The 72,089-nt window shown below is 43.3% G+C and overlaps 1 protein-coding gene across 3 annotated transcripts; it reads left to right on the top strand.

Moving 5' to 3' along the window:
* Positions 1–28,318: 28,318 nt before the first annotated feature.
* LOC133915693 (inositol hexakisphosphate and diphosphoinositol-pentakisphosphate kinase VIP2-like) lies at positions 28,319–63,804 on the top strand. 3 transcript variants are annotated; one of them, XM_062358953.1, is made up of 30 exons: positions 28,322–28,672; positions 28,958–29,017; positions 30,138–30,184; positions 30,320–30,403; positions 33,605–33,668; positions 35,168–35,321; positions 35,581–35,651; positions 36,284–36,388; positions 36,866–36,958; positions 37,439–37,513; positions 38,118–38,203; positions 38,295–38,501; positions 38,586–38,685; positions 38,763–38,833; positions 39,053–39,134; positions 40,337–40,495; positions 42,629–42,671; positions 43,454–43,536; positions 43,667–43,729; positions 43,822–43,896; positions 44,652–44,777; positions 51,671–51,903; positions 52,017–52,061; positions 52,392–52,458; positions 53,145–53,216; positions 55,881–56,125; positions 56,213–56,270; positions 56,362–56,529; positions 63,113–63,187; positions 63,293–63,804. In XM_062358953.1, the coding sequence occupies exons 1-30, from the start codon at positions 28,415–28,417 to the stop codon at positions 63,557–63,559; spliced, it is 3,336 nt and encodes a 1,111-aa protein (XP_062214937.1). In that variant the 5' UTR covers positions 28,322–28,414; the 3' UTR covers positions 63,560–63,804. The 3 variants fall into 3 exon arrangements, with proteins under 3 accessions (XP_062214939.1, XP_062214937.1, XP_062214938.1); XM_062358954.1 differs by having other exon boundaries at positions 28,536–28,672; positions 28,838–29,017; XM_062358955.1 differs by lacking the exons at positions 63,113–63,187; positions 63,293–63,804 and adding an exon at positions 62,435–62,597 and having other exon boundaries at positions 28,319–28,672.
* Positions 63,805–72,089: the final 8,285 nt, after the last annotated feature.

The following is a 72,089-nucleotide window of genomic DNA, read 5'->3' as shown; positions in this document are numbered from 1 at the left end:
TGTGGGACCCAGCCGTCAGCTGCTTCCTCTTCCCCGCCGCTTCCCTCCTCTGCCGCCCGCCCATTTGTTTTCCGTCGATCCTGCGCTTGAGTAATGGAAGGAAGCCACGATCGTTTGGAAACCGACGCCGCAATGAAGAGGGCAATCACGCCAGTTCATTTTCGTGATAGAAAGTGGATGAAATCAAGGAAACCAAGCCAATTTTCTGCCGATGCTTTCAATCTCCGCCGATCGGTTCAATTCTCCATTTCCCCTCTATAAAACCTCAATTGACCCCTCGGCCGAGTGTCTTCGCACTCCAACGTGCCCAGTTCCGTAAACCCCGTCGAGTTTCCTCAAACTGTGAGCCCTAGCGCCGTCGTCGGACCTTTTCTGGACCCCGCTGCCATCGCCGAGTCACTCAGCGCCTCCCCGACGCTGTTAGAGCCTTCGCCGGTGCTCTCCGTTCGCATGTCGTCATCCTCGACCGTTCGCCGTCGAGCTCCGACCATTGCTCACCGCTCTGTAGGCCGCTGAAGCTCGCTGTTGAAGCCCTGCTGTCACCGAGCCTTTCCAGTCTTCCCCGACGCCCAATAAGCCATCAAACGGAGTCGCCGCAACCTCTGTTTCCTCTTCCGCCGCTCGTCGACGTCGTCCGACCACCGCAGCGTCATCTCCGCCTGTCTCCGGCCATCCTCCGTCGTCCCGTGCTTGTCGCCGTCGCCATCATGCCGGAGCTGAGGTAGCCCTGATTTTCCCCCGTTCGATCCTTGATGTGCGGCGTAGATTAGAAGTAGCGTACCCCTTCGCGTTAGTTGTTCTCAGCTGTCCGATTTAAATTGTGCGCGTGGGATTTAATGAGTCTTGCGCCGAGTCAGCCTAGCCTAGTCAGTAGCCACGTGTGCGTCCGTGTTCGATGTGGCTAGTCCAATTAGCACGTTTTAGCCGAGTTAGCAGCCCGGTCAGCGATGACGTCAGCAATTGCGCAGTAATTCGATTTTCCTGTTAGAAAATAATTCGCGATAATCTGAATATTCTGAAAATAGGTTTTCTTTAATAGAAAAATTCTAAAAAATAGAAAATAGTTTAGGTAAATGTTTATAATATTTTTAGCTCTATTTTTATTTTTGTAAACGATTATTTAATGTTTTTCTAGTCTAAAAATTATTGCAAAAATGTTAGAATAAATTTATAATTTGTAAAATGGATTAGAAAATATATATTAGTTATGATAATGTTTAGAAATGATTTATTTGATAGAATAAATTCTTTAAATTTGTTTTTATGCATATAAAAATTAGTTTATTTCCAGAAAAATGCAAATAAATTTCATAAAATTGTTTTAATAATTTCTATGCTATAAAATAATTCTACAAAATTTTAAATAAATGTTTTAGGCCTTTTGAAAATTAGGATTAATACCAAAAAATAGTTTTTGTCGTTTTTAGTCGTTTAGAATTTCATTTTCCATAGTTTTCGCTTCGTTGCTCCGATTTGGGCGGTTCTTGTGCCCAAATTTTCCTGAATTTGTGCCCTAGCTTGTTTTAGTGTTTGTTTTATGTGTTTGCTTTGTTTAGTGTCTGTTCTTAGTGGTTCTTGTTTGCTCTCTTGTAGAGGAGTTTGTTTTGAAAGCGTTCGAGAACATCCAGGATCAAGACTTCAGAGATTTCGAGCAACTCATCGGAGAAGGCATGTGCCTTTGAACATTTTGCGCCTACTTTTATAAAATTTTGTTTTACAAATTGAATGCTTGTCAAACATGATATCCCGTTGTTAGGGTTTACTAGTTTTTTCTCAATCTTCCTTATAACCGTAGATTGGTTTTCATGTTGGGTAGAATGTGCTTAGCTATACTTACTCATGTGTAGCATAGTCAAATTATGTTGATATTAATTAACTTTGGTAAAAATGCTTAGCCTAAGATAATAGGGTTTGGGCAAGTTGGCATGTTGGTTGGCTTGTGGATGTGTTCCGGGCAGAATGGTGGCTTTCAGATATTTGGTTATTACCCTGTTGTTGGGTTGATGGTGGTCTTACCCAGACCATGTTAAGGATCGGTTCGTGGAGTGACATTCCATGAAAATAGTACAACCACAAGCCTAGTATGGGATGTGCCTAGCTCAGTAATTCACTTTTCTCTCAGCATTGTGAAGATCACTTGGTGGTACGGGGACAAAAGGGTGTACTTCCTGGAACCGTAAGGCGCAAGAGGTGGCTTCTGGGGTGGAGGGTGTACTCCACTTATGTACGGCGGTGAAACCTCAGCGGATCGACACGTGCTGAGAGACGCGTTGGAAAGGCTTTGTAGTGGAATCCTGGCCGCACACCTCAGAAGTGTGTAAGTGTTTGATTGATATGGGCAAAAAGGAGGACACATCTTGTGGGTATAGTGTATGACCTCTGCAGAGTGAAAACTGATATATCAGTCGTGCTCATGGTCATGAGCAGTATGGACTCCTCACATGATTACTCGGGTGGTTTTTTGGGTTGGTCTTGGGTTGGTTTTTGGTGGATCGCAGTGGTGGGAACTATGACTCCAGTTAGCTTTGTTAGAGGTGGTTGGAACCTCGGTTGTGGAGCAAGGTGGTGGGAATCTTGGCTCTTGTCTTAGAGAAATCATTCACATAGAAGTAGTTGCCTTTATAATTGTTTGCAAATAAAATAGCATTTATGCCAATAAACCTTTGAGTTAAGCCTATCTTGACTTTTGGCCCCCATGTCATAATTTCCCCACACTTGCTGAGTATTTTATGTACTCACGCTTGCTCTCTTCTCCATAATCTTGTCGCGGCTCAAAAGCTGAAGACTACAAGGATTTTCCAGAAGATGGAGCTGAGTTCTAGGCAGGCGGCTTTTCGGGTCGACTTCCTGTGGAGTTTGGGCATCGTGCTGAGTTTAATTTCCACTGCTTTGTAATATTCTTTTAGACCCTTGGGGTTACTGATGTAATAAAGTACGTTGTAATAATAGATATTGTGTCTGCTACTCACTTATGACGTCACTACGTGTATGTAACTTGATCCTCGTATACATGTAGTTTACATTCGGTTTGGTCTTAAAACCGGGTATGACACAGAACATACTCGGTGACAAGTTCAAGGGGCTGAATTGGTCAATTAGACTGGTTCCTTATTTATTTTTTAATCTCTTTTTATCACTATCAGACTGGATTGGGAAAAAGTTTTCAGAATAGGAAATCTCTACTAGGACTTGCGCATAATGACTGTCGGTGACATAGGAACCGGGGGTCCCCGAGTCCCGAGGCCAGATCAGCAGTGTGCCACGTGGCGCCCTGCCACGGGGATCATCTCCCCAAGGCGCGAGAAGACTAAGTCCCGGGAGAGGGTGCTCGGGGCCGTGAACAGTGGTCCCCGAGTACCCGAGTTCCCCGATGACCCAAGTAGATCAAGTGCCGGGAAGAGAGTGCTCGGGGCCGTAAACAGTGGTCCCCGAGCACTCAAGTCCCCCGACGACCAGAAAAGCCAAGTACTGGGAAGGGGGTGCTCGGGGATGCGAACAATGGCCCCCGAGCACCCGAGTCCCCCGAGGAACCAAGGGAAGTCCGTTCCGGGAGAGAGTGCTCGGGGCCGTGAATGGTGGCCCCCGAGCACTCGATTCCCCGAGGACCCAAGGGAAGTCAGTTCCAGGAGAGAGTGCTCGGGGTCGTGAACAGTGGCCCCCGAGCACTCGGTTCCCCGAGGACGAAGGAAGGGCATATCCGGGAGAGAGTGCTCGGGGCTGTGAACAGTGACCCCCGAGCACTCGGTTCCCCGAGGGCCTAAGAAGTCCTTCGCCGGTGGCCCCCACAGAGGTCCAGCAGTGAGGTGTCAACTGGTGAGGGGCCCGATGCTGCATTTAAGAGGGCGCGTGGCCTGTCACTTCCAACTGCTTCTCCACGCTTGCTGTCAGTCCCTGCCACGGCCTGGCAGGGAGGCGTGGGGACATTTAATGCACGGGTCCCATCCCGCGTCATTCGACGTGCCTCGGGATAACATCGCGAGGCCCAAGGCGCCCCGCCTGCCGTCCTGCTGTGTCAGACACGCTCTGACCAAGCGGGCACACCGGGCTACGCGGTGGCTGCCCGGTGGGCCCTCCCCGCGGCGCCCGTTGAAGAACGACATGATGACGAACAAGACTGGACGGGGGCGTGTTTTCAACCCTCCCTGTCACTTCACGCAGCAAGCCCATAATGGTTGCTTTCCATTTATGGCGCCTTGGAACTCGCGCCCTCCCTTTCTGGGCATGCTACCGCTCCGGCGGGTACTTAAACAGGGGGAGGCTCATTGAAGAGGGGGGATCGGAGAGACAGAAAAAAGAAGGAGAAGGGAAGAAGGACGACGGAAGTCCCGATTGAACCTTTGGTAGCCAGCAACAAGCACAGAAGCTCAGATCACTGAAGAACAAGGAGCCCGAGGCTTTAGGCTAGACAAATATTCTTGTAACCCAGCGGAACCTCTGAGAGACATTCCCAGAGCATTTATAGCATACACACAGGAGTAGGGTGTTACGCTCAGTATGGCCCGAACCTGTCTAAAAACCTCCTGAGCATTTACTACTTCTGCAGCCGATCATCCCATTCCACTTGCATCGCATTTACACCCATTTATTTCACCCGCAAAACGGATTCAGAATCATCCCCCCGACCGAATCTCAAAGGGGGTCCCTTCGGACCCCTGCTTGAGGAGTTCACCCTCCGACAATGACTTATCAAGACCATGCATTTGCGTTGATATTCGTGCTGGAGGGGTATATGAAGAAAATCATGAGGTATGTGAGGTAACCAATGGATATATGAATATCAGATGTGAGAAATGAACGAACCAGATAAATCATACGTTCACAGGGGCATGTGAAGTTGTATTTCCTAGGGTTTTCAGCAAAATCGGGCCTTCCCAGACGCCACCCAAGGGAAATACTTATATTAGGTCTAGAAACTTGTCAATAGTGAAGCACAGAAAAAAATACTGTGCTGCGTTGCCACCACAAAAGTCAAAATCAAAACAATACCAAAAGATAAATAATTTCACAACCTGGACATTATCCGGCTAACCGTGCAAATAGGCAGATACAGAACCGGTGGTTCCTTTTCACGACGCAACGTGACAATGCATGAGAGAACACGCTAAAGATGACCAAATGGGCCAAACGGGCCGGCCCGGCACAGGCCCAGCTCGGCACGACCCGAAAACGGCACGACCCGCTAGGCCCATTTACTGTAACGGGTCGTGCCGTGCTGGCCCGCGTGCCGAGTCGTCAGCCCACGACACGACCCATCTTTCACCGTGCCGTGCCGGGCCAGCCCACGGCCCGTTCGGTACGATGGGCCCGACTGGTACGGTGGAGGCACGACGGGCGCGTTTGGCACAACGGGCCCGACCGGCACGGTGGAGGCACGACGAGCCAGGTCGGTACGGTGGAGGCATGACGGGCCCGGCCAGCATGGTGGAGGCACGCTCGGCCCGCCAGCACTCTGAAAATAGGAAAAAATAAAAAATAATAGCTAAAAAATTCCAAAAAATCAATAAAAATATAGAAAATAAATACATAAGAGCTTTATTGATTGGTTGTCTCGTTAAAAACCTTTCTACTGAAAGGAAAAAAGAGTACAACCTATGATTATGCTCCGAAAATTACATGATTTCATTAGAAACCCCAGAATTTTGCTTGCAATATTTAATATGCTTCCTCAAGTGTCCCGTTCCATTTGGAGATCTGACATCTAATTCATTGCTGCATATATTACACTTAGCAAAGCTTACCTGTTCTCCGTTAATTTCTCTAAAGATCTTTTTAAAATGTTGCCACACCCATGACCATGCACGTGAGTTCTCGGTGTCTTGATCCATGAATTGAAATATGGAATTGATTTCTTGATGTGAAGTGGCTACTGGCTACTTGGCTAGCAACTAGGAAAAGAGAGATGGGTGGCCGATGAGATCACATGGAGTTTGAGATGGTATTTATAGTCCAAGACGAGAGGTGGGGTTATTTTTTTAAAAAAGAAAAAACATGAATAAAATAAAAAAACTTAGAAATAATAGGGACACATGATTAATTCTAAAAATGAGCTTTACTGATAGGTTGTCTCATTAAAAACCTTTCTAGCAAAGGAAAACAGAGTACAACCTAGCTCAGAAAATTTGAAATTACACGTTCTCATCAGCATCTAGATACAAATTTTGGAATGATTCTTTGAGCTCAGTGTTTTCTGCAGTGTGTTGTATTCGTGCTTCAGCTTGTTCCCAATCCTTTACTATGGTGAGTATCTCAACTATCTCACTTGACAGATTTGTTGTTCTCTCTTCGATTATCCTTCCAGTAAGACTGAAGGCAGCCTCAGAAGAAACTGTAGATACAAGAACCATTAACAAATCTCGCGCTAACAGTGAAAGCACTGGATAATTCGTCTTGTGCTCATGCCACCATTGCAGTATGTTAAAGTTTTCTTGTTCATGGCTGATAACATCACTGTCGATGAAGGTAGTTAGCTCCCCTTCAGATGTTGGAATTCCGGTGCTCGTAGACGATCGTGACGAAGAGTCTGAACTTCTTGATGAAGAACCTGCACCAAATATTTTCCACCACGTTGTCGTCTTCTTACTTGTTGTGGGTGCTAGTGGAGGTCGTTGCAGGCGAACTCCGCCATACTTTGTTTCATATTTACTATAAACTTCGAATAACTTAGAACGAACATTAGTATAATAATTAGAATAATCGTGGCCAAAAGCATCACCTAGAATTGCGAGAACTCTACAGAAAGCTTCAATTTTAACTCTAGGATCTAAAATAAAGGCAAAGACGTACAACAAAGGAATTTTTTTTCCAATACTTTAAGAATTTAGATTTCATAGGAACTACACAATCTCTTAGAAGATTGTCATTTTCATTGTTGTTTAAATGAGTTGCAATTTCAACAATATTATGCACTACTAAACATGATATTGGATAATAAACTCCTGATAAACTCACAGTTGAATCATAAAAAAATTCAAGAAACTCCAGTATCCTTTCAGCAACATATCAATGCGCTTCCGTAAGTAAAGTTTGACCCCCATGCTGATGGTAATGTGTATGAATAAACACACCAAATGTGCTCTTATATGGTATAATATTTTTAAGCATCAAGAAAGTAGAATTCCATCTTACCGGCATGTCCAGAGCAAACTTACATGGACGCACACCCATTGCAACACAATACTGTTTATATGCTGCAATTCGTTGGTTAGAGGAGTTCACAAAAGATATTACAGTACGAAAATCGTCTAGGTATTGCGACAACCTCTTCAAACTGGATTTTACTATAAGATTGATAATATGACAAGCACAACGTTGATGTAACAAGAATGATTCAGCATAAGTACTAAACAACGGAGTAAGAATATACATTGCTCTAGAATTTGCACAGGCATTATCTAAAGTGATAGAAAATATTTTATTTGTGAGACCAAAGTCTGCAACTACTTGAGATATTTTTTCAGCAATATTTTCACCGGTATGCGCGTTGTCAATCAAAAGAAAACCTATTATTCTCTTTTCTAATTCCCAATCATTATTAACAAAATGAGCAACCACACTAAGATAATCCTCTCTAGCCCTACCTGCCCATATATCTGAGGTCAAAGTAACTGAAAATGTACATGTTTGCAACATTTCTTTAAGCTTGCTACGACACGCATTGTAGTATTTTACCATATCCCTACTAGTTGTCTGTCTAGAAACATGCGTGAACCTAGGATTATGAGCTTGCTTAATGTAATCTTCAAATGCAGCAAACTCACTGATATTGAGTAGTAGATCCGCTCTTGCAATGAAGCGACATAGCTCTTTTCGAGCATTGGCAGAGTCGTAGTCCCAATGACGAACAGAGTCGTCGGGGTTGTACTGCAACACCGTCTACTTCATGGCTGCTCCACTCTTTTGCTTGCAACTTGTGGTGTGCCTCTTCAAGTGCCCCGTTCCACCCGAGGGCTTTGCAGATAATTCATGTTTGCAAATATAACACCTAGCATACCTGACACTTACCCTATCTTCCTCTTTGTAGAACTTTTCAAAGTCTTGCCAAACTTCGAATGTACCGGCTCTTGATCTTTTAGACCCGATGTTTACTAATGTGTGCGCACTTGTAGAGCCTGACGATGGAACTGTTGCTGCATCACCTGCATGTGAACCAATCGGAGGTTCACCGTAGGGTCCATCATCACCTACATCACTGGTATCAAAGGGGCTGTAGTCCCCTGTGAGTCCTTGGAGAAAAAAATTATGATCTATGTATGTATCATGATCACCAGCATCCATGATCAATGTCGAATGACACTAAAAAATTACAAATATTCAGAATTAGAAATAATCAAGTAATAAAACTAATAATAAAATAAGACTCAACAACGATGCAAAAAAATCATCAAGATTTCTTCAACTTCAAGACAGCAAGTCAGCAGGATGACAGTTTTGGAATTGCTCGGATTTTTTCAACAATTCAAACTAATTTTGTCAAATTATCGCTAATTCTCAAGAACTTTGAGACAAGAATGAGAGGAGAAAACAAGAGAGAAAATGGTGTTGCTGGTGTGGAATGGAATGACATGGTGCTCCTCTATTTATAGGTGAAAAATGGTGTTTTTTTGCATTTTTTTGAATTTTTTGGAGCTCAAACGGTCACAAAACGGCTATAAAATTCAAAAATATCAGGTGCCCCCGCCGGCCCATCGTGCCCCCGCGTGTCGGCCAGGCCGTGCCCCGTGCGCTGGGCCGTGCCATGGGCTGCCGCGTGCCGAGCCGGCGTGATGGGCCGTGCCGTGCCGGGCCGGCCGTCACGTGCCCAGGCCGTGTCTTGCCGTGCTGGCCCGGCCGTGCCGTGCAGGCCGTCGCGTGCCCGGGCTGTGCCGTGCCGTGCCGACCCGACCCGGCCGTGCCTCCTAGGTTGCCTCGTGCTCGGGCCGTGCCCGTGCCAGCCTGGGCTGGGTCGTGCCCGTGCCGGCCTGACTCGGCCGGGCCGTGCCGTGCCAGCCCAATGTGCCGCGCTGACCCGCCGTGCCGCACGCTCGGCCCAGGCAAGCCCGTGACCTTGTGCCGTGCCGGTCCGTCCCATCTCAACTCAGGCCGTGCTATGTCTGAACCGTGCCTACAGTGCCATACCTCGGACCGGCCCAGTAGACACGACCCATTTGAACATCTTTAGAACAGGCAAAGGAATCCCATGTTCAGTCATACACGTTTGGTGCCCTAAGAAAGGTGACATCAATGCCGCGAGAGTTGCATTGTAAGGTCCACTGTATAGCACATTCTGACAGATAATATGCAGTGATTAACAGTACCTATAAGCATCAGTCCATGCATGTAGGAATTTGTTTTTGCACGATATGAAGAAGGTAGCAATGTGTCACAAATAGTATTTGAATAATCATTTAGTAGCAGAAGCCAGTACTGGTATTAGTAAATGGTTTTTAGAACGGGTTAATTTGGATCATCTAGTAATGACACGCGATGTACATGACTGTAATAGATCGAAAAGCGACCACGTAATCCCAGAAACGTTATAACATGGTGCTCGACCTCGTGACGGTTTTAACTCGAGAATTATATATGTATATGAAAATGGTGCTCTCTTAACTCGTGATATATATCAAGTTATCAGCCTGCAGGGTACATGATTTCACCAAGCTATCAGCCCTCAGTCGTGATCACTCAACTGATCAAGATGCATGCACACGTGGCCTGTACGATTAGCTGGTCCTGACGTCGCCATTTGGTCTTCTGTGCAGTAATGTAATTACCCCTATCAGTTCAGGCCTTCTCTCAAGTTCAAAACCTTCAGCAGTGTTTGGAAATACATATAACATTGGAACATACATTTTCCCTCAAAAAGGGCATATAATATTTTAATAATAAGTCACACATCAATTCATCCTGCTTTTAGATAGATACGGAGATCTTCTTATCAGAGCGAAATTCGAGAGGTATGTTATGAAGGAAGAATATGATCTTGGACGATTACAATTGTGAGCTATGGATTATACGGAGCGAAGAGACAACCACTCATCTTTTTCTCAGATGTAGCTTTGCAAGAGCGTGCTGACTATTGATTGGCATCTAACTCTCACAACAAATATGCCTAGAACAAGTATGACATTATATCAAAAAGAAATTTAATGTGCCTTTTTTCATGGAGATAAAAATCATGATGTGCCAGAGCATCTGGACAGTCCAAAATGATTGGTTCTTCAATAACATTGATCCAACAATCCAACGATGCAAGACCAAATCCCTCCATGAGTCAACCTTGGTAGATTCAAGGTTGTAACTTCTTGGCTTCATTTCGTTTTTTCCCTCCCTAATTCCTTACCTTTGTAAACTCTCTCCTTTTAATTGATATAATCTGTAGGGACCTAGTCCCTCCGGTTTTCCTTAAAAAAAATGTAATTTGCCTAGGAGTGGGACACCTGCTGTCGTCAAAGCTTTGGTCTTATGCGCAGCCTAGTTTATACTCACGGCGTCCCTTTCAGTCTCGGCCGACTGACACTCGTGTATTGTATTGGAGTCCACTCACAGGTGTTGCAACTTACAACTTGAGCTTTGCCTTGTGCGCAACAGATCGATCGGTAGTCAACAGATAAACACGAGCGTGTCAGCAAGGTCAAAATGGAACAGGCACTTTGGTATTTCCGTATTTGGTTGTATATAAATTGGGTGCTTTTGTCACCCTGAATTTTCCATTGCCATTACAAGGAACGAAGTTGGGCTGTGATGCATGCAGAAGAGTGTATTACTGGAAACTGATGAAACTTATACTATATTCAGGCTGATGTAGGGGCGGATTTCGGACCGGAGCAACTGAGGCTGAATTTCTCGAGTATCCCTTTAGTTTTCTTAATCCAACCTACGCCACTATGAGCCAGTTTTAGTCATTCCTAGGTATAAGTTTCATGATTCATCTACTACTGGTCGAAGAGTCTCGAGTAGCCCTGGTCGCTGATGTGTGTGTTTCACCTACTTCTTGAAAACATGCCGAGACCCGAGTGTATAGATCGATTCCTCTGTTGGTTGGTTCATTTTGATGTCAACGAGGCAATTTACAAACCTTTGTACAAGCAGAGGACTCATAGTTGTCGTGTAACCTCAAAATCGATGTGGTACAATTGATGTAAACTAATCTTAGAGAACACAAATCCACAATTGCATTTAGTTGTTGGAGAAGAAGGCTGCTATGGATATTCTTCTTATATAATAACTTCAATTTCCAATCTAAGTTTCATCGAGGGATCTGAAATTTTCGTTGCGGATTTGAAGACATCATGTTGAACTTTTTTTGTGGTAAATAAAATTTTACAATAGCTACATTAAATTTCACACATAAACATATATTATTATACCAACAAAATAATCAACATAGGCATGCATCAGCTAAGGCGACTAACACCAAATTTATATTCAAATAAAAGTTACTGTCGAAGATTAGTTCCCGATAATGTATCTGTAAATTGATTGGGTACCTTCGAGTACAGGAATTGATCACAAAATGAGACACACGATGTATACAAGTTTGAGCCTTTGATTAGAGTAATACTATACATCCTGTGGGTGTATTGCTGCTGTATGTTGATGATCTCGAGTACAAGCGATGTGGCTAAAACTATTACAAGGAGTAGATCGGATCTAATTTAACTTATGGCTAAAGTCACCGAGTATCTCCTCTGCTAGGGTCTTGATACTTGCCTCGAGTTCTCTTTTCTCTCCCCCCCCCCCCCACCTTTCCGCCTTATATAGGGGATGCACCGACTCCTATCCAAACATAGTTGATAGGGAGTTTTCTTCTTTGACGTCCAAGTAGATAAATTTATTTTGGATACTAGTTGTTCCGAGTTGGGTAACTAATCTAGACCTTCCTAGTATGTACTCACTTGATTCCAGATGTATCAGGTACTGCTGATTCGGTTCCATGATATCTGAAACTGCCTAATATGCGTTGTACATATCCTGTCTGTGTATGGTATACTCCTTATACGAATATACCCTATAGTTAGATATTCGATAGTAGCCCCCTAACTCTACCAAGAGGAGGGGTTTCCATAAGCGTCCACTCGAGTGCCGTCAAATTTAAGCTTGGTCAAGTAAAGTGGATCAGATTTATAGTCGAAAGAATTGAGCATGGATGGATCCTTCCTCGAGTATCGAGTGTAAGTTCAGTCGGGTCGAGCGCCCTGCTACTAATTGCACTCGAGACTCAAAGAAAAAGATTAAAGAACTCAACTGATCGACATCCAACTCCAAGTAGAGTTAAAAAACATTTCAAAATTTGAAACAACAGGTATAGGCGCATTTAATGCGAGCAGAAGGGCGTGCAAAAATTCGCACGTCATCATCATACCTCTTTTCGCGCCGCTCGAAGCGTTGTAAAGATGGGAGTGGTTGAAGAGATGGTAAATTTTTTATTATTTACCCGTATGAATCGGACTTGTAGCGGCCACTCCTCACCATTGTCACCGGTCTTCTTTCACAGACCCCTCAGCTTTCTCCGCCCCAGCACGCACCACTGCCAAAAGAAATTCAGATCCATGGATCCTAGTTCTTCTCCGAAGACCTCGGCTCCCTCTTCGCCAGAGAAGCGGTTAGATGCAGAAGCCACCGGTGCCTCGCCCGATCAGTATGACGAAGCACGGTTCATGATCGAAGCCTGGACACCCTCGGCAATGCAAGAGTCATGGCTGGCGGGACTCGAAGCAGAAGGGGTAATGCCGCCACGCAGTCTGGTTGCATGGAGGATGGCATCTGGTGATAGATTCCCTTCCTGCAAAATTGAGCATGAGTTTGTAGTTTTCGAATCGTTCTTTCGTTGCGGATTCAACATCCCTCCTTCCAAATTTCTGCTCAATGTGCTTGATCGGTATCAAATTGAGCTTCACCACCTGAACCCCAACTCCGTCACCGTGCTTAGTGTTTTTGTCCATCTGTGTGAGGCTTTCCTTGGAATCGAGCCAAGTTTAAATCTTTTTTAGTACTTTTATAAACTGAAGAGGATTACGGAGAATAAATACGTCGGGAGTGTGGTTTCCAATTGAGGAATGGAATGAAGAAATCCTATATCTTGGTTTTCCTAACTTCCTCCTGGTCGAAGGATTCGAAAAAACTTTAGTTTTATGTCTCCAATCCCAATCCAATTGGTTCTCCTTTAGTTTACAAAGGCCTTTTCCCCGCCCAAAGTCTATCTTGGATGTAGGAACACCGCGAGTTCAACCACACCACCTATTACACCAACAGAATTGGCATGCTAAGGCAGTTTGGCTTAACCGGGTGGCACGTGACCAAAGATTTCATTAGCAAGAGATTAAGCCCCTTGAAGGCGCGGATGCGCTTGGCTTGGGAATACAACAGAGATGAGGATGCCTCTAGGGACACAGTCGGATGTAAGGCTTAGTTAGCATTTTACTTTTTTTTATGACCTTCAAGCTTTGTCGAATAACCTTCCTTCTCTTTTTCAGCCCTGCTTGCACAAGATGTCACTGCTCGGTTAAACAAGCTCTTCTCTACCGAAGCACCGGAATGTGGCATTCTGCCTTACTCCCTTACGAATCTTAGACCAGATGTAAGGATTTGCTTAATGGAAAAGCATGACTGATCATCATCTATTGGATCTGACCTGTCTGTATGACTGACTGCAGGTTCCCGTCTTCCACCGAGAGCACATCCTTTCAAGCAAGGTCCTTGATCTCGACAACACTTCTTCTGCTGACGGTGTCGACAAGGGGAAAATATCAGCCAATAAGGAGGCCGGGGGGTCTCTTCGACCGAAAAGATCATCCTCGTCTTCTCACCAGCTGCATGACCCGAACCCTCCCAAGCGCAAGCAAAGGAGCCCACGGGTACTGAAATCGAAATTTCTATTACCTTCTTATTAATTTTCCTTTCAAATTATCAAGTGGATACTTGAATGCGTTCGGATGGGTGGCCTTTTGTTAGGGGACGGCGAGTGTACCCCCTCAATCACCTCTTCGAGCAACCGCCACACTCGACGACTCGGCCGAAAAGGTAACTCTTCTCGAGTTTTCGATTTTCTCTCAGTCATTCTACTAACGATGAACCTGCATGGGTGGCTTTTAGGGGACGTCTGGCGCATCCTCACAATCACTAACTCGAGAGACCATCGTGCCCGATGACTCGACCAAAGAGGTAATTTCAATCGAATCATCGCTCTTTAATTGTCATACTTTCACTCGATAAACTTAAGATAAATTTTTATCATCTGGTTCTTTGCAGGCTACAGATGCCTTGGCTTTGCCTGGCTCACGTGTACCTCCTCCTCCGGTTTCGCCTGCCGGTCCAAGAACGAGAAGGTGACCACCAAAAGGCCACAGTCAAGCATCATTTCACACTTTCCGATTTCGAAGAGGTTTGACCTAGATCCTAATCTCGACTGGCAGTTTTCTCCTTTCCTCCTCCCTTATTCTGTTGATTACAGACTATCGGTGGAGGCAAAAACCCAGACTGCAAGCATCTCAACCAGCCATCCGGGACTGACTTCCCTGGTTGACTCAGCCTTGGCTCAACTCCTCAGATTAAAGATCCTACCTCAAGCACGCCCAAAGAAAAACTGCAGCCCAAGGGAAATGAAACCTCAATACAGATCCCAACCAATGACCCATGGGTAGCGATAAAGGTTTTTCTCCAAGTCACAGGCGCTCAGACAGCTATCGCCGAAGCCAACCAGCAAAAGAAGCTCAAAGCCAAGAGGAAGAAAATCGAACGTAAGTCTGTCCCCGATCACAAGTGTGTGATTCGTTCATTGGGCTACTAACAAAAGTTATTTTCCGGTTTGCCTTCTTCATGCCTTGAGTCCTCCTGTAACAGCAAGGAAAAACTTCTTTCTGACGCGGTGAAGAAAATCTACGATGACGCCAAATATCAGGAGAAACTCAGGAACCAAGTGAAGACCGCGCAAGCCGAAAGGAATGTCATGAAGATTGAACATGATGCTGCTATCACTCAACGGGATGTTGCGGTTCTTGCTCTTCAAGAGCTGAAGGAGCAGATACTCGACTACATGACCCAATCAGCCTCTGCAAGCGCCGCTACATTGCTCGGTATCCTCAAGAGTTACAATCCCATGCTCGATACCTTGTTGGTGATAGTTGGGTTCAACTGTACTAGCGAGGAGGCCGCAAAGCTTGTTCAAAGCGTTCAGTCGGCGGTCCCAGCCTTCATTGAGTTGTTAAGGCTCAGCCTACCTAATGATGATAGTGAGGGGAGTCCCTCGCACTGATGATCTATTTGACTCTGATACTTTTAAAACATACTTTATGATCTGAGAATGTCTGTAACAATACTACATTTTGTCAGTCTATTATGCTTTTGTGTGCTATTCCCTTGTCGATGAAATAGGATTAGCATAATTAGATGCAATATTGATAGGTACATGTTGTCATCATTCTCAAGACCGTACGATTACGCATTTGTCAACACCTAAAATCTTAACTAGATAAGCCATTACATGCGCGACCCTCGAATAATCGAGAAGACCGTAATGATGAGGAAAAGACTAATATAGAACTAGAAAAAGAAAGAGCATATCAAATTTTCTACGAACTTTTATCAACTTGCACATTCAATTAGCATACAAATACGAACCCGATAGAGAGCACACGTGAGGCAGACTAGGACTTCAGAACCCTTTTGGCCGTTAGGTGTGAGATGTCTGACAATCTCTGTGCCGTTATGCCTCCTGAGGTATAGTTGTCCGTCATCGACCCAACACATGCCTCCATTGGTTCTATTCAATGTGATCGACGCAGAGGCAAATAAAATTTTGTAAAAATATATATAAAAGAAATATGGTATTGCGATGTAGCCCCTGACTCTATGGTCGAGGAAGAAATTACTTGATCGGAGAGTAGAAAAGGACATACTTGTGCCATTGATGATTTGTAGTGTTATAGCTCTCGACTATATACTCGATGATGGAGTCGAACGAAGAGTAAAGCTCTAGCATCGAAAGTATGAGATGTAGTCCCCGACTCTCTGTTTGATGTGATAATCAAGACAGAGAGTAGAGCATATGCATCAATATATACTTGGTGTGGCCCTTGTCTTTTCGCTCAATGACTGAATTCAAGTGTAAAGTGGAACATAAACACTAACATCGTACGACGTAGCTCTTGGTTCTTCAATTGATATTATAATCACACAAAGAGCGAAGCAAAAGCATTGAAAAACATGATGTAGCCTCTGACTCTACACTCGATGTAATAATCGAGTGGAGAGTAGAGCGTAAGCACCAAAAAATGCATGATGTTGCTCTCGACTCTCTGTTTGAGGTGATAATCAGAACAAGTAATAGAGCATGAGCATCAATGCACCATTCTCGATTGAATACTCGAGAGTGCAAGCCCCCGAGCATTATGGTTTTAACTGCAATGTGGTTACCGAGTGAACTCGAACCGCTGGGTAGGTGGGCATTAAAAACCTACTCCCATTTGTGCTCGTTTTCACCGTAACCTTGATTTGACGCATCATAATGGTCTCTCCTAATGTCATCATCGTTTCCTCCGATGATGAGGACTCTAGTGGCAGGCCTAAGAAGGAGAGGGAAGAAACGCCCACCATAGATCGTCATTGTCCTCTCATTCAGTGCGTTCGTTGTTACATCAAGACCTATGCTTTAAGCCAGACGGCGCAGCGCTCCGCACTGGGGAGGAATGAGGATGGTGGTGTTCTCGACCGGATCATCGACCAAGCCGCCATCGAGGCCTTCAGCGGTGGAGCCCCTGAGTCAACACCGGATAAGGAAGCGCGGTTCTCTTCTCCGTCGAAAACCGCCAGATCGCTTTCGCACCACGCAGAAGATCACTCGGCATCACTGGCGCTGGCCAACAGCTCCAGCAGGGTCTTCACCTCGGCCACTTTTCCTGGTCCTTATGCTGGTTGGCGGCCCATTCTTGAAATGATCAGTTGCCACCCGAGGGAGGAGTATAAAAGATTCCTCAACTCGTTCAAGGGCGAATAAGGGTCAATACGCCTCCAAACTCTTGGAGGTTGTGGATCTTCATTATTTGCAAGAGCTAAACGGATCTTTTCTATCAATTTTGTACTAGCCACATGGATTAGAGGGAAAAAGAAAAATTATGTAATCGAGTAGCTAACATAATCGAATGTAATCGACTTACCTGTAACCTACCTTTTCTATGAATGAAACTTTCGAAGTTGATCGATGTTCCATGAGTGTTCAAGTATCTCGCCGTTTGGAGTAGATAGCCGTACTAATTTAGGTCGAATGACTTCAATTACTATGTAAGGTCCTTCCCACTTAGGCGATACTTTTGGCGCAATGCCTATTTCTGCACCTTTCGTAGGACGAGGTCCCCAGCAGCGAGTTTCCTGGGCTGGATTCTCTGGCTTTGATATCTACGCAACGCCTGCTGATACTTAGCTGCTCGAATAGATGCTCGATCTCGGTACTCCTCGAGTAAATTTATGTCGTCCGCTCGTAATTGCTCCTACCCTTCTTCCGAGTAACTTTCCACTCGAGGTGATCCGAACTGCAACTCAGTCGGGAGCACCACTTTTGCTCCATAAACCAATAAGAACGTAGTTTCACCGATGGCCCTATTGGTCAACGTACAAACGACCTATAGTACCGAGGGAAGTTCTTTTACCTAGAATTTTGAGTAGGCTTTTAGCTTGTCGAAGACCCGAGTTTTGATGCCCTGTAAGACTATACCATTAGCACGCTCAACTTGATCGTTACTCTGCGGGTGAGCTATTGAGGCGAAATAGGTTTTGATACCGAATTCTTTGCAGAATGCAATAAAGTTCTAGCTTCTGAATTGGCTACCGTTATCCGTAATTATCCAATGTGGAATGCCGAATTGAGTAATTATGCTCCTCATGAACTTCTTGGCCGCTTTTGCGGTTATTTTTCCTACGTGTTCGGCCTCTATCCACTTGGTGAACATGTTGATAGCCACGTATAGGAACTTGTAACCACCTTGGACCCTTGGGAATGGTCCCAGGATATCCATGCCCCAGACGGAGAAAGGCCAAGAAAGAGGAATTGTTTGTAGAGCTTGGGCTGGTCGAGTGGTCTTCCTTGCGAAAAATTGGCAACTCTCGCACTTTTTGACCAGCTCAAAAGCATCCTGGAGGGCAGTCGACCAATAAAATCCCTAGCAGAAAACTTTTCCGACCAAGGTGCGAGAAGATGCATGATTACCACATGTGCTTCCATGGATATCGAGCAATATTTTATTGCACTCTTCCTGAGTGATGCACTTCATCAAGATTTTGTTACTCCTCTTTTGGTAGAGCTTGTTGTTTACCAAAATGTAGAGCTTGGATTTACAAGTAATTTTCTCTACAAACACATCATCATCAGGGATATCTCGACCCTCAAGATAGGCTTGGTACGGAGTTATCCAAGTTGGGTTGCGTTCAAGTAGTGCAGCATCTGTGTTTGTGGGTTCTGCCTCGCTGACCTGGTCAGACTGCTGGTCGGGTTGGGTAGCATCCGTTCGCTGAACTGTTGGGACAAATGGTTTAAGGAGTTTCTCAACAAAGACCCCTATGGGTTCCAGTGCTCGAGAAGAAGCGAGTCTAGCAAGTTCATTAGCACCAGAGTTATCACTCCTTCTGTGTGCATTACTTCTAGCCCTTTGAACTTCTGCTCAAACTTTCGTACCTCGAGTAAGTAAGCCACCATGTTGTCGTCCGAGCACTGGTACTCCTTTTGAACTTGGTTCACGACTAGTTGTGAGTCCCCTTTCACAAGAAGTCGTCTAATTCCAAGCGATGCAGCTATGCGGAGCCCGTTTACCAGTCCTTCATATTCTGCAACATTGTTAGAAGCTTTAAAGTCTAATTGAACAACATACCTGGGTTCGTCGCCCGTTGGAGATTTGAGTACAATGCCAGCCCCCGAGCTCTGGAGCGTGAGCGATCCATCAAAGAAGAGCGTCCAGTGATCTTCAACCATGTTTGGCCTTGTTCCTTCAACGCTTGTCCATTTGGCGATGAAATCCGCTAACACTCTAGATTTCATGCTTGTGCATGGTGCGTAGCTTACGTCGAACTCATTCGATTCTACCGCCCATTGCGCGATTCGTCCAGTAGCTTCCCAATTGCGTATTACATCCTTCAGCGGATGTCATCATGACGGTGATCATGTGCGCTTGGAAGTAGTGCCGTAATTTCCGGGAAGATATCAAGACTACATATATCAACTTCTGTACTTGTGGGTATCGTAGCTTAGCATCCTGTAGAACCTCGCTCACGTAGTAATCAGGTTTTCGGACCTTGGCCTTTTTTCTCAGGACATTCCCATTCGATCGTCAGTACCGTGCTTACAACTTGTGGGGTACTGCAATATACAAAAAGAGCTCCTCTTTTTCGTTAGGCGGTGTAAGAATTAATGGAGATGATAAGTACCCTTTTAAGCGCACAGGATCACCGTCATGATGCGCTCCGCTTCTTCTGTCCACTCGAACCGGTCTTGTTTCTTCAACAACTTGAAGAAAGGCATTCCTTGCTCGCCCATCCTGAAAATGAATCAACTAAGAGCAGCAATGCAACCTGTCAGTTTCTGAACCTCCTTTAGTGTTTGAGGTGACCTCATCTGATCGAGAGCCTCAATTTTGCGCGGGTTGGCCTCAATGCCGTGACTTGACACTAGGAAGCCGAGAAGCTTGCCAGACGGCACACCGAACGTGCATTTTTCAGGGTTGAGCATCATGCGATACTTCCTGAGGTTGTCGAACGTTTCCTTGAGATCGTCAACCAATGCGTTTTTGGTTTTTGATTTGACTACAACATCATCGACGTATGTTTCTACATTGCACCCAATTTGGGGTTGTAGACAGTTTTGAATACACCTTAGATACGTAGCACCAACGTTTTTTAAACCGAAAGGTATCTTTACATAGCAAAATACACCGAAGGGAGCAGTAAAAGCCGTTTTCTCCTCATCCTCTAATCTCATGCTAATTTGGTGATACCCAGAATAGGAATTTAGAAAACATAGCAACGCACAGCCTGTCGTAGAATTGACGATCTGGTTGATGCGCGGGAGAGGAAAATGATCCTTGGAACAAGCCTTGTTGAGGTCGGTGAAGTCGACGCACATTCTCCATCTGCCATTGACATTCTTGATGAGGATGGGATTTACTAGCCATGTTGGATGACGCACTTCTCGAATGAAGCCCGCCTTTAGGAGCTTATCGACCTCCTCCTGGACGACATACTTCCAATCTTCTGCAAATCTTCGCTGTTTCTGCACCACAGGTTTGGCGCCGAGTTTAACAGCTAGTCGATGCTCGATCACCTCCCTGGGGACCCCAAGCATATCAGACGGTTGCCATGCGAACACGTCTTAGTTTGCCTGGAGGAAAGTGACGAGCTCGAGTTCCTATTTGGGGTCAAGATTAGCCCCAACCTTAACCGTCTTGGATGTTTCAGACGGGTTGAGGGGCACTGCCTTGACGCAACCATCAGTCTTTTTGTTGATGGTGCCGTCGTTGGTCTTGCCCTTAGCGGCGTCGTCGGATTTAGAAGTGCCAACAAGACTTACGAACCTGGAATCTTTGGCCTCGACTACAGCTTGGTGCTTTTGATGTTTGGAGTTTGCGTCCTTAGGAGTGGTGTTCGCTCGACTGAAGTGTTCGACCATATCTAAGCTTTGCTTGTTGCATTTGACTGTTGCGCGCTGATCTCCTTTGACCATAATAACCCCATTGGGTCCCGGAATCTGAGTGTTTGGTAGGCATAGTGAACTACCACCATGAACTTACCCAACATTGGGCGACCTAACATCACATTGTACACCGTCTCGAAGTCCACGATATTAAAGGTCAACTTTTCTGTATGGAAGTTGTCGGGCATGCCAAATGTGACCGGCAACTCGATCTGGACAAGAGGCATGGTCGATGAGTTGGGAGTTATTCCATGGAAAGGCTTGACTCCTGTCCTAAGCTCTGATATCTGAATTCCCATCTTGTCCAAGGTTTTGGAGAAGATGAGGTTGAGTGAACTACCACCATCGATCAGAGTTCTCGAAACTTTGATGTTGAGTATGGTCGGCTGAACCACGACCAGGTATCGACCAGGATGTGGTACTACGGCTGGATGATTGGTTTGACCAAAGGTGATCGGCTGTTCTGACCACTTGAGATACTGAGTGGGCCCAGTTAGGGCCAGGTTGATTTCTTGTTCAACCGCCTTGTACTGCCTTTTGGATTCATACGTGGCAGATCCTCTGAAGATCTGTGCCAAGATGTGGTCAGCCTCGTAGAACTGGGGCTCGTCACCCTCAACGTTTGGCTTAGCCTGCTTATTGCCATGCTCAACATTTACCTTGATCTTTTCATCAAGTTTCTTCTTGAACACATAGCACTTGTCGAAGACATGCTGGTTGCTCCGATGGATGGGACAGCATCTTCCACCACCTCGACTAAGGCCTTTGTTGTCCCCAGTATTGCGCGATTTGCTCCTGTCGACCGCGGCTATAGTCGTATCAGGACCCTTGTGCTTGTCACCGGGTTTGTTCTTCTTTCCTCCGCTCTTCGAGGACTCGGGTTTTTCCTTGCCAGATTGAAGGTTTTTAGTGTGCACCTGAGTTTTCGCTCGTTTTGCGCACTTGTCGGCCAACTCGAAAAGCTCTTTGACCATACGGATCTTCTGAGTAGCCATCTTTTCACGCATATCTGTGTTCTGAACACCTCGTTTGAAGGCAATGATTACCGACTCATCGGAGATGTCCACAATCGTGTTACGCTTGTCGCTGAACTGGCGAATGAAATCTCGAAGGGATTCATCGTCGCCTTGGTGTAGCTGGTGGAGGTCGTTCTCCGTTCCCGAGCGCTAGAACGTGCCTTGGAAATTGGCTATGAACTGAGTCTTAAGTTCTGCCCATGAACTAATCGAGTTAGGCGGCAAGTTTAGTAACCAGGACCTTGTGGGTCCATCAAGGGCGGTTAACAGGTAGTTAGTCATTACTCGGTTGTCACCACCGGCTGCTCGAATAACAGTGGTGTAGATCTGCAACCACTCATTGGAATTGATTTTCCTATCATACTTTTGTATCGGGCCCGCTTTGAACTTCTCGGGCCACCGAATTGACCGAAGTTCGTGTACGAAAGCCTTGCAACCCCCGTTGAACTCTTCAGGAGGAGATGGTGGGGGACTGTCACACCTGTCTCTTCGAGCAGGCGAGTCATGTCGACCATCTCGTCCTGTAGATCGGCGGTCGTAGTAGCGGCGATCGTCTTCACAACGTTCCTCACGACGGTTTTTGATCACCGTACGTAGATCATACTGGTTGTGAGGAATATGGTTCCTCAGGTCCTCCTAACTTCTACGCCTATGGATAGGGCAGCTACAGTTTGACCCATAGTGTCATGTTCGGGCTCGACCACCTGAGCTTCCCGTCTAAGATTCCTTTACTCGAGAGTGTTCCTGCCCATGGCACCTCGAGCCGGGACTGTACCAACTGGGCGGCCTGGAATTACTGGGATTGTTTGCTCGAGCAACTTGGGTCTGGGCTGCTCGAGTAGGGTTTTGACTTGATTGACCATATGTGTTAGTGGATTCGCTAGATCCAACTCTGGAAGGGATCTGAGAATCAGATGAGCTCCTTGTACGTTAGCGTTCGGAGTACCGAATACGTTGCTACCAAGGCTCGGTTGCGGTCGAGCCGATGAAGCCTCATGATGACTGTTCGGAGGGAGCTTGTCCCTTGAGTCGTGGGCTGTTACGGGCGGAGGTGCACCCACCAGAAGTCATCGGGAAAGGCCAGGAGGCATCTGCACTCCTGTGGTCCGCCGATGGAGGGTCGTGTCGGGTGCATGTAAGGCTCCAGTTGCGAATGTTTCGGGTGGTAACTCAGCCCCGGTACCGTCGACAGCGATGGTTGTCTCAGGATCTTCGGGAATTCCCGCGCCGTTGTCGACCATGACGTTTGGATCCACCACCATTGGGTCAGCCGGTGGGGGGTCGTCTCCTCTAGCCATAAACACGAATCGATCTATTCGGTTGCTCTTGCTAGTGTTGGAGTCACCGTCGCCACCCTTGTCGCTGTCGGTGTCCATGCAGTGGAGAACACTAGGCTCCATGAGATCCCACTCGAGATGTCCCACCTCGCGGTACGTATCCAATGGTCTGGACTCGAGGGTACCTGTGTGGATCAGTCCACCTTGATCGTTCCAACGGAAAACCATAATTCTGAAGATGATCTCAGAGTCAACGGGAGGGGACTGGAAGATGTCTGCCGTCGACTCGAAGTGGTCATAGAAGTCGGTGTCGGAGAATCCGACGTGAAAGTGAGCCCGAGGCATGATTAATCCTACAAAACAGAAGAAGTCCCCTACATGGCGTGCCAACTATCGAAGATTAGTTCCCGACAATGTGTTCGTAAATTGACTGGGTACCTTTGAGTGCAGGGATTGATCACGAAATGAGACACACGATGTATACAGGTTCGGGCCTCTGATTGGAATAATACCCTACGTCCTGTGCCGGTATTGTTGTTGTATGTTGATGATCTCGAGTACAAGCGATGTGGCTAAAATTATTACAAGGAGTAGATCAGATCTAATCTAACCTAGGGCTAAAGTCGCCGAGTATCTCCTCTACTAAGGTCTTGATGCTTGCCTTGAATTCTCTTTTCTCTCCCCTAGCCTTTCCGCCTTATATAGGGGATGTACCAACTCCTATCCAACCGTAGTTGATAGGAAGATGTCTTCCTTGATATTTAAGTAGATAAATCTGTTTTGGATACTAGTCGTTCGAGTTGGGTAACCAATTTAGACCTTCATAGCATATACTTCCTTAATTCCAGGTATATCAGGTACTGCTGATTCGGTTCTATGATATCTGGAGCTGCCTAATATACGTTGTACATACCCTATCTGTGTATGGTATACTTCTTATATGTATATACGTTATAGTTAGATATTCGACAGTTAGGACATAAAAATTCCATCTAACATATTGTGATTTTATCTTAAAATTACCAAAGCTTACAAATATCAATTATATTCTAATAAATATCACACATCATTTGTTCACTTCTCTCCATCTGCAAATGATCAAGCTATCAATGGAGGGCCTCAAAGATCATGTGCCTTAGAAAGCGAAAAAAAAAGAGAGCAGTCAGTTCATATCTAGATAAATTTGATGTTTAATTTGTTCTTGTTCATCCTTTACCTAGCAGTTCGTAACGATACAACCTCTTGATTAGTTGAGTTTTGGCTATTCAAGAGCCACTAGCTAGAAGTAGTAGTCCCTTCAGTTTGAAATAAGTGTTATTTTAAATATTGATATAATCCTCAAAATACAATTTTAATTACTAATTTTTGTTATAATATATTATTAAAATATAGTAAAAACATATTATTATGAAAGTACTTTTCGAGACAAATCTATCCGTGTCGTTTTCAAATATAAAAACTAAAAAAACTCAAATCAAGAGGAGAGATATCCCGAAAGTATTGCATTAAAGTTGAGAAACAGCCCCAAAAGTCAGTTATAACCTGCACGCTATCGCTGAGCGATCGTACCATGACCACGAGAAACACACAACCATGGACTTTTTTTTTGCAAGAACCACAGTTCGAGCTCTGGTTGGTAGTCTTACACCTAGATATCTTACCACAGTGCTATTCACACGTTCTCTTCAAATATATAAACTCAATACATAAAAAATAATTTGTAGTCAAAATTTAAAATAGTTGTCTGTACGTAACTCAAAATGACACTTATTTTGAATTGGACGAGTAACTCATTAGATAGATTTGTGCTAAGCAATTATTTAATAAAGGAAACAAATGCTAGCACAGTTTTGTATGCGATTTCGCTTATGTGTTTTTGGTAATTGATAATTGTCATTTATATGTTTTGCGCAGAAGGGTGCTGCGTTTGCGCAGCAAGTTAGTCTCTTTGGGAGGAGCTAGCCAACCGAGTTTGAGGGCTCGTTTGGCAGGACTCTAGATTCTCTTAGAAACGTTTCGGTTTTAGATTCTTCCTATAAATGTTTCTCTGGTGAATCACCCTTAATTTTCTGAAAACGTTTGGCAGGGATTCTGGATTCGAATTCTTGAAGAAAAATGACCTGAGTGATTCTCGAAATGGGCGAAACACCATTTTGGGTGATTCTCCTCGTAGTGTTAAAAATGAGAAACGTTTCAGGTGATTCAAGGTGAAACGTTTCACGTTTTGGTGCGTTTGGTAGGGATTCTAGAGAATCACCAGAGAATCTGAAACGTTTCTTGCAACCAAACGGGGCCTGAATCCTGATTCTCGCGTTGTTCGGGTGAGGGTTAGCCCCTTTTCGTTGCTCGCCATCATTTTTTATGTATTTTGCATACGAATTTAAATTCTGACTTTGCGTTCTCATATTTTTATGGGGAAAATTTGCTACAGGACATACTTGAAGTGCGATCTTTGCTGCAGGACACGATTTTTTTTTTAATTTTGCTGCTGGACACTGGTCAACAGTGGTAATTTGCTATCACACACATCACCTATTATAATAGTCATTTCCTGCTTGTGAGGAGAGAGAAAGGGTATGAAAAGTCTATTTTGCCCTTAGTGAAGGTGGGGTCCACAAGTCAGTTTTCCTCTCTGTCGTCCGTGTGTACGAGCTGCAGCCAGGGTTTTCTCCATGCCCGATCAATCTCCATGGGCAGTGGCAGCAGGAGGAGCGTCGCGGGTAGCAGCCACAGTCGTGCTTTTTCTCCTCTCAATCTCCCTCGAACTCTGTTTTCTTAGATCAAAAGAACAAGCACAACATCAGCCGCCTCCATGGATTCACACCACAGGCACCCATCTTTCATCCCTCGTGCAAGAGAATAGCAGCCACAAGACCACCACCGCCACCGGATGTTCTAAGCCCAATCCATGAGCAAATCGACCACCCCTTTTCTCTTCTCTACCTCCCTTTCTCCATGGCACAACACCAGAACAGGAGCATATCCAAGTTCGTCGCTGTATTGAAGCCTGAAAGCTACTCGTCAATTGGGGCCTCACCGGTGCTGGATCTCCAACTAGCCGGAGAAGCTCCGCCATCACCTTCTAAAGAGGCCACAGCCATGGGAGGCATCGCAGTAGAGGACTTTGCCTCGTCGTTCGGCCACAGCTCTTAGGCAGGGGGCGACAGTGGCTCTCAGGCAGGGCGGAGGTGGAGGCGGAGGCGGAGGTGGAGGGACAACGATGGGGAATGAGATGGGAGGGGGTGCTCTCACGATGGGGATCGAGACGGAACAAGCGGAGGTCATCGCGCCGCCCGCGCCATCCACCACGCGAAACACAGTGCGCGCCGCCGCTCGGCCATGCACCGCACCTCGTAGTCGCGCCATCGCCGCACGCACGGCCTCGAGTGCGCGCAACCGTGCCGCCGCTCACCCGCCGTTGTGCGCATAGCCGCGCCACCGTGTTGTCCCCTTGCGCCGCTCGGCCCGCGCCGCGCCCCTCGCGCGCGCCACCGACTGCTCTCCGGCCATCTCCCTCTCCGTCGGCGCCTCTTTTCTCCCCTGGCGCCGCCCTCTCCTCTCTGTCCTTGCTCTCGTGCCGCTGCTCTCAGCCAAGGCCGCCGCCGCCATTGAGCTTATCACACCGGCTGACTCTTCCCCTCTCTGGTTTCCTTCTCTCTTCCCACCGGCGCCACCTCCCTCCGACCTTCCTCACCCCTACCCGGTCTCTGCTCTTTCTCTGAGCCGCCCCCACACACACGGGAAAAATCCGGCTGACCTTATCTTCTTTGCCTCTCACCGACAATGGGCTCCACTGGGTCAGAATGGCATTGAGGGTATTTCAGATTGTTTATCCCTCATAATTAGCAAAATATTATATTTTAATGGCTAAAGGGTGTTCTAGAAAATAACCATATTTTAATAGTGTCCCACAGCATACATTAAAAAAATCGTATCATGCAGCAAAAACCGTACTTCAAGCATATCCTGTAGCAAAATTTCCGTATTTTTATTTCCCCCTCCGAGAGATTCAGATGCGTTGCTGCTTTAATTTGCAAGCCTACAACTCGGTTGGCTAAGGATGCATGAGTTCTTCTTAAGATATAACTTAGACTAATCTTGTCAAACTAAGACACTTGCAGCATTGGTTATGTACGTCCGGAATTTTTGTTCCAAGCCATCTCCATAGTTCTTTTTTTTAAGTCTCTGGTATCCAAACAAGCTTGCGATCATTGTTATAGTTTAAAAACGTGTGGTATGCTATGATAATCTAACACCACACTTTCGTGATCATTTGTCCCAAGACCAAAACCAAGCCACAAACAGTCAAACAAACCTCTGTGCGACTACCTTAACTACCTATAAGCAAGTCATTGGTTTGTTGGCATGCATAGACCATGGCCTTGTTTGACTCATCAGGCGGTACATGCGCATCACATGCATCCGCACATGGATTTCGTTGTACGGATAGATATAGCTACGTACTTCACGTGCAGTTTTTATGTTCTGAATATTTCGTTCGGATCCTTGCCGGTAATGTTTACATGAACTGTTATGCATGGCTACTTAGTGATAGTGGTATTACCCAAGCTGGCAACATCAAAGTATTTAGCGGTACAATGATATCTTGCATGTTCCTCAAGTGGCAATGAACTTAACTGTCAACTTAATTTGTGTGGCAAAAAGGGAAAAAAAAAATCAAATTTCACGTGTCAAAAATAAAAATGAGCCTCTCAAAGTAAAATAAAATGATGTTCGAGCTAGGCCAACACCTTCAGATCGAAGAGAAACATGCAAGATAAAATAAAAGAAAAGTCGCCATGTACACCTTCGAATATAAGATACATGCTTAATGTTTTCGTCATGGTAGCCTCAACGAACTTGGAAGGAGTACACGGTACAAGCATATGTCATTTTAGGGTCGATTTTCGAAGGAGAGAGAGGAATGGATTTATTACATGCCGATAAAAGGCTAATCTACATGTTTGCTCGAGCTCTTGGCTAGAATTTTACCGCCATAATGTATGTACCATAGGACACGCAGGTAACAAGTTGCGTCTATAAGAGACTTCTAACCAAGATCTAAACCTGAGGTACAACTGGTTTGAGGTTCAATGATTAGTTTGCTCTTTGTGTTTTACGAAAAAAAATTTTAGGTAGATGATGTACGCGTCGATACTAAGATATCTATAGTGATTTTATCAATTTATAAGCTCCATATCTTCAATCTTCAGAGACGTGTATGTGGTGCTAAGACAAGTTTTAGATTTAGGACTCATAATATGGCTACCTCTTTCCAATTCCGAAAAAAAAAACTCTTTCCACAAATTTCATGAGGCATTTCTTTCCTTTACCCTTTTCGAGTTTGTTGTGTGGGCATAACGGCGTGACCACAGACAGCATCACACAACTAATGCGGCAAAAGCCACCCCACTCTACAACCGATAAGAGCCGGTCCACCTCCGCTCCCTGCCGGTCGAAGCCTCCATGCCATGACCCGAACGCCGCCGCAGCGGAGAAGAGAAAGTTGTGTGAGATACGCGCACCTCTTGCCTCCTCCGTTCCCGAAAGTCCTCGACGACGCGTCTCTTTTCCTCGCGGGCTCAAATCGCGCGGAATCTCCCCGGATTCGCGTGCACGCGCTCTGGGCGGATCGGGGAAGGAGGAGGGGGCTGGGGGCAATGGTGGTGATGGAGGGGAATGTGCGCGCCGATAGGGTCACCATTGGCGTCTGCGTCATGGAGAAGAAGGTCTGGGTCTTGCCGCTTTGGTTTCTTGGTTTTCTTGAGGACGGGTCATGGAATTCGCGAAAACATGGGTGCTGGATGGTTCTTGATCTCTCTCTCGAATCGCCTCTCCCTGTTCTCCCGACCTTTTTTTTGGTTATTGATCGGTTCTTGTTCTTGCTCTTCCAGCGCGTATGTCTCGATTGGCCGGCTCTTGCTCCTGGATTTCTCAAAGAATGCGGGGAGTTGCGTTGTTAGCTCCGGAATATGTTCTCTTCTGATCGAATTCTTGGTTTCTCTTTTCTTCAGGTGTTCTCCTCTCCAATGGAGCAGATTCTCGAGCGGCTCCGCGCGTTTGGAGATTTCGAGGTACGCAAGATCTTTACTTTTGCCCCTCCCTGCACGCCGCATTTCCCTTTCCCTGTTCCGTCAATTTGCAAAAGTGTAAACGAGTGTAAGATTGAAGTTTACCACGGGGATGAGTAAATGAGTGGATGACGTCGAATTGCATGTGATATTTCTTTTTTGAAATTTTCTATTACGAGACATCCGTGAATCTTTGTGGATACTAATTTATTCTGCATCTTTTTGAATAATACGTGAGGTTCCCATCATGTGGTTGCTTTTGCGGTTTGTGCCCAGATGTTTTCGGCTTATGGCAAATGGGTCCCTGAATTTGTACTAGTGATAGTAGATGATAGCTACAGATTTTTGGTATTTTTTTGGGAGGACTACAGTTTGCTTGCTTTACCAATACTTTACGCACTGTGTCAAATTTTTTTGAAGATTCGCACTCCAGTGCCTGATATTCCCATAAATTTGTATATACCAAGTGTTGACTCTTGTAGCATAAGCGATGCATATGGACCATGATTCCTTGTCAATGAATGATGTGCAGAATGCAACGAGAATTTCAACTTCTCGAGACGAATTTGGCGTTAGATTTGGTCTACCGCATGCATATAGTATTAATATTTTAGACACAATGTTGACTCCTTTGCTTTCTAGGGGGACCACTGACCACCTTGTTAGCTTAGTTCTTTCACCACGGCTTGCCTTACAGGAATAATTTTCCATTTTTTATGCTTGATTACTATAATCCAAGCTGCATCACATGGTTCGCTTCTTCATCCTTGCTTCTGTTCATCCATTGTTATATTTCTCGTGTCTACCTTGGTGCTAACTTACTAGTACGTCATTAACACCTCTGTCGACTCTAGCTCTTTTGCTTCTCTTGCTTTGTATTCCAGATTCACTCTGTAAATCCGTACCATAGTCTTTTATTCATATGGTTTAATCATGACCAACTCAGGTCACTATATATATATTTTTCTAATGATTCTAATTACTCTTAATGAACTCCGTTTTATTTATTGATCTTTTAGCCACGTTCAACTTCCTGTTGGGGGTACAGTTGAGGGTTAAGGTCACTTGTTATCGAAACCTTTCAGACCAGTTGTCATTTGCATTATTTTTAATTGTTTTGCAGATTATAATATTTGGAGATAAGGTTATTCTTGATGATCCTATTGAGATGTATGTAATGAGAACTCAGGTTATTGATAACTTAATCATGATTCTTTCGAGTATAGGTTTATCTGCATTCTTTGTGTAACATCCTTGACTGGAGGCTGTGTATAGCATCTCACTTATCCACAATTTTATTTTCAGTTGGCCAAACTGTGATTGCTTGATTGCTTTCTATTCTTCTGGTTTTCCTCTACAAAAAGTTCAAGCTTATGCTGCTTTGCGAAGGTATGGTTGATATTTCCTATTGTCATATAAACCTTTATTCCAAATGATAATTGTTCTGAAAACTGCATCTCATTTTTTTTTCAATTTATAATTATCTTAATACTAAGGGAAAGATGGAGGGAGGGGCATCGATATTTACTTGTTCGTTTTGCAAGCTTCAAACAATCTTGTCTCCTTAACCGAGTCTCCCATATATATCCAGTCCGCATAGCTATGTTCCAAATAACGAGCTTAAAAGAATACAAAGAAGGAGGCCTGTATTGCTTATGTTTCGAGACACAATTTGCAGCAGCTTTGCCTCTTGGAATGGATCTACTGCTGGGAAGGCAGTGTTGTTGGAGAATGGGGATGGCAACTATTAATAGTTGGGGAGGCAAACTATGCGTTGTTATGGCTGCAACTGATACGAGTTTAGAAATACAATTGCTACCACTGACTAGTTGGGGAGGATATTTTGTGTTTGGGTGAGCAACTGTTGTCAATTGTTTGCTTGCGTCCCCCACTAAGTGATAGTTTCTTCCTGACACCATATTGTTGCCTCCCTAACCAGAGCAAGGAAACTATTACCAATTGTCTACTTGCGGATGTAACTACTAAGGTGGTGTTTGGTTCAACGAATGGTAACGTAAATGGAAATGTAATCAGATTACACTGGAATTAGAGGTGGGATGGGTGATTGCAATCTTTGTTTGGTTTGACAATGTAATGGTAACCCACCTCGCGTGCCTTGGAGACGAGGAAGACGACCGTGATCAACTCGACCCGGGCCGCCTCCGGATGCGACAGCGGGGCACGTCCCCCCCCCCCCCCCCTAAAAAAAAACCCAGCGAACGACACTAGGCCACAGAGCCCCGCCGCCTCCTTTGCCAGTGCTTGGCTCAGACATCCTGCGACGGTTACCTTCATTATCTGTGACCGCAAGTGGAGCCTGGTTCTCCTGAAAAGAAGAACTACCAAAGAGGCCTTGTCGACTCGGCTGTCTATCCAGGGAGCACTTCGGCGAGGAGGCGATGCGCCGGTTGCCAGCGGAGCTACTCATGCAAGGGAAGACGGAGGGGGCAGATCTACTAGCACAGGGGAAGGCGGAGAGATGGAGTCATAGTTCTCGTCTTCGCTTAGGGGAAGATTGTATTGTTATCTATTAACGCTAGAAAGTGGAGGGGAATCAGCTTTGTATAAGCCCGCTAATCAATACCGTGTAAACCATTTACATAACAACTGAAACAAACATGGGTAAGGGAAACATATCACACCTTAATCGGATTACATCCAAAAGTTGCTGAACCAAACAACACCTAATATTTTGGTCAGGAAGTTTTGTCACTGTATCATTATATCATTAAAATATATGCAAGATGGTCTCTCATTTTGCTAGCTTGTCATATACAACATAGTGGTTCTAATGAATGCATATCGGACACTCAATGAAGGAGATATGATCATTTAAAAATCGCATGGGAAGGTCCCTGTCGGTGGATGAACACCGCGAGCAGGGATCCTGAGAGATCCCCTTCGAGATTCGGTCAGGGGGCTGGTCCTGGAACTACCTCGTACGTGGGGTTAATGCGTGTGGGACTTAGGCAGGATGGATCGTCGTCAGCTAGTAGGAAAAATGCATCAATAATTTAGACAGGTTCAGACCGCACGGAGGCGTAATACCCTACTCCTGTGTGTTTTGTATGTTATCAATGCTCTTCGGATGTCTGTCTCACTCTTTTTCTCGATCCCCTTCGATTTGTTTCTCTTCTCGTTACAAGGTGCTCCCTCTCCCCTTTTATCTACCGGGGGGGGGGGGCCCTTCAGGAAGTGCCCAGAACGAGGGCACAAGTTTCCGTAAGCAATAAATGGAAAATGACCATCATTGATCTACAATTGATATTACAGAGGTTTGAAAAAATATCCCTCGGACGGTTCCATTGGTCTTCGCGTTTCAGCTTTAGCAGGCACAGGGGCGCCCACCGGCCAACCTCTGAGTACTCTCTCATGCCCGTTTGGGCAGAGAAGGTTTGTTGCGGTCTGATGTGACAGGGTGATAAGCCTCGTGCCCATCAAAGATGTCTTCAAACCGCTTTCCTTCATGGGCCTCGCGAGGGGACATGCGATGGGACCCGCCGCATTAATTGTGCCTACGCCTTCCTGCCAGGCGGCGGCAGGAACTGACGTATTTAGTACGGCAGGCGTGGGGGGAAAGTGGCTGGATGTGACTGTCCACGCTCTCCATTAAATGCGGCATCGGGTCTCCCACCGACCAACACCTCATCATGGAGTCCCTGCGGGGTCCACCGGCATGGGGCTTGACGGGTGCTCGGGGCTCTCTGGGTGCTCGGGGACCAACTGCTCTTGGCCCCGAGCGCCCACTCCCGAACCTTGCTTTCCTCGGGTCTTCGGGGCTCTCTGGATACTCGAGGACCAACTGTTCTTGGCCCCGAGCATCCACTCCCGGACCTGACTTCTCTCGGGTCCTCGGGGCTTTGGGGGTACTCGGGGACCAACTGTTTTTGGCCCCGAGCACCCACTCCCGAACCTGGCTTCCCTCGGGTCCTCGGGGAGGTGGTCCCCGAGGGAAGGCGCCATGTGGCACCGCGCTGTCCTGGCCTCAGGACTCAGGAACCCCTGGATCCCATAACACCGACAGTCCCTGTCCTAATTGTTTTCCATTAATGTAAATTTAAAGCTTTGTCCAACCTTATTTAATGATCTTGTGGCTTCTTTAATCTTACTTTTCATATAGAGAATCTCCTTGAGATACATTGGCTGTGGAGCTGGTTGTCATCTAGCCAACCAGGGTTCGATTCTCACCTTCTACATATTAATGCTAGGGTGGACGTCTCTCCCCCTAGTTGAGTTTTTTTTTATATGCATGTATATTGTCAGTCAAAATCTACATGAAACATTGCTATTATTGGCCCCTTTAGTGTATTGGATTATCTGAATTACCATTCATCACAACTCTTGGTTATGAGTCGATCAATAAAAAAACAGTGAGAAAGTGGGCCGTCCACGTATTTGCATTGCTACTGGGAGTCTTTGTGCCACTAATTTAACAAAATAGCACTTGAAATCAAGTACTACCTGGCCTTGTCAAAGGTGGAAGCTTTATTTCTGCAGTGAATACAGGAAATCTTTTCTGTTAAATTCTTGATGTTGCTTTGGTCATATCTTCCAGTTAACTTGATTAATCTTATTCTGCATGAATGTTAGGCCTTTTTTAGTGAATGAATTGGAGCCACAATACCTCCTTCATGACCGCAGAAAAGTATATGAGGTATTGTAATGGAATTCTTTTAGTGTCTTCTGTTGCATTCAGTTGTTAAACACATCGTCCTTATTCTCTGGTCATATGCACTCTCTGGGCAATGTATATTCTTTTATTTGTACATTATCACTGTGCACAAAGCAGTCTTCTTCTGCATGCTATCAAGGTGGTGTTTCATTATAGACACATCTTTCTGGAGCAGTTCAGTAGCGGTGGCCATATTGAGAATTCCAGATTATCATTGTTTTGCCCAACAATAGTCAAGTGCCTTTCTCTTAAGTTGGATTTTTGCCGGAATACTGTAGTCAACTTTCCTTGCTTGAAAAAAAGCTAGTCTTGGAGGACAGAAGTAAAAACTCTGAAAATTATCCTTCAGAAACTATGAGGTGTTTACTGTTTAGATATGTTAGTCAGCCATTTGACATTCCTGGAAGATATTCATCTGAAAGTGAGGTATTGCGTGGTATCAAATATGTCTCTTTGATTTAATTTTATAACTTAATTATTTCAGCTTGGCTGGATATCAGCTTCATAGTTTTGGTGGCTTTTGATTAACATTATAAGAGCGAATTGCACCGCAAATCACTGAATTGTTTGGCTGATTCAAGTAGGTCATGGAACTCTCAAACTGCATATTTAGGCCACATGTTTAAATGGGTCACTCTAGACCATTAGGGCGCTAGCTCGGGTACAACCGTTGACATGGCATGTTGAGCTGACCACCACGGCATGGGACACATCTAGTTGCAAAAAATCACTTATGGTAGACGAGGTGGCTCAACCTCTTGTTGCAACCTCCCTGCCATCCGAAACTGAGCCCATTATGACTTCCATTGACTCTTCTCTTCCTTGCTCCTAGCAACAAATGCTGTTGCTAGATCCATACATCAATACATGCCACTTCTCTAGCTATTACCCCAGTTATTGCAGCTCATAGGTGTTTTGAACAGGGAGAGGGAACTATGAAAGACCAGAAGTCATGGGGCTGAGTGCAAATTTAGTGGCCATAGCTGTTATTATTGCTCCTACATGCACCCGATGCCATGATGGCACAAGTGATCATGACACGTCATCCATTGTACCTAGGCTATCATGCTAATGACCTAGAGTTTCCCACTTAAACAAGTTTAGTGACCTAAATATGCAGTTAGGAAGTTTGGCGACCTAGTTGAATCAGCCGGACAAGTTCGGTGATCAAAAATTGCAATTTACTCTTCTAAATATTTAGTTTATCAGACAATATATCGCAATGATTTTCGTTAGTTAATTGAATGCATTTCTATGGTTTCTTATGTGCTTTTGGGTTTCATCTCCATAAGAGTGGTTGGGTTTTTTTTTTTTTCATTGGCTCTCCAAGCCTATCACAACCCGCCTCCTTAAACTGGGCTTGAGACCGGCTATGTTGGTACAACATAGGTGGAGTTTCTATGGTTTCTTATGCAGTCTTATATATTTTTCCTTTGGAACAATTTTTAAGTGACCTAACTACAATCATTTTCATGTTTAAGCATCTGGAGAAGTATGGAATTCCAGTGCCCAATTATGCTCTTGTCAATAGGGAATATCCATACCAAGAGCTAGACTACTTTGTTGAGCAAGAAGATTTTATTGAGGTTCATGGAAAACGGTTTTTGAAGCCTTTTGTGGAGAAACCTGTCAATGGTAATTCATCTATATATATGTAATTAGTTTCATTGTGCCATGCCGCTATTTGCCTCTTTGCACCTGAATAGATTTCTCATTGGTACCGAAATGGTTGATTTTGCTGTATGTGATAAGCAACTAATTATTTTTGTGTGGGGAAGGTATGAGAGTGGGAAGGGCTATCTGTTTATCATAGTACAGATTAGTAGTTTATGTTCACTTATAATGATCAACTAGATGGCATCTGATTCCTTAATTCTTTGTTTTTTTACACCAGGGGATGACCACCGAATAATGATATATTATCCTAGTTCTGCTGGCGGTGGAATGAAGGAATTGTTCCGAAAGGTTAATTTTTGACTCAACTGTTGTCATTTGAGTTTAACTTGCTAAAAACCAGCTTAAAGTCTACTGCATTGGCTTATTTCCCATTTTTTTTAATCTATCAATTCTTAAGCCTACACAAAAGGGTGAAGGTTCATATAATATGGGAAGTTACTCTTTGGAGCTACTTTTTTGTGATTTGGGACAAATGGATCTAATTGTTCTTTATGATAGAAACTTGTTGAAATCAAGCTTCTGCATCCTTCAGTGATTTTGAAATGATCTATTTGGACACCATGACATTGTTTGCCTTTTTGTCTGCCAGTCTACCATCCATTACTTGTGCAATTTTTGGTCTATCCGTAGAAACTTTAAGTGCTTGGTGAGTTAAGAACTCAAAGACCGCTGGTTAGAAATCACTCATGACACTCTGGCTTTAATGAAAATATTTCTATATGGCCTAAACAATACTGAGATCATCATAGTGTTAGGAGGGTAGATCGTTTGCAATTGCTCTGTGCAGAAGTGGAGTGACAGTTCTTCTTTTTACCATGCTTTTTTTTATGTCAATTTGTTAGGTGTCTTCCTGTATTGTTTCATATTTTCCTCTATTTGGAAGAATGTATAAACATTTACGCATTGCCGAATAAATGTAGGTTGGTAACCGTTCTAGTGAATTTCATCCTGATGTTAGGAGAGTGAGGCGTGAAGGATCTTACATTTATGAGGAATTCATGCCTACTGGTGGCACAGATGTTAAAGTAAGATGCCTTTCACAAGTTTCTTGTCTACTGATGTGTAGTTTAAATGTCATGAATCAGCTTAATTTTACTTTTGTTGCTTTTGTCGTTCTCTAAAATGGCCTCATGAACCTTTCCTGTGTTCCTCTTTCCCGAAGAACCTGAAGTGAAAGGGGCTGATCTCTCTCTCTCTCTCTCTCTCTCTCTCTCTCTCTCTCTCTCTCTCTCTCTCTCTCTCTCTCTCAGCTGTAAATTTGTGGACTAGAAGCTTCTCACTTAACATGGAAATTATCTCATGTTCATAAAAAAGAGAGCTTTTCACCTCTTCCTTATAATATTAATAAAATCAAACAATTATTATAGTGAACAACTTCTCTATTTTGATTGAGGCCATCCAGCAACTCCAATAGCTTTTCTGCATGAAGTATATCATGTCATGTAATATCTATTATACAAATTGTTGATTATCAAGCTTAACATTTATAATAACATTTTCAGGTTTACACTGTTGGACCAGGATATGCCCATGCTGAGGCACGGAAATCGCCCGTTGTTGATGGTGTTGTTATGAGGAACCCTGATGGGAAAGAAGTATTAGCTCGTGCTCTTTCATGTTCTTTGTTCCAAATTAAATATCCATTGGTTTATGTTTTCAGTTATACCATGGATTTTGGTTCTTGCAAGTAGGAGTAGTGGTAATTTTTTTATTTTAATTATCATCCGTGTATGTTGTTGTGAAAATTTACAAATATATATAGACCAATAAGCTAGTGGATGTTTATAACACACATTCATGTGTTTGCTAATAAGCTAGTGGATGTTTATAACATACAAGTAAAGCTCAAGCTTGAGTTCTACTTGCCCAGATGTACATCTGTTAGGTCAACATGCTACTATTCTCATGCAGAGTGCCTTTTATTGGATGTTATGTGATGCTATCATGTTTGAATTATGCTTACTGGGTTGAATTTTTTGACATTAATGTTTATTTCATTCCTTGTATCATGATGAACTGTATTCTTGTTTCTAATTGGTCTTTCTTATTTTTTCTTTAAAAAATATTTCTTGAAGGTACGGTACCCTGTGCTTTTGACCCCTATGGAGAAACAAATGGCAAGAGATGTCTGCAGTGCTTTTAGACAGATGGTAACACTACCTTATTTTGTTATCTCTAAGTTTACTTTTAGATGCCTTGGGATCATCTAAATATATCTTATTATCTTTATTTCCTTACTTTTAGTTTGTATTTGGCTAAATTATGCCATATAGTGATTTTTCTGATAACCTTATTTGATCTTGTTAACTATTAGCATCAGAAAAATTTCATTCTACTATATAAGAATTAACCTGAGGATTTAGACCTTTAGATGGGAAATGAACTGACAAAGAACTAAATGGTCACTTTCTTGAGGTAGTTATGTGGTTCGCATTGGATGCTTCCATTTGGTTGAATGATGTCAGATAAAAGTCATGCATGTCATCTCCCAAAACGTCAATACTAGATGCAGTGAAATGTTCCAATTTTTCTCAAGTAGCGTATGAACTTCCAATCTGCAATTCAGCTGAAAAAATCAGGTGTTGCATGCTACCTAATGTAGGGAGAGAACAGAAAATAATATAGAATTTCCATATCTATGCTTTAGATACTTCCCAACTATTTAAATATGCTGCTGGTTTCTTTCTGATGAGATCATCATATTATTTCTTAGTTTTCCTTTTTTGCTCTGATGTATGGTCTTGTTTCCTACAGGTTTGTGGTTTTGATCTCTTAAGATGTGATGGGCGATCGTATGTCTGTGATGTTAATGGATGGAGCTTTGTAAAGAACTCATATAAGTAATTTCCTTAAAGCTCATGTTCTTTACTTGGGAAACATGTCTGTTGGATTTAATGAGTGCTGAAGCGGCTGGACAAACTGTACATCCAGGTATTATGATGATGCTGCCTGCATCTTGAGAAAAATATTTCTTGATGCAAAAGCTCCTCATCTTTCATCAACCATCCCTCCAAATCTTCCTTGGAAATCTAATGAACCAGTACAGCCCACTGAAGGTCTTACACGACAGGGAAGTGGAATAATCGGTACATTTGGGCAGTCAGAAGAACTACGCTGTGTAATTGTTGTGATACGCCAGTAAGGACATTGCTGTTTCTTTTGCTGCTATCAGATAATTGTTAATGCTATATCTTGACATCACATGTCTGTTATTCTGTTTAGTGGTGATCGAACACCAAAGCAGAAGGTGAAATTAAAAGTTACAGAGGAAAAACTCCTGAATTTGATGTTGAAGTACAATGGTGGAAAGCCAAGAGCCGAGGTACTCTTTTTTTTAGTCTTTAGTTTTAATTAAACTATGGTGATAAATTGAATCACAATTTTGGGCTTTTCTTGCAGACGAAACTGAAAAGTGCTATACAGTTACAGGACTTGCTAGATGCTACAAGACAACTTGTGCCACCAACTAGGTATGGTGTGCTGGAATAAGTATTTTAGTCTGAGTATTAAGGATTGCATAATAGCTTCATGAAATACGCTTCCCAACTTTATTCTTATCTGTTGTACTGCATGTTCTGTTACCGGATTGCAGCATTGATCAAACTAGTTTGTTTGGTTTTGGTCTTCTGTTTCTTCTACTGTTCTTTTGTGTCCATTCTGGAAAACCAATGAATGTCCTGTACCTTTAGGTCTGGTCGCGAGAGTGACAGTGATGCTGAAGGTATCGAGCATATTGAAAAGCTTCGTCAAGTCAAAGCAGTACTGGAGGAGGTATCTTCTAATTATTCAAATATACCTGTCCATAACATTTGCTATGGACATGTTGAATATCTCTTCACTAGATGGTAGGAGGCATATCTAGTGCAGACTAATAGCTAGGTGCAACCATGTGGACCATTTCAGTTTGGTATCAAATAAACATCCACGAAAAATTCTCGAAGGATAGTCCTTTATTTGGTGTATATCCAAGTATCCGTAAAGTTTCAATTTCTAATTCAATATGTGCTATAAGAAAGAAGGAGAAGAAATTTCTGATCAAGCATAAATTAAAATATAAAATAATAGAGGAACACCTAAGTTACTACTTCCACCGAACTTATTTCCCCTTTTGTTTCTAGTTTCTACTGTGATTGAGTTTAGGCTCAAATTTAATGGTTGGTATGACACTCCATAGGTTACCTCGTCAGTTTATTAACATTTTCTTTATGTTGATTTGTTTCCTAAAGTAGCTTGCATGGTTGTTTACAGCTATTGGTCTGAACTAGTGATGACCCTCACAGTCACAGAATAGCTGTAAACACAAGTTATGACCCTTGCAGTCACAGATGTTCTTTATTAATACATGGGCATGTTCAATGTGCTTCTTGTTTGCTACTGAAGGAGTACATTGGTAATTCCTGCTGTCAGTTTAGAATTTCACTCCTACTGGCAGGCATGAATGCTATTTACTATTTCTTTTTAAGCTTTTAATTTGCAAATTGTAGTAGCCCTTACATCGTTAGACCTATGCTGGGTATTACATCGATACGAAAATTAAGAAGAGTTTTCTTGGAGCTATAAGAGCATGTTCAGTAGAAGAACCCTCTATTGTCTCCAATATGTGCCACATCATATTAGAGACAATCTAACATACAACCTTTCCAACAAGTGTCTCTAAAATGTTGGCCCACTCTTTCCCTTTTCCCTTTCTCTTTCTTCTCCATCCACTTATATCCCACTTACATGGCTTTATTGTACATACCCTAACAAAATTGGCAATTTATTAACCTATTATTTTCCTGTTGTAAATGGAAGAAGCCAACCATAAATTATCTTGCATCTGCATACCTCCATCTCATACCAGAACAATCTTAATGGAAAACATGACTGCTTGTACTTATATCCTTCAGTCTTGAATGCTGATATATCTGCCATGAAAAGCTTATATCAGTCTTCTTCTGATATCTGATAACTTAAACTACTTGCAATACTAGGGTGGGCATTTCTCTGGCATTTATAGGAAAGTGCAGCTAAAGCCACTGAAATGGATGAAAGTTCCAAAGCGTAGTGGCGATGATGAAGAGGAACGACCAATTGAAGCTCTGATGATTCTGAAATATGGTGGCGTACTCACTCATGCTGGAAGAAAACAGGTTTCATACTCATGAATTTTTGGCTATCAAATATTAATTATTATATATATCTTCTAATTGTTCGTATGATGAGTGATCTAATTTAAAATTAACAGTTAGTGCTCAGTATAGAAGTACACAATTACAGATTATAGAGGAATAATGTCTGCTACCTATTTGGCCTTATCCTATTTCCTGTTACTTGGTTCCTTTTCAATACCGTACACATGTTAGCATATTCTATTCAGCGTCTCCTTGGGGAACACTAAAGTATACTTCTGGAAAAGCGCACAAACAACTTTGGTAGATGTCGCAGCTTGTGATCAACGAATTGGAGGATGTTAAGGCTGGATTTGCCTGTGCCTGACCTTAAGGGCATGGTGCGGTGGACCTTATGGCCTGGACCTCACCGGCCAAGAGCAGTGGCGAGGTCTGGCATGGGAAGAGGAGCGGAGAGAGAGAGAGAGGAGATTCCTTTATTGTTTTAGTATAATAGTTATGTGGCTAGTCTCTCTATAGGATGGCCCCTAAAATGATGATAACTAATAGCCTAGCAAATCAACCAAGGACGAGACAAGATTCTAACTTCAAGGTGGAAATCTCCTGTGGGCTGGTTTGTGCCTCAAGCTGCCTCAGGTAGTGCAGCTGGCGCCCCTGCTGCCCTAGCCTGGCATTGATAAAAGTGCCTGACCATGGCAGAGGATTCTTTTCCCCTTTTCCATGTTACACCAACCAGTAGATTATTGTGTTGTAGACACCAGATAGGGCAGGCAAACATGTAGTTTATTGTACCATAGTGGCACAGATAACAACTAGGACTTGCAGCCTGCATTTTGTTGAATTCCACAAAACTTCTATTTCTTGTATTGTTGTCAAAAGTCAAAACCTGCTCAGTCCATTGTATGAAGGGGAGACATAATATTTAGAATAGATTAACAGTGTGTATATCCGAATTACTAAATGAGACTACTCTCTCCATCAACTACTGTTTTCCTTTAAAAAAAACTACCATTTTCTGTTATTTTAAAAAACCTTATGTTCAGTGAGCTACTTGCCAAATTTGGATAAGGCAAAGCAAATTTCATGCAGTGCTATTCTACACCCCCACCCGGCTTAGCCCACCCACACCACAGCAGCCCACCGGGCTAGCCCGCCCGTGCACACCAGAGCGCGCCACGTGCTCGTCCAGTAGGTGTTGGTAGTTTCCAGTACTACTGATACTACTAAACAAACTACTAAACACCACTGAGCACTACTAACACTATTGAACTATTGAACTATTGAACACTACTGAGCACTACAAAGCTATTCTATGTCTTGGAATAGTTGTTTCAGTATGTCCAGTAGTTTAGTGTTCAGTAGGTCCAAGTTTATAGTACTGATACTATTGAACAAACTACTAATACTACTGGTAACTACTGACACAACTACTGAACAATTTTACTATGGCTTGAAACTACTGAATATTGAATTACTGACGACTACTGATACTACTGAATAATTTTTCTATAACTTGAAACTGCTAACAGCTACTTGAAAGCATCCAACCCATAATAAAATTAATGAAGAATCCGAGTTATAGTAAATTTTCACACTCTACTGAAGAATTCGAGTCATAGTAAATTTTTACACTTTGTACTTGAAAGCATCTAACCCGTAGCAAAATTACTAAAACATCCAAGTCATAGTAAATTCTCACATTACTGACAACTACTGAAGAATCCAAGTCATAGTAAATTTTCACACTTGTACTTGAAAGCATCCAACCTATAGCAAAATTACTCAAGAATTACTGGAGAATTACTGGATGACAGCTACTGGACAATTACTGAAGAATTAATAGATTACAGCTATTGGACAACTACTGAGCGGGCGACACGTGGCGGGCGCGCATGCGTGGGGGCGAGCGAGCTAGGCGGCCATGTGGCGCGTGTGGGTGGCACGACTGGGTTGACCCGGGGTGTAGAATAGTATTCTACACCTCGGGTGTACAATAGCACTTTTATATATACACACACACATCTCAGAAAGTAGTATATACTTCAATTATAACGGGATCAACTATGAATCGAGCTGAGAGTATGTACTCCCGGGAGTACAGACTAATTTTCCTATACACACACGCTATTGTGATTTTTTATGCTTTTCATTCAGGCGGAGGAGTTGGGAAGGTTTTTCAGAAACAACATATATCCAGGTTGTTCACATTCTTGTTGCCTCTATTATCTTGGGAAAGAAGTTAAATAGCAGATTTTTTGTTGAATGAGAATATTTATTTCATTGCGATCTTGCGCTTATCACTATGTTGGATATCCTTAAGAGAAAATTGCGCTGGAGGAAAATTTTAGCATTGGCGCCACTTGGGTCCCTACTCCCTAAACTTCCAAATTGTCTTTGCTACTTCCTAATCTTGAACATGGTGCCACTTAGGCTCACTGGAGTTATTTTAATTGTGAAAATTTCCAGTGTGGCAAGAGGTTTGGATATACTTATGTGGCATGGATAAGTGGTTGATGTGGCATGTTCTAGTCTTTGTATATCACATGAAGCTCATGATGGTCTAAAACTGACAAAGGAATCATAAAACCCTATTTCCACTTTAGATCTTCCGTTCGATATTTACACTAATTATGTTTTTGAAACCCTGTCTCATATATGTATGTCCAGGTGATTTTCAAGTTTAGGGACCTCCAGTGCATTCTTTATTTTGTAGATTGCTATTAGAATTTTTCATTACTTACAGTTTTGCATCTATTAGAAGTCTGTTCAAGTTTTTCTTGAATTCAAGGATGATGTTTACGATCCGTGTGAGCCTCAGTTTTATTCAAATCGTCTTTAAAAGTTCACTAAAAAATTGTGCTCTCCATCGGAGACTTGTTTTGTTTCTTGGACATATCAACCATCTGGAATTTCTTTTTGAAGTATATTCCTTGTACTTGAAGATGTTCTTTTCTGACTATTATGGTATGTCAATTATAGGTGAAGGAACTGGTCTCCTTCGTCTTCATAGCACTTACAGACATGATTTAAAAATATACAGTTCAGATGAAGGCCGTGTACAGGTATACTTAGTCATATATATATGGTTTCTGCAACTCGTGTTGAAGCACATGACCAGATGTGGCTAATTGTAATTTCTCGGTAATGAATAGTCATTTGTAATCCACATCTTCACAATGGTGTACTTTTCAGATGTCTGCAGCAGCATTTGCCAAAGGCCTTCTAGATTTGGAAGGGCAGCTAACTCCCATACTGGTTGGTTGCTTATGAATTACGATCTAGCAGATCCCTTTTATTGCTTTATTCCACCTCCGTTGCAACTTTATCATTTATACTAACTTCTTCAGGTATCTCTAGTAAGTAAAGACTCATCTATGCTAGATGGACTGGAAGATGCCAGCATTGAGATGGATGAAGCAAAGGTTTGCTTTCATATTTTGATTGACATGCTTTATTTTTATTTGAAGTTTCTATGATTCAAACAATCATCTGAAGTTGTGAAAAAAGAAGATGTGCATAATTAGATGTTCCTTGATATTTGTTCAAGTTTTCCTTGAACCATGTGTGAAATGATAATGTAGACCTCTAGGTATGTAGCTTGTATAAACCACTATGATCTCAAGCTCAGCAGCTACTATTCAATAATCACAGCTACTATTCAATAATCACACCCTTGCCATAAGTGCTGAATCTAACTGCTAGTCTGCTACCTCCTGAATTTTATCATCCCCTGGAACTCTTCAGAACCATTTTAGATTCTCCATAGAATTATTATGAGAAAATCAGACTCTCCATAAAATTATTATAAAAACGATCCTAAGTTTACTGTAATAAACTCTCTTATCTTTACTCTACTGTTAAGGTCTTCCCACGACTCCCTTGTCTCATATATCCAATGTTTTAAAAGCACTAAGCCCTAGTCGGGCGATTAGGCAGCAAATATCTGCTAGCTGGGAGGGTGGAGCCCAATGTCTAGGTGGCAACTTAGGCAGTGCCACCTAGGCAAGTTAGGTGGCTAATTTTTGAAAAAAAAACTTGACTAGGGGGAGAGACGTCCACTGTAGCATTAATATGTAGGAGGTGAGAATTGAACCCTGCTTGGGATTTTTGAAACAGTACTTATATCACATGAATTTACTCCAATTCTTACCAGAAGTTAAATGAACTGAACTTTCAGGCTAGATTACGTGAGATTATCATTTCAAATGCTAAAGCAAAGAACACTGAAGGGCCAGTGGAGTTTCCATGGATGGTTGATGGTGCAGGATTGCCTGCAAATGCTTCTCAACTCCTGCCAAAGATGGTAAACTACTTTGACTGGATATAAAGCTAAGTAACATAAGTCAGTACTTTTGTCAATGATCTACTTCTAATCATTGATTTGCTTGTGATGCGGCAAGTAGCGGTAAATAGGGTAGAATCACCATCGAAACAGGGCTCTTCCTGTTCGGCTGGATCAAACTCAGTAGAGACAATTAATTTTCTTTATATTGATTGCTTAAACCTAATAGGACATCTGCATCCTTTATATATAGGCTGGGTACATTTATTTATGGAATGACATAACTAAGGAAATCTTCAAACTAAATAAGGAAATAACTAAGGAAATCTTATCCAGCTAAAGATATAAATAATAACTAAGGAAACTACTAATTTAATTCCAAACTTAGCTCAACTTGCTGCTGTAGAGGTTGATTTCTTAGATCTGCGCCGGTAAACAATACCAAAACGCCCAGCCATATCATTTCCCCCTGGCCATGAAACAGCTCGTCCTCAAGCTGAAATTCTAGGTAGTTCTGTTGGATTGATTCCAATGGTTCCCAAGTGGCGTCTTGTGCTGAAGAATTCAGCCATTGAACAAGGACTTCCCGCACGTCTTGTGCTACGAATTGCTATGTTTTCTAGATGCCTATTCAGGGTATCACCAAATTAACATGGGATTAGAAGATGAGGAGAAAATGGCTTTTACTACTCCCTTCGGTGTATTTTGCTATGTAAAGATACCTTTCGGTTTAAAAAACGTAGGTGCTACGTATCAAAGGTGTATTCAAAATTATCTACAACCCCAAATTGGGTGCAATATAGAAACATACGTTGATGATGTCGTAGTCAAATTGGAAACCGGAAACGCATTCGTTGACGATCTCATGGAAACGTTCGACAACCTCAGGAAGTATCGCATGATGCTCAACCCCGAAAAGTGCACGTTTGGTGTGCCGTTCGGCAAGCTTCTCGGCTTCCTGGTGTCAAGTCGCGACATTGAGGCCAACTCGCGCAAAATTGAGGCTCTCGACCAGATGCGGTCACTTTGAACACTGAAGGAGGTTCATAAACTGACAGGTTGTATTGCTGCTCTTAGTCGATTCATTTCCAGGTTGGACGAGCGAGGAATATCTTTCTTCAAGTTGTTGAAGAAACAAGACCGATTCGAGTGGACAGAAGAAGCGAAGTGCGCCTTCAAGGACTTAAAAAGTTACTTATCTTCTCTATTAATTTTTACACCGCCTAACGAGAAAGAGGAGCTCTTTTTATATATTGCAGCTACACCACAAGTTGTAAGCACGGTACTGGCGGTCGAACTGGAATGTCCCGAGAAAAAGGCCGAGGTCCAAAAACCTGTTTGTTACGTGAGCGAGGTTGTACACGATGCTAAGTTACGATACCCGCAAGTACAGAAGCTGATATATGGGGTATTGATGTCTTCTCGAAAATTACAGCACTACTTTCAAGAGCACAGGATCACCGTCATAACGACATATCCGCTGAAGGATGTAATACACAATCGGGAAGCTACTGGACGAATCGCGCAATGAGCGGTAGAACTAAATGAGTTAGACATAAGCTACGCACCACACATAAGCATAAAATCCGGAGTGTTAGCAGATTTCATCGTCAAATGGACAAGCGTTGAAGAAACAAGGCCAAATATGGTCGAAGATCACTTGACGCTCTTCTTTGATGGATCGCACATGCTTCAGAGCTCGGGGGTTGGCATTGTACTCAAATATCCAACGGGCGACAAACTTATGTACGTTGTTCAATTAGACTTTAAAGCTCCTAATAATGTTGCAGAATATGAAGGACTGGTAAACGGGCTCCGTATAGCTACATCGCTTGGGATTAAACGACTTCTTGTGAAAGGGGACTCACAGTTAGTGGTAAACCAAGTTCAAAAGAAGTACCAGTGCTTGGACAACAACATGACGGCTTACTTACTTGAGGTACGAAAGCTCGAGTAAAAGTTTGAAGAGATAGAAGTGATGCATATTAGGAGTGATAACTCTGGTGCGGGTGAACTTGCTAGACTCGCTTCTTCTCGAGCACCGGTACCCATAGGGGTCTTCGTTGAAAAACTCTTTAAACCATCTGTCCCGATAGTTCGGCTAACGGATGTTGCCCAACCCGACCAGCAGTCTGGTCAGGTCAGCGAGGCAGAACCCACAGACACGGATGCTGCACTATTCGAACGTAACCTGACTTGGATGACTCTGTACCAAGCCTATCTCGAGGGTCGAGACGTCCCTGATGATGATGCGTTTGCAGAGAAAATTGCTCGTAAATTCAAGCTCTACGTTTTGATAAACGGCAAGCTCTACCGAAAGAGAAGTAACGGAATCTTGATGAAGTGCATCACTCAGGAAGAGGGCAATAAAATATTGCTCGATATCCATGGAGACACGTGTGGTAATCATACGTCTTCTCGCACCTTGGTCGGAAAAATTGTCCGCCAGGGATTCTATTGGCCGATTGCCCTCCAGGATGCTTCCGAGCTGGTCAAAAAGTGCGAGAGTTGCCAATTTTTCGGAAGGCAGACCACTCGACCAACCCAAGCTTTGCAAACAATTCCTCTTTCTTGGCCTTTCTCCGTCTGGGGTTTGGATATCTTAGGACCGTTCCCATGGGCCAAGGTTGTTACAATTTCCTATTCATAGCTATCGACACGTTCACCAAGTGGATAGAGGCCGAATCCGTAGGAAAAATAACTGCAGAAGTGGCCAAGATGTTCACGAGGAGCATAATTACTCGATTCGGCGTTTCGTATCGGATAATTACGGATAACGGTAGCCAGTTTAGAAGTGGAACCTTTATTACGTTCTGCGAAGAATTCGGTATCAAGACTTGTTTCGCCTCGGTAGCTCACCCGTAGAGTAATGATCAAGTTGAGCGTGCTAATGGTATAGTCTTGCAAGGTATTAAAACTCAGGTCTTCAACAGGCTAAAAGCCTACTCGAAACGCTGGGTAAAAGAGCTTCCTTCGGTACTATGGGCTGTTCATACGTCGACTAATAGGGCCACCGGTGAAACTCTGTTCTTTTTGGTTTATAGAGCGGAAGCGGTGCTCCCAACTGAGTTACAGTTCGGATCACCTCGAGTGGAAAGTTACTTGGAAGAAGGGCAGGAGCACTTACGAGCGGATGACATAAATTTACTCGAGGAGTACCGAGATCGAGCATCTATTCGAGCGGCTAAGTATCATCAGGTGTTGCGTAGATATCAAAGCGAGAGAATTCAGCCCAGGCAACTCGCTGCTGGGGACCTCGTCCTGTAAAAGGTACAGAAACAAGCCTAGCGCCACAAGTTATCGTATAAGTGGGAATGACCTTACATAGTAGTCGAAGCCACTCGACCTGGGTCGGTATGGTTATCTACTCCAAATGGCGAGATACTCGAGCACTCGTGGAATATCGATCAACTTCGAAAGTTTTATTCATAGAAAAAGGTAGGTTACAGGTAAGTCGATTATATTCGATTCGGTTGGTTACTTGATTACATAATTTTTTCTTTTTCTCTAATCCGTGTGGCTAGTGCAAAATTGGTAGAAAGGATCCGTCTAGCTCTTGCAAATAATGAAGATCCACAGCCTCCAAAAGTTTTGAAGCGTCTGGACTCTCATTCGCCCTTGGACGAGTCAAGGAGCCTTTTATACTCCTCCTTGGGGCGGCAGCTGATCACTCCAGAAATCGGCTGCCGACCAGCATAAGGGCTAGGAAAAGTGGTCGAGGCGAAGGCCTTGCTGGAGCTGCTGGTCGGTGCCGGTGATGCTGAGTGGTCTTCTGCGTGGTGCGAATGTGATCTGGCGGTTGTCGACGGAGAAGACGATCACGCCTCCTTAGTCGGCAATGACTTGAAGGCTCCACCGCTGAAGACCTCAATAGCGGCTTGGTCGATGATCCGATTGAGATCACCACCATCCTCAATCCTTCCTCGTGTGGAGCGCTGCGCTGTCTGGCTTGAAGCATAGGTCTTGATGTAACGGTGAACGCGCTGAATGAGGGGACGACAATTATCTGCGGTGGACGCTTCTTCCCTCTCCTTAGGCCTGCCACTCGAGTCCTCGTCATCAAGCTCTACAAGTCCTAGAAGGCGATGGGCAAAGGAAACAAAGGAGGCGATGTGAAGGACAGACGGCTTTGAGTCCCCTCTATTTATAGTGGGGGGAACGGGTCGTAATGTGTAAATGTAGTCATCAAGATCCGAAACGATGGCGTCGCCTCGGGCGCGTAGCGCGTTCGGCGGAAGTCGAAGCGTCATGATGACATTATGGCTTGTCTCATCTCTGCAATGAGGGATGGACGATCATTACGACGCGTCAAATCAAGATTGCGGTGAAAACGAGCACAAATGAGAGTGGATTTTTAATGCCCACCTACCTGGCGGTTCGAGCTCACTCGGTATCCACATTGCAGTTAAAACGATAATACTCGGGGGCTTGCACTCAAGTATTCAGTCGAGAATGGTGCGTTGATGCTCATGCTCTACTACTTGTATTGAGTCGGGAGCTACATCATGCATTTTTTGATGCTTACGCTCTACTCTCCACTCGATTATTACATCGAGCGTAGAGTCGGGGGCTACATCATGTTTTTCCAACGCTTTTGCTTCGCTCTTCATATGGTTATAATATCAGTTGAAGAACTGGGAGCTACGTCGTACGATGTTAGTGTTTATGTTCCACTTTACACTCAAATTTAATCATTGAGCGAAAAGACAGGGGCCACACCAAGTATATATTGATGCATATGCTCTACTCTCTGTCTTGATTATCACATCAAACAGAGAGTCGGGGGCTACATCGCATACTTTCGATGCTAGAGCTTTACTCTTCGTTTGACTTCATTATCGAGTACATAGTCGAGAGCTATAAAACTACTTTCCGATCAATAGTACAGGTATGTTCTTTTCTACTCTCCAATCAATAGAGGTATTGTGGCAAATACCTTGGCTAGCAACAAGGGTACCGTTGGCCACTTTCACTTGCATCCTAATCTGAGGAACCGGAACTAATCCAATGCATCACGCTACATCGGCTACCACAAATGTATGGGTAGAACCGGAATCAACTAAAGCGACAAGAGGCTTACTGCAGAGTTTGATATTAAGGCACATGGTGTTGCCCCTCCTAATGCCTATGAGTGCGTCGAGGGAAATTTCAATGCCATCCTATGATTGGTCAGCCATCCCATCATCATCGTCAAGTTCCATAAAATAAATCCCCTTCATTGAGCAATGGCTTAGATGCTCCTTAGAAAATGATTCAAGACAACTGAAGCAAAGTCCTTTCGTGTGGCGATCAACCATCTCATCTGTAGTAAGGCGGTCAACAACATGGGTTGGTCGAGGGAGGGCAAGGATTGGAGTGGATTGACGTCCCTACGGGGTGCCACAGTTAGCAGTAGGAGCTTGTTGTACATGAGCTGCTGGCCAAGAAGAGCTCTTGTGGAGAGAATCATCAGGGTCTTCAGACAGGCACTGTTCGTAAGCACGAGCCAAACTCATGGTTGTTTGCAGATTGGAAGGAAATTGAAGTCCCATATCAGTGCTGAGGGGTTTACCGAGGCTTGAAGTAAACAATTGAATCTGTTGCTCCGGAAGGAGTAGCGTGGTTCGGTTCAAGAGACATGAACTGCTTCTGATAATCTACCACGGAACCGGTTCGACGAAGAGCTAACTCACCCAAAGAGTTGGTGTGGATAGTGGCCCAAAACACATGTTGACAAAATCAGAAAATTTGCACCAAGATATTGTTCATTCATCGCGTTCTAGTTGCATATACCACTGTTGGGTGTCACCCGCTAAGTAGTAAGACACGAGCCAAACTCTCTTCCTCTAGAGTACGTTGACCCCAAAAGAATTTCTCACATCGATTGAGCTAGGGCAATGTATCATCTTCGCCGTTGTAGATTGGGAAAGATAGCATATCATAGCGAGGAACCCCCTGTTTGTCTTCATTATGATCCGTGGGAAAGAAGCCAGAGTTGCCCTTGTAGCTGTCATCACCGGCCTTTGAACCTTCACCCATGCCGGTCTTCCTAGATGATAAGACGCCCTTCAAAGGTGTCTTGACGAAGCTTGATGGCGGCAAGGTCTATCTTGATAGCGGCCATGTCCGTCGAGAGATGGCGCATGATGTCTTTGAGGGTCTTCTAATCGCCTATGGCAAGAGAGGGTGTCGACGGCGTGGAGCAGAAGTGGTGGAGCGGTGGTGGCGGTTTTAGGGCTAGGGCTTAGCGACGGCGTGGTGCAGGGGTTGGTGGAGCGGCGACAGCGTGGAGCAGGGGCTGGTGGAGTGGCGGCGGTGTGGAGCAGCAGGATCGATGTCTTTGGATACCAAATGATGCGGCATATATTGAAACATGGGTAGAATCACCAACGAAACATGGCTCTTCCTGTTCGGCTCGATCAAACTCATTAGAGACAATTAACTTTCTTTATATTGATTGCTTAAACCGAACATGACATCTAAAGCCTTTATATATAGGCTAGGTACATTTATTTATGGAATGACATAACTAAGGAAAGCTTCAAACTAAAGAAGTAAATAACTAAGGAAATCTTCTCTAGCTAAACATATAAGTAATAATTAAGGAAACTATAAATTTAATTCCAAACTTAACTCAAGTTGCTGTTGTAGAGGCCGACTTCTTAGATCTGCGCTGGTAAACAATACCAAAACGCCTAGCCATATCAGCTTGATTTCTGATGAAATTATTTTTTTCGCCCTTGTTCAAATGTCTACAGAGTTCATGATAATATTCAAATATTTTTCTTGGGTATCTATCAAATATTCAATACAAAACAAGTTCTGGGACAATTTCAAGATTTGATACATACTGTTTGATTTCTAAGCTGCACACTGTTCTGCTGTCATGAATAATGATTATACGGTTGTTTTCCCCCTTATTACGCATTAATCAGGCCAAGTTGATGAAAGAAGTAACTGCACGAGTCAAGTTACTTGCTGAAGGTGAATATGAAAAGCTTGCATTGACAAGCTCATTTTCTAAATATGACCAAGCAAAAGCGCTTGGGAAGACAACCATTGACGTGGCTCGTATTGCTGCTGGGTTGCCTTGTGGTAGTGAAAGCTTCCTCTTGATGTTTGCCAGATGGAGAAAACTTGAGAGAGATTTATACAACGAAAGAAAGGAGTAAAGTGTTTCACCTTTTAAAATTATTCTGGCTGTTTAGAAATCTATTTTATTGATTGTTGGTTCTACTTTTTTTCTTCAAATCACTCATAGTGCTTTGTATCACAATGCAGCCGTTTTGACATTACACAGATCCCAGATGTATATGACTCCTGCAAGTAAGTGATCTTCAAACAATTGCCTTATTTAGTAATGAGGGAAACATGAATAGTCTTTTTCACTTATAATGTGCATTCTGTTTGGCACTTACTTGACAAAGCTAATGTATTTTGAGGGGGTGTCTAAATGTGTAATACACCATAAAATTATGAAAAAGTATAAATAAAAAATAAAGAAAGAATGTGGTCAACAAATCTGATTAAAGTAAAAATGTGGTACCATTCATCTTCTTAATGTGTAATAAAGTTATTTTGAATCCTCGAGATCATTTATATCACCATCATAAAACAACTCTGTAAGTAAGCCTAAACTAATGCATTGAATGGCAGATATGACCTTTTGCATAATGCTCATCTCGATCTTGAGGGTTTGGAAGAGCTCTTCAAAGTTGCCCAAGTAAGCAAGCTTACATTTGTGTTCTATTATAAGATGTCTCTTTGGACTATACATGAAAGTTAGTTAAAGACTTCTGTAACTATGCAGCTACGCATAGTCTGTCTCTTGAGTCATTGCAAAGTTATGTTGATTAAGCATGCATTTTAGAAGAGGCATCAGTTAATGCACATGTAATTTAATGGAAGTACCATATAAGGCCTTATTGTTTTGGTACAAATGACAGTGGATAGAGCGCTGAAGTTTTGATGATATCATTTCATACAAACTCATACGTGCCACAAAAAAGAGTGATGTTCCTAAACTTTTGTCAGTGGCACGTCTTAGTCAACTGTAACAATGAACACAAATTCAAGTTAATGGGTCATACAATGCTGACTGGAGTGATGTGGGAGGGAGACCACACTTGTCCATTGCTTCTGTTTTCTATATTTTGCAGGAGATTCAGTGCCACTTTCCTTGTATAATATCATGTATGCGATCTCATGAATAGCTTTGGGTGTTAATCTGTTGTTTATCAGTCAGTTACTCAAGTATGAACGATTTCATAGTTTGAAAAGTTTGTTTTTGTATATCCATGTGTGTATGTTGTAGTGGTCTTTCTGCTAGTTCGTTGACGCAGATGAGTTCTCTTGAATGTTTTTCTAATGTTTTCTATCATTGCTTATCTGACACTGATATTCTTGTAGATCCTTGCTGATGGTGTCATTCCAAATGAGTATGGGATCAACCCGAAGCAAAAACTAAAAATTGGCTCAAAGGTTTGTTGTGGAGCAAGATTTCATTGCTTAGTTGTCATAAGCTATTGTGTGCATATGATACCATCAAATGATTACTCATTTTTGCATCCAGTTAATTGGATTTTCATGGACACTTTTGCATTCTTGATACATATGAATATATTCGTAAACTTTTGAATCTGTTAATTTATGAAACTACACATTAATGTATAACTAGTTTGCTTGATGGTTCCTTTTCAAGTCAGATAATTTTTGACAAATCCCTACAAGTAACTTTTTAGCATTTGTCCCCTGTGAGTTTCTCTCCATTTCTCATATGCCCCCATCACTACTTTTCATTCCATTCCATTGAAAAATTCCTGTTCAGTTTTGGCCCTTATGATGATTTGATTGATATGGTGTTTGCAAAAAAGTTCCAACCCATGAACGTTTTTTTTTTTAAAACACCAAATGGACAAAGCTTTATTGACACTTACTAATCAGAGTGTTTTTTTTTGACCCGACAGTACAAGCACGATCATATTAACTCTGTTTATCATTTGCCATTACAGTCAAGCAATATATTGAGGAATGGGTAACTGGGATAACTAGATCTGCCTGATTATCATGCTCTGATCTTTACTTTGATTATTTTCTTGCTTGCCCTAATACACAGCTATTGAAAACTATATATAACTGGCCAACTAAAGAGTCTCAATTCTAATCCAACTAACTATTAAACCGAATCCAACTCTATCTCCTAGCTGATTCTATCTCTAAACAAATCAAATCCTAAATTACCAAACTTATCTCCTAATTAAAAAGGTAACTTACCTCCTAACTTGATCTCATACTCTACTGCACCTATATCATTTCCCTCCTTGCCATGAAACAGCTCGTCCTTGAGCTGAATTTCTTGCGCCTAAGAATTAGCCATTATCATTGTATTGGTATGCAGCCGTATCTTCTAATTCCAAAAAATAAATTCCCTTCATTAAACATTGAAGTGATATTTAGAAAATAGCTTAGGACAATTGAAGTATAACCCTTTTGCGTGGCGATCAACCATCTCATGTGTAGTTAGACGGCGTATGCGTTGTCCAACGTCGGAGGTGGAAGAAGGAACTGCAGAAATTGGAGAGGATTGATGACCTTGCTGACCTTCATGATGGGCTACTAGACATAACCGCAAGCTAACTGCTTCTGCGTTTGTTGTTGCTTGTAGTGTAGTAGCTGTTGTTGTTGTTGGGCGAGAATATGCATTGTTCATATGCACATGCCAAACTCATGGCTTCCTCAAGATCGGATGGATTCTGAAGCTCAACATCGGTGCTACGAGGTTTCTCAAGTCTCACAGTGAATAAGTTGACTTGTTGCTTGGGCACGAGGGATGGAGTAACTCGATAAAGAATGGCTAAAAACTTATTTTGATTTTCATGAACTGAATCCGTCTTTCTAAGAGTAGTCAACTCACCCAAGAAGGGCCAAAAACTTCTTTTGATATTCATGCTCTGAATCCGTCTTTCTAAGATTAGCCAACTCACCCAAAGGATTGCTATGAATTGGAGGACCGAAGCGCATGTTGTCATAATGCTAAAAAACGGACCACTCTACTGTGTCATGATCCCGTTCAAACTGTATATACCATTGTTGAACATCGCCAGTCATATGATAAGAAACTAGCCATATCTTGTCATTGTCCGGTGTCCGTTGCCCACTAAAGAACTGCTCACAACGGTTCAACCAAGGCAAATGATCTTCCTCTCCATTAAAATTGGGGAAGATAAGCTTATGGAAGCGAGGAGTGCACCGATCATCATTTGAGCTTGCTGATTTGCCCTTGAAAGGACCCGAGGTGGCGGAAGAAGCCAAACCTGAGGTGCTGAAATTCTTCTCCCATTCATCCTGACGAGCCTTGATTGCTTCAACTTTTGTCAAAAGTTTCTCCATCATCTTGCCGAGAAGTTCTATGGTGTAGGTGTCGTCACCCATGATGAGGGTTAAGGCTGTCTGTGTGAGCAACGACGGTGCACAACAGTGGTGGTGGAGCGGCAGTGGTGGACGGTGTGGGGTAGAGCAGCAACAGCTGTAGTGGGAAACAGAACAACGACAGTGTGGTGCAGCAGGTGGGCGACGACGGGGTGGTGCAGCAAGAGTGGCGATGGCATGGTGCAGTAGGTTGATGGCGGCGGCGGCGTGGTGCAGCAGTGTGGCAGCGGCGGGAAGGGCATGTGAGGGCTGGTGGATCGGCAACGGTGTGGAGGCGGCATGGAAGACAAGAGCAGGAACATGATTCGTGATATCAAATATTGAGGAACGGGTAACTGGGATAACTAGATCGCTCTGATTACCGGGCTCTGATCTTTACTTTGATTATTTTCTTGCTTGTCCTAATACACAGCTATTGCCAACTATATATAGTCAGATAACTAAAGAGTCACAATCCTAGTCCAACTAACTATTAAACCAAATTCAACTCTATCTCCTAGCTATCTCTAAACAAATCAAATCCTAAATTACCAAACTTATCTCCTAATTAAAAAGGTAATCTATCACCTAACTTGATCTCATGCTCTACTACGCCTATACCACAATATCATATTAGCTCTGTCTTGTGGGGGCGATTTTGAAATTCTCTCAATATTTCTGTTTCTCTTAAGTTGTCTCACTTTGTCTTGCTCATATATTTATATATATATATTTTAGATAGCACGCCGTTTATTGGGAAAAATCCTAATTGATCTACGCAACACTCGTGAAGAAGCTATAAGTGTTGCCGAACCAAAATTTATTGAAGACGAAGCTATATTCCTACCAACAAAAGAAGCAGAGCACCAACAAAAGATTCAAGGTAGAAATGAGGATGGGAGAAGATCTAGTTCCATGAGTGAGAAGTCATTGGACCAAGAAGATGAAGATGACAGAGAAACTAAATACCGCCTAGATCCTAAGTATGTGCATGTTGTTCTGATTCTTATGAATTTCTTTTCTCGCTGATTTACAAGTAAAGTTTATGTTGCTAATATACTTTATTGCAGGTATGCCAATGTAAGGACGCCTGAGCGTCATGTCCGCACAAGGCTTTACTTCACATCGGTACACCAGATCTTTTTTTTTTGCGCTACACATTTCGTTCTTATCATATTTTTGGAATTATAAGTGATATCATCAGCATTTTCTGGGCCAGGAATCTCATATACACTCTTTAATGAATGTCCTTCGCTACTGCAACTTGGACGAATCTCTACAAGGAGAGGATAGCCTTGTCTGCCAAAGTGCTTTGGACCGTCTACATAGAACTAGGGAGCTTGACTACATGAGTAATGTTGTGCTTAGAATGTTTGAAAACACAGAGGTATGGATCTTTTCGTTATCTTTATTTAGTCTCTCAACAATCTTTAACTTTTCTGTTATAGTTGATCACACATATTTCCATTTCTTGTCTTCATGAGTTAGTTTTTCTGAGAGGTTTTGAGCTTCATGTTTTCTACCTTATCGGTCCTTTTCTTGAGCAACCTATCTTCTGTACTGAAGTGTCCTACTTTCACTAGTCAATCAAACATTTTGTACTAGCTACATTCGAGGGCAGGTATAATGTGCCAAATTAGCTGTTACTATGGAGCCTGTCAGCCTGTCAATAGTCCTAGCCTGTCAATAGTTCAGGATGGATTTCAATTTTGTTGCAGCTCCTTGTCAGTTATACTATTTTAAGAAACCCAGGAGTAATTCATATAGCATGTCTAGCAACTAAGCATTTCTTTGGTCCCCCTCATGGGAAAAAAGAATAAAAACTACCGGCAGTTATACATACATAGAAGCCATCTGTTTTTGCTATATTTGGATCTCTGTATTTAATCAGGATCTGGAGCTGGGCATAAACTTCATCCATTTATCATTTAGAAATGCCATAATCTTGCCGTTATTGGAGATTCGTCCTCCTGAATTGGGTTGTCCTGATAGCATGTGTTAGACATATATATATTGCTCTGTGTAATATCCCCAGAGTATTAAGGGGTTCTTTGCATATTGTAATATGTACATATATATATACTGACTCAGGATCTCCAGAGAATACGAGTTGCTATTCCTAACATGGTATTAGAGCTAGGGTCTTTCCTTGGATGTAGCAACTCGTCTTGATCCAGCTGCCTCCCTCTCCTTCCTATCTGTTATTGTTCATCTTCTCGTAATAGATCGGTTCTGTCCCCCACCCGGTCTCGCCCACCCCCACGCTGCCAGTCTCCCGACGCCGCTCTTCCCCCACCTGAGTGACACCCCGGACAAGCTCTGGCCGGATCTTCAATGTCCCGCACTACGTCGCCTTGTGCCGGGTCATCCCCGTTGGCATGGGCGGACCCACCATGATGCATGGGTATTCAGCTGAATATCCAACTTTTTTGCAAAAAAATTGATTATATAGCAGCTATACTACGTATATATATCTCTAGTTAGGTCAATTTATTTGTTTGCTGCTTCAATCTATCAGACCATCCAGCAAATCGTGAGCCCAAGCTACTATCCATCCTCCACTCAGCCTATTAACTAGAAAGAGCCTACCTTCTCATACCACATCAACAAGCATCAAGAGTTCATGATCTCCATGTTGTGACTGCCCAGTTCGGCAGTCAGCAGTTGAGCGTGAATTTTTTGTGCAAGTTAAGGATAGTGACATCATTTAACACTTTCAAGCCATGAAGGAACACAAAGTTAAATTATAATTTTCTTTTAACTATTTTGTAATTTCTCTTAATTAGTTGAAACTTCTCTACTATAAACAATTTATACTTTAAATTTTACGCTACTATAGATTTCTCGTATTTTGGATTGAATATTTTTTTTAATACTGAATACCCAATCGTCAAATCCTGGGTCCGCCACTGCCCGTTGGTCCTTATCGCCGGCACCCTGCTTTGAGCCGGCGCTCCCGCCTTGCTCAGATCCGCTCGGCCTCGACCTGGCAACCCTCGCGCTTGCTTGAGCTCACCTCCGCCTTCGCTCGCCCAATGCGCGCCTTGCTCCAAGCTTGCGACCCTGCCTCCTGCTCGGATCTACCCAGCCCCGCCGTCCCAACCAGCAGCCACTCGTCAAATGCACCTGTTCGATGTGCTCGATCTGACTCAAACCCGAGTCGCCTTAGCTCAGGTCCAATCGAATCGAGTATGATCTTCTAGTTTCGGTAAAAAAAAAAAAAAATACATCAGCTCGCCACTTCTTTTGTGCTCTTGCCGTCCATCGCCGCTTCTCTTTGCACTCTCGTTATCGCTTGTCGCGCTCTTGCTGTCAATCGCCGCTATCTTTGCGCTCTTGCCGTCAACCGCCGCTATCTTTGCGCTCTTGCCGTCGATCGCCGCTTCTCCTTTGCGCTCTCTCCGTCGTTCGTCACTTCTTCTGGATGTTGTCGAGCACCATTTCAGTTCCTCCATGCTCGGTGATCTTTGATGGTGCCAACTACCGGGACTTCACGCAGCATATGCGCATTCACATACGTGGGCTTCGTCTTTGGGGTGTTCTCTGTGGCGACATTCCTTGTCCGCCTTCCCTTGAGCTTCCGACGGAGCCCATGCAGCCATCTGCCGACAAAGGAGACAAAGCAGCTACTGAAGCCGCCACCGCTGCCTATGATACGATTGCCATCGCCTACCAAGAAGCTTTGGAGCAGTACCGTGACCGATTATTTGACTATGCTCAGTGGATGGATGATGATCTTGAGCAACGCCTATTCTGGTTGCTAGTGTGGAGCCTAGGATTTCTACTGAGATTGTTGGTTTCTCTATTGCCTTTTAGATGTTGACTCACCTTTGTTAGACCTATGAGCCTTCTAGGGATGCTCTTTATTTGTCTGATGTTCGCCAGGAGCAGTCTCTTCAGCTGGGTGATGCCACCGTTGATGTGTTTTATGCTCAGATATTAGTTGTGTGGCGTCAGTTGGACTCTCTTTGTGTGCTGTTTGCCGCTTTTGTCAGTGTTAGTGGATCTGCGTGCTGAATGTGATTTTCGATGCCTCTACGAGTTCCTAACTCGCCTTCATCTGGAGTTTGAGCAGCGCCGGGCTCAGCTGCTTGCACGATATCCCTGTGTCACGCTTGTGGAGGCTCTTATGGAGATGCGCTTGGAGGAGACTCGTCTGCGTGGTTCTGGATTGTTGCCACTTCCTTCAGTGTTGACTGCTCTTCCACCTGCTGCGCCTACATCTTCGTCTACACCGCCGTCTGCTCCTCGTGCGATTCCTCCTTCTGCGGCCTCTTCAGGTGGTGGTGGTCTCTCTCGTTGCGTCTACTGCAGCAAGGAGGGCCATGTTGATGAGAACTGCTACCGGAAGAAGAACCATCTTTGAAGTTCCTCTAGCGCTTCTACCTCGGCTACCACCTCGACTACCTCTTTGACTCACACTCAGCATGAGATTGACACTATTTTTTTGCCTGGTTGCTACCTCTGGCTCTGCACCGATAGGTTATGATACTCCCTCTTCTATCACTGAGAGACAACCTTCTATGTAATCAGGTAGTTCACCTTGGATTCTTGACTCAGGAGCATCTTTTCATATGACTTCTGATCCTTCTAGTCTGTCTTCGCTTCATCCTCTTGATTCTCCTATTCATATCTTTATCGTTGATAGTACTTCTCTTTCTGTTGTTGGTCGGGACACACTTAACACTTCGTCTTTTAGCGTTCCTTTTGTTGCTCATGTTCCCCAACTCACCATACAACTCATGTCAGCTGGTCAACTTATTGACCATGGTTGCGCGTTATTCTAGATTTTACTCTTGCTGTGTTTAGAATCATTGCACGGGTGCTCTGGTTGGTACCGGCCCTCGGCCCTATGATTCTCAGTGTCTATGAGAGCTTGATTGGTTTCGTCTTCCGTCGCTATTGCCGCCGGTTTCTCTGCTTCCTTGACTTCTGGCTCCTTCTAGCAGTGACATCATCGTCTTGGTTATATTTGTGGGTCGCATCTATCTTCATTAGTTCATCGTGGTCTTTTAGGGTCTGTTTCAGGAGATGCGTCTTTATATTGTCAGGATTGTAAGTTTGGTAAACAGATTCAATTTCTTATCCCCATAGTGAGTTCGTGTCTGAACGTCCTTTCGATATTGTTCACTCAAATGTTTGGGGTCCGGTTCCTGTCATTTTGAAAGGGGGTCATAGTTACTATATTATCTTTATAGATGATTTCTCTCGTCACACTTGGATTTATTTCGTATTTTCTCGTAGTGAGGTGTTATCTATATATAAGCGTTTTGCCACTATGATTCACACTCAGTTTGACACTCTCATTTGTGTTTTTCATGCTGATTTTGCTAGCGAATTTCTTTTTGGGTATCTTTGTTCCTTTCTTGCTGAACTGGGTATAATGTCTCAGTTCTCCTGTCCTGGAGCTCATACTCAGAATGACGTTGTTGAGCACAAGCATCATCTTCTTGAGACAACCTGCACGCTTATGATTGCCTTTTCTTTTCCATCTCATTTTTGGGTTGAGGCGATCTCCACTGCCACATACTTAGTCAACATCCAGCCCTCTTCTGCTCTCAAGGACGCGTCTATGTGGACGCCTTCCTGACTACTCTTCTCTTCGTATTTTTGGCTGTGTTTATTACATTCTTCTTACCCCCTGTGAGCGTACCAAACTGATTACTCAATCTGTTGAGTGTTTTTCTTGGTTACAGTGTTAAGCATAAGGGTTATAGGTGTTGAGACCTTATTGCTTGCAGATGTGTATTTCTCGGGATGTTACTTTTGACGAGTCTCGTCCTTTCTATCCTCAGACCTCTCCTTCCACTTCTTCAGCTTCCTTGGTCGAGCCATTGTTTTTTCTCACTTTTCCTGCCACACCCATCACTGTCTCTTCTTCTCTTCACCGGACACCATTGGTGCCTTCTACTATGCCTTCCACGCCTTTTGCTCCCACCTCACATGCTCTTCCTCCTAGTCTTGTTGAACCTTTTCCTTTCCACTACACTGGTTGTTCCCGTGCTGCCTCACCTCTTGCTGCCATACCCTTCTGGTGATTCGGTTCCTCATTCTCCTCGCTATTCTTTTCGTGATTCTCATTTGGTTCGACCTTCTGATCGTTTTGGCTTTGTTGGTACTGTTCCTGCCGAGCCATCTTTTTACCGTGATGTTGTTGTTCATCAGGAATGGCAGCATGCGATGGCAGAGGAGCTTGCTGCTCTTGAGCTCATCGACACGTGGGATCTTGTTCCTTTTCCTCCACATATTCGTCCTATCACGTGCAAGTGGCTCTATAAGGTTAAGACCCGCTCTAATGGTTCTCTTGAGTGCTATAAGGATCGTCTTATCGCCTATGGTTTTCAGTAGGAGCATGGTCGTGATTATGATAAGACTTTTGCTCCGGTGCCCCACATGACCACAGTGTACACTTTTCTTGATGTTGCATCTGTGCGTCAGTGGTCTATTTCCTAGCTTGATGTCAAGAATGTCTTTCTTAATGATGAGTTGCACAAGAAGGTCTACATGCACCCATCGCGTGGGTATTTTGTTCCTGAGGGTATAGTTTGTTGTCTCTGTCATTCTCTCTATGGTCTTAATCAAGCCCCTCGAGCCTGATTTGAGCGCTTTTCTTCTATGATCATTGCCGCTATTTTTTTGCTAGTACTCATGATCCTGCGCTCTTTGTTCACACTTCCTCTAGTGGTCAGACTCTTTTTCTCTTGTATATTGATGACATGATCATTATAGGAAATGATTCTGAGTATATTGCTTTTGTGAAGGCTCGTCTCAATGATTAGTTTCTTATGACTGATCTCGGTCATACTTTCTTGGGATTGAGATTTCTCCTACTTCTGAGGGTTTCTTTCTGTCCCATGAGAAGTATATTCAGGATCTTCATCGTGCTTGTCTTATTGATGAGCACACTGTTGAGACTCCCATTGAGCTTAACCTTCAACTTTGGTTCACTGATGGTGAGCCTCTTGCGGATCCCACTCGCTACCATCATTTAGTTGGGAGTCTTGTTTACTTTGGTGTCACTTGTCGTGACATTTCTTATACAGTGCACATCCTCAGTCAGTTCGTTTCTGCTCCCACTTAGCTCCATTGTAATCATCTCCTATGTGTTTTGCGCTATCTTCTTGGGACTACCTCTTGCTGTCTCTTCTTTCCACGCTCCAGCTTTTTACAGCTTCATATTTATTCTGATGCTACTTGGGCTAGTTATCCTTCTGATCGTCGATCTATTTCTGCTTACTGTGTTTTCCTTGGTGGTTCTCTTATTGCTTGAAAGACTAAAAAGCAGACCGCAGTTTCTTGCTCCAGTGCAGAGGCTGAGTTGCGAGCCATGGCGTTGTTGACATCGGAGCTCAATCGGTTACGGTGGTTATTCGAGGATTTTGGTGTTTCTTCTCCTGCAACTACTCCTCTTTACTCAAATAGTATATGTGCTATCAGTATTGCTCGGGATCCGATAAACCATGAGCTCACCAAGCATATTGGTGTTGATCCTTCTTACACACGGACACGGGTACATGATAAGGTGATTGCTCTTCAGTATATTCCTTTCGAGCTTCAATTGGCTATTTTCTTCACAAATGCACAGAGTACAGCTCAACACAGGTTCTATCCCTCCAAACTTAGTGTGGTTGATCCACCATGAGTTTGAGGAAGGGGGGGAGGGTTAGACATATATGTATATTGCTCTGTGTAATATCCCCAGAGTATAAGGAGTTCTTTACATGTTGTAACATGTATATGTATATATACTAGGCCAGGGTCTTCAGGACATACAAGGTGCTATTCCTAAAAGCATGTACTGGCAGTTCTCTCTATAGCGTATGTTATTTATGTGCTATCTCCTTGACAATCACGGGCAGGTCATTTAGTTCTCATGCTTTCATTTGGAAAGTTGCTAATGCGATATGATCTGTTTACAAATTGCAGTTGTCCAGTCGTGTCAATCTGCTTACCAAATTTCTCATTTACAGGTTCCATTAGAAGATGAGAAAAGGTTCCGGATTGAAATGATGTTCAGTCGTGGTGCCGATCTCAGCCCCCTCGAGGTGATACCCCCGTATTATTCACAGTGCTGGACATAAACTCAGCTGTGCTTGCTTCCTAGTAGCAGAATCATTTGAGTTTATTAACCGAATGCGTGTTTGGTCCAGGACAAAACTAGCGAAAGTTCTTCCTTGCTCCAGGAGCACACCCTGCCGATAATGGGACCCGAGAGACTACAGGAAGTTGGGTCCTACCTGTCGCTGGACAGGTTTGAGAAAATGGTGAGACCATTTGCCATGCCTCCGGAGGACTTTGCCCCTGCTGCTCCTCCACAAGCCTTCTCTGGCTACTTCTCCAAAGGCGCTGGAATGTTTGAAAGGTTGGCTAGCCTCTGGCCTTTCCACAAGGGCGCGAACACGACTAACGGAAAATAGCTGGGATCAGTTCATGTGAATATTCTTAGTTGTCAACACTGTTAAAATACCAGCCCAATTTTGACAATGTGAATCAACCGAATTTTTTGTTGTCTGTCTTTAGTAACTGCCGGTGATGTTGCAAGTACCAGCAGCAGCTGGGTGTGTCTACAAATCCCAGCCTGACAAGTTTTTAAAGAACTGTCTTGTTGGGCCTGTCTCGCATGAATTTTTTCAGGGAACAATTTGATTTATCCATTAGATTCCCATTAATTGCATCTAAAGACTAGATTTACTTATTTAGTTTAGTTCACCTCAAGCTTAGCAATCAGTAGTATTTGGTTGATAGTAGGGAGGTTTTCAAATATCGTAAAGGACAATTCAATTATTTTTTTAAAAAAAATCTGTAAACATGACTATTGAAGAAACTCTTGCATTTGTGTGCTTAGCATTTGAACAGAGAAGAATAAAAGAATGATACGAGATCAGCCCACAGAGAATCTAATTATTGTAAGTAATCTTGTTCTTAACGGTTGTCTGTGGAGGGACTTTGATTTGGCTCCGTTTCATGATCGCACGACACGGGGCTGTCATGTAATCGTGTTACCATGTCAATTGCTTGTTAGTCTTGATGTCTTGATTCATATTTATTTTTTTCGATATAAGAAGTTTTATTGACTCTCAAGGTTTTATCAAGATGATATACTCCTGATTTCTGCATAGTTATGATGCACACAAACTGAAATAGTACACTCCCGGTTTCTGTATAGTTGGGATGAACACATCTAAAAAGACATAAAAAGTATAGGAAAAGTCCTGTGGACAGGCTAAGGTGGTGGGGCTTCAATTCAGAGCCTAAACACTCGTAAGAGTGTGCAAGCTGCTGCCACCAAGTCAATACTCCTACCACTGCAACACAGATTATGTACGAAACCAATGCGTATAAGTATAGATAATCTGCAAAGGAGAAATAACATTTTTTTGTTAAAGATAAGATCATTTTTGCATCGCCATATCAGCCAACAAAAAGTTGTTGCCGCAACCATAACATTGGTTTTCCATTGTTTACTAAGACCACGAAGCCAATTTCAGTACACTATGTGGTGGGTAAAGATTTGAAACGAGTTGGATAATAAACCATGCAGATCTAGCAAAATAGCAATCAACGAAGAGATATTTATTTGTCTCATTTTTATGACAAAAGTAACACTTCTGGATTCCTTGCCATTGTCTTTTGAATAAGTTATCTTTGGTTAATAACACTCCTTTATTTAAGTATCACAAGAAGACTTTGATTTTCAGTGGTACCTTCAGTTTCCACAGCTGCTTGTTCAAATTGTGTGTATCACTGTGAATGAGTGCCCAATAAAGAGAACTGACTGATAATTTTCTAGAGTAGTTCAAATTCTAGCGAAACTCATCAGGTTCTTGAGATAGTGATATTGATAAGGTGTGGAAGCAGCTCGTTCCATACTATCAAATTGGTGCCGATCAGATCTTGCTGAAAAGAAACTTCGGGGGATAGGATTGTAACACTTTCGCAACTATGTCTTGCTTGTTTCGCATTATGTTATACAAACAAGGATATTGCTCTTGTAATGGCGAGTTGCCCAACCAATTATTCTCCTAGAATCTGATTTGCAAGCCGTCTTTGATATTGAAGGTACCAAAGCAAAAAAAGGACTCGCTTCACCTTCATCGATCCAGCCCAGAAGTGGAAATCTCCCAATTTCCAGGTAGCCTGAGAAAGAGGTCTTAAACCTAAATATTTGTTTCATAATATGTCTTGCCAGATTCCATCTTCGATCAAGAAGTTATGGAGCCATTTGCATAGTAGAGAGGTATTTTGATATCAAGGTCTTGTATCCCGAGACCACATTGGTCTTTAGGCTAGCACATCTTTTGATTACTATCGTTTTGCCAGTAAAATCTAGAGCGGATGTAATCTAGTATCTTAAGTACCCCTCGCGGAATGAGAAAAACAAACATCATGTATGTTGGGAGGCTAATGAGAACTGAGTCGAGAAGGACGAGTCTACCACCCGCTGATAGATACTTGCTCATCTAGCTACTCAGTCTTTTCAAATCGTTCCTCTACTTGTTTCCAATCTGAATTACATAGCTTTCGGAAATGAATCGGTATTCCTAGATAACGCAGAGGAAACTCCCCCAAAGTGCAGCCAAACAATGTCGCATATTGATCGGCATTGTCCTGGGCTTCGTCAAAACAGAACATCTCACTCTTGTGGAAATTTATCTTTAAGCCAGAAAGTTGCTCAAAACGCATAACAAGAACTTCAAGTTTTTGGCTTTTTTCATATCATGTTCCATGAAAAATATTGTATCATCGGCATATTGAAGAATAGATAAGCCATCATCAACAAGATGTGGCACTACTCCACCTATTTGCCCATCCATTTTGGCTCTTTTAATTAGAATTCCTAGCATATCAGCAACAATGTTAAAAATGATTGACGAGAGCGGATCTCCTTGTCGTAAACCTTGTTTTGTTTGGAAGTAAGGCCCGATGTTATCATTGACTTTTATTGGTACGCTCCCCCCCCCCCCCCACGAAATGAAGGTCGCCACCCAAGAGCACCACTTAAGCGAGAAGCCCTTCATCTGGAGAGCCTGAAGAAGGAAAGGCCACTTTACTTTGTCATATGCTTTCTCAAAGTTATTTTTAGTAGGACCCTATTTAACTTTTTGCAATGGAGTTCATGTATGGTCACATGAAGGATTACCACCCCTTCCAGAATATTTCTCCCATGCATAAAAGTTGTTTATGTAGGGTGAATTATCCGGTCCGCCACATAATTAGTGCGGTTGGTAGCAACTTTTGTCAAGATCTTAAACCTGATATTAAGTAGACATATATGTCTATACTACTGAATGCGGCAAGCTTCTTTGATTTTTGGAACGAGGGTAATAACCCTAAAGTTGAGGCTATGCAGTTGGAGATTACTAGAATGCAGTTCATGGAATAGAGTCATAAGGTCTTCCTTGATGATATTCGAAAAGGTCTTGTAAAATTATGCCAGAAATCCATTGGGTCTAGGGGCTTTATTATGGGCCATTTGAAAGATTGTGTTCCTCACTTCTTTTTCAATGAATGGGGCAGTAAGGATGTTGTTAGACCCCGATCTCGGGTTTCCCTGTGCCTCTTATATCAGTCGCTGGATCAAGTAGCTGATACGCATAGAATTTAACAGAATAATATCAAATACATATTTTGAATAAAATAATTACCTGAAAAAAGCGAACGATGATCTCGTGGACTAGGATCCACGGCAGACCAGCCAGGCAGAAGAGCTTACAACAAAACAAAGTGGCACAAAGCACAACAACTCAATGCCACATGCAACTTGGGTGCTAATGCGACCTTAGACTTTCTCTCTTCAACTTCATCGGGGTCGAGGTAGATCTCCATCTCAACAATCTAAAAACAGTAAGGCTGAGTACGGAAGGTACTCAACAAGTCCTAATACTACTTCAAGAAGTTGAGTAGGTGCATAAGGGAGGTAGCCAAGGATAAAGTTGTAAGGCTATAGTTTGGGCGTAAAGCCAGTTTTACATGCATGGTGAATTCAGGTGTAACACTCAGTTTAAAGCAGTTGATCAAAAGCCAGATTCCATTAACAAAAGTTGTTGGCCCTAGGGAAAGCTATCTATTCCCTTGTAGTTCCCATCTTTTAGCTAGTTGACATCTAGTCCAGCCAGTTTCAACGGCATATAGCTGGTTTTCTCCAAAACATGGGCACACTACCCACTCACACATCAAGGGGTACGCACACCACAAAACTAACTATTGTGAATCTGTAACTTTGCATATCCATTACCATAGATATGGTTATTCGTATAGATTTACACTCTGCAGAGGTTGTACACTGTACCCACATGATATGCTCAGCCTCCAACCGTTGCAAGCGGAGGAGCGAATCATACCGAGATCTCGTACCCATCCAGCATGTTGCTACGCGATCCACCCATGGGACAAACATGGGTCTAGAGCATTGGATTAATTGTGGCTCAAGTTCGGCCATTGCAATGTCACCAGTCGGCCCTCGTACTGCGCACAGTAACGAGTCTTTTCCTAAGTTTCCGTTGTGCCCTTGCCTCCAAGGTGGGTACCAAGCTCAGCCTAATGGGGGTGTGAGATCAAGTACTGCCTATAACATGACGCATGGTTGCACGGGATAGCTTAGCACAACAACTCAACGATTCGGTCCTTACACAGTCGGGGCAAGCATCTTCATATCAGCAATTCTCCCATGAGGACTTGCTTACCAGGAGGCATCCTTCTCCAATGAATACCTGCAAGAGATAGCATACAACTTTTAGAGGATTACCCTGTTCACCCCCGTCAAAGTGGTTTTCAGGGTTTTCTTAACACCGCATCATTTTCCACCACTCACACCATCAATCACCTCAACACATTTCACTCCTTTTCAAAGCAAGTGATCATAATAATAAATGATTAAGTACTCTCCGAGGAGAAAGCAAGCGTCTCCAAAGAGAGCAGAGTAACCAGCCCTAAGCATACTAGTTGACAAGATTTCATCCAACATCATTATATCATATATTGGGAGTAATCTAGGATTACTATTTGAATATTGCGACTAGTGATTGTAGTATGGCTCAGTAAATGGGTTATAATTAATACCAGCATTTAAAGAGAAACTATTATATAGCATGCATGTATAACTACTAGGTTTTTGTTTGTCATTTTATGATATTAAAAATATAGGATCGGTATGATCAAGGAGTTAGGACTTGCCTTGACGAAGGTCAATTCTCTATTGGTCTTGTCGTTTGAGTCTCCCGAATTACTCATCATTGGGTCCCACCTTTAGTTCCTTTTTCGCATCCTTTCTTAGATTCTTGGCTTTAAACCTATGCAAATTAACAATGAAAAGCGCACAACGACTAAGCAAAGGAACACCAAAATAAAACCAAAGGAACACCAAAGCGAAAGAAGAACGACTTGGAAAATGGCTTCAGCTAACCTAGCGGAAAGACGATCGGCTACTCTTAGCTATGTGAAACTAACATATGGAGTCTAGCAGGGTTATCTAGTGAAGCTAGGTCAAGTTATTAATCTAGTCATTTTATTAACTTAAGAGGAGCCTAATTAAGTCATGATTAACTAGGTGAACTTCTATTATCTTAACTGCCGGAAAGCAACAACTAAGGCTCTTTACGTGTAAGTGAGTGCACATGTACTGGTATGTATAAGAGCTATACTCTCATCTATATGTACGTGAACATGTATACATATATACATAAGTATACCTCTAGGTGGTTAAAACTATATGTGCTTAAGTGTCATGATTAATTATTCTAATCTATAGCACTAATTCAAGGTTATCTAGTAATTATTTCTAATTACCTACTATTTATTTACTACACTACTTGAGCTATATTTTAGTGCTATTGTAAAAGCATTTATGTAATTAATTATCTGGGTTAAACTACTCTTACTAAAAGGGTATCTAATTAATTAATTACTAACATTAAATTAGTCTATTATATTCTAATGACTGATATTTATTTATCTAGCAACTACACTGGTTAACTTATTATATTAATTATACTAAGATTAAATATATAGTCTTTAACCTAAATTAATAATCTTCTTTAAATTTAATTAAAAGATTAATTTTACGCAAGCTAGGTTATTAAATGTAATTAACTATGACCATGACCTAAAACATAATTATTGAATTATCTAAACTCAAATTTATTTATTAAAAGATAAAAATATATTTCTAAGTTAAACGTACTAAATAAATACCGAACGGGGAATTGAAAGAGCTCCTAAAAACACAAGATTTGACACGAAGATAGATTATGATTTTAGAGGAATATCGATGAAAGAATCGTCGAAAATGGAGTTAGGACGGAGGAGGTACAGCTTGTGGAAGATTTGCCGAAAAAGAAAAATCCTGAAAAAAAAAAAAAGAGGTACTGTTTTGTGGACTTGGTCCGCGGGGCTTGTGGACCAGAGGGGGTTTGTGACTGTGGCGCATGGTTGACCGGAGCCATGGACTGGTGGGTAATTATGCGATGGACACAGTGCACGACCAGTGGACTGAGGGGGTGGCTTGGGTGTGTGGTCCACTGTGGACCAAGGCCGGTGGACAGCAGGCCGGTCTGGCCAGTGGGCCCACATGGTGGTCGGAGAGGAGGAGTAGATAAGGGAGGAGGCTGGTGGTTTCACGGCTGGATCACGAAGACATAGGGTCTGTTTGGCAGAGCTCTCAGAGCAGCTTCCTGGCTAGGATTATGGGAGCTTTGCTAAACAGTAGCTTTCAATTTTTAGCTCTTTGAGTGGAATCCGTATGAATGATTCTCTGAAATGAACTAGAAGTTGAGAGCTAAAAAAATAATTTCTGTTGATTCACTTCCCACACATAATCATTTCCTTCATATATTTTATTTTAAAGAATTACTAGAGAATCATTTTCAGCCACAGAAACACTTCCTCCAGTGAATCACTCCCCCATGGAGAGAGAAGGAAGGATCGAGCAGGGAGAGGGGCGCCTGCCGGAGAGAGGAAGCGGCGAGGGCCGATGCAGCTCACCGGCGGTGGGTTGGGGCCGAACGGGCTTAGCCCGATTGCGCAGGAGGGTAGTACTGGTGGTGGCTGGATCAGGCGTCCGGGGTTTGGATGCGGCGGAGCACGACGGGGCTCGCCGATGGCGGTTCATCGGCGATGGCCGGAGGCAAGGCAACGATGGGGAGGGCCAGATCCCGCGGCTAGGTCCGAATCGCGGTAGGGTGTGACGATGCTCGAGCGCCGTCGAGCATCGATGAAGGAAGAGCATGGCGGGGAGGAAGACCAGTGCAGCTCAGTGGGATTGCCAGCGATGGCTCGTCGGCGGCCGGGGCTGAGTTGGGAGAAGAGCTCCGGGAGTGGGGCTCTTCGGCCGAGGGCTGGCAGTGCAGGCCAATTACATAGGGGAGTAGCGGCGGCAAAAATCAGATACGGGCGGTTTGGGCCCGAGGTCACAACGGAGTCCAGCAAGGGCTCACAAGTGGTGGCTCACCGGCAGCAAAAAGGGGGAGGTTAAGGAAAGGCAGAGGGAGCTTGGTCGGGATGGCTTGCAAGCGGAGTTGCAGGTCGGACCGGCTGGGTTGTGCGGCAGGGCTACCGGCGACTGCACACGGTTGAACGGCGACGGTGTTGAGGATTGGGGCATGGCGGTGACGGTTGTCTTATGATGTGTCTGTGTGGGATCAATTTTCTGCCGGTGGAAGTGAGAGGAGCAGGGAGAAAGGGAGCAGAGCAGGGGAGGTGAGCGCGGTCGTGGTAGGCGGTCGGGCTCGGTTGGAGATGATTGGATGGGGAGAGATGAAGAAGAAGGGGTGTGGCTGAACACAAAGGAAGGAGAGAGGACGGCGTGGCGGAGTCCGTGGGCAGCCGAACGTCGTCAGGCTCCTTTTCTCTGCTCGACGGCGTGCTGCTCAGTGGTGAGCTCGGCTTGCAGTGGGGAGAGAAAAAGAGGAGCTGTTGGCGCTAGTCTCATCGAGCCGCTGCTCTGTTCTGGAGAGGGAAAAGGGGAGAGCATGGCATGGCGGAGAAGATGGAGCTGGAGGCGGTTTGCTTTTGCTGCTCACATGAGAGGGAGTTGAATTCAACGGTGAATGAATGCTGGAGAGAGGAGGAAAAGGAGGGAGACAAGGTGTGAACGGGAGAGCAGCATGATGGCGGTGGAAAAGATCTGAAGAGAGGGAAAAGGGAATTTGAATGATAAATTCAAATTGATGTATTTGAATTTGAAACTGGTTTCATGATAATTCAATTTAAATAACTTGAATTTGAATTGGGTTAGGGGTAATTCAAATTGAATTTGACATGATTTTGGAGTGAGGAAAAAATTTGAGAAAATTGAACTTGAGCTATGATTGAATCGAGCTGAAATGAAATGACTAAGGGATTATTTTGGAATGCAACTGATTATATCTCGAACTATTCGAATTTGCATTCAAATATGAATTCTATAGAAATTTCAATGAATCTGGATTTGGCTAGACCCGACGCTAAAGGAAGAGTCGGAAGATTTATCTAGAGTTCGATTCGAACGGTGATTTGAGGAACCGTCCAAATAATATTCTAATTAATCACCAGAAGGATTATTATCCATAATCACAACCTCGATGATTAACCAGAATATCATCCCGGTAGTCCTAGCAAGTGTTTTGTGCCCAAGATCGAAACACATACCTTCCAACAAGTACATCACAACATAACTTAATAAAGAGCGAGTAATAAACATTTATATTACAAGTATTAAGCATGCAACTGATTTCAACAATTTACAACAAAAACGAGCTAAGAGGAGACAAAACCCCTCAACTCCTAACCACAAAAGAACTACGCGGCGGGAAGTTAAACTTATAAACAACAAAAGAGAACGGCGCCACATGCTCTTAGGCACTGTCCCAAAAGTATTATTTTCAGAGTAGGATACACTGCTCTTGCCCACCACCAAGATCGGTAGGCACGAAGTAGCCAAACACCACATCTTCCTCACCAGCAGCACCTGAA

The sequence above is a fragment of the Phragmites australis genome, chromosome 4 (assembly GCF_958298935.1).
Source record: "Phragmites australis chromosome 4, lpPhrAust1.1, whole genome shotgun sequence".
In the NCBI taxonomy this organism is placed as follows: domain Eukaryota; kingdom Viridiplantae; phylum Streptophyta; class Magnoliopsida; order Poales; family Poaceae; genus Phragmites; species Phragmites australis.
The sequence above is the reverse complement of the archived record's forward strand: the minus strand, read 5'-3'. Positions and strand labels throughout refer to the sequence as shown.

Bases quoted from the DNA above. Each gene is read 5' to 3' on its own strand.
- LOC133915693 (XM_062358953.1), top strand. From the start codon at position 28,415: ATGACCCGAACGCCGCCGCAGCGGAGAAGAGAAAGTTGTGTGAGATAC. The intron at 35,322-35,580 runs GTAATTCATCTA...TTTTTACACCAG, and splicing joins TGTGGAGAAACCTGTCAATG to GGGATGACCACCGAATAATG. The intron at 56,126-56,212 runs GTATGTGCATGT...ACTTTATTGCAG, and splicing joins AAATACCGCCTAGATCCTAA to GTATGCCAATGTAAGGACGC.